Genomic DNA, 60,948 nt, shown 5'->3' on the forward strand with positions numbered 1-60,948 from the left:
CCACGTGTGATCGATTTTGCCGATCAAGAGCAAATTACCCTGTTACAAGTTCTTAAGTACTAATTTGACTTTGTTTCAGAAAACTGCATTGAATTATTTATAGTTTCATTATTTCATTATTTATATATATTTATTGCCGTAAATCTTTGCCATAATGTACTTAATCATATTATAAGCTTATTTCAGCATTTAATATCAAGGTCCAACGATGGGTATCGGGACAGATGATAAGGGAAATGCAAAAGCATAATATTGATTCTTGGTAATGAATCAAAGCTCTTACTCGCATGGGTGGTACCCTGTAATATCGGTCGCGAGTAGGACTAGCAGATTTTGGTAAACGGCTGGAGAGGCCCTCGTGATCGGACACGAGGCCTCATAGTTTTTTGAAAATATAAAATTGGCAGATACGCGGGAGCCCGCACAGTGTGAGGAGTGTGGATCTAGCGCCTTGGTTTAAGTCCCTTTTCTTTTGGTGAGTACTCACAAGTTGAGCTAAATTATTATCCGCACCTCGCGTTGTCTCCTGGCTCAAATAATTTGTATTTAAAGTTATTATTAATGGTCGAGTCGATCCCGTCGTTAGTAAGGGGGTTTATAGTGAAATATCTGTCCCGAAAGCCACGCGTTTGGGTCCTAGAATCAGCCACTATTGATTTAAAATTTATAATTGTATTTTTGAGATAACCCGACTGAGGAGTTCGGGGTATCTTAGTTCAAAATTATTGCGTAGATAAAATTTCTATTCATCAATTAACATCATAGTGAAATAATCGAACGGTGTATCGAGAATCGAGACAAATTATCAACAATTATACGCGACATTATCATTATTATTTTGATTATACAGACCATCCGGCTAATGAATTCGGCTCTGGACTTAATTCTAAGTAATTTGTTTGAATAAATATCTGTTTATATTATTGTTAATTTTTCGTAATATACAAAATTATTGTTTCTCCTTTTCCTGACACCTTTATATTATTTATTTCCCTGGAATACCTGCAGACCGGCCCTGGAAATACAGGGTTTGTTAATTTTCCCTGTTTGAAAAAAATAACTGGCGTCTAAACGTGCACTAACCCAACCTGGGTGGCTGCTGCGGTGTTGCTTAGGAGATTAAGAGCATCTCCTAAGCTTCCTATTTGTTTGTTTATATTATTTTGGGCGACCTGGACAAAATTTCTACTTTACTCGACGTATCCACCGTCGAGTCGTGTATAGAAATAGTAAAATTTTGTTACAATTTTATATTGTTTGATTAATATTAATTAAAATGACGTGTTATTTAGTACGTAAGTATTTTTATATTTTATAAAATTCAAATTCATATAAAAAAATTATCCAGTGTCGGTTAATGATATATATATATATATATATATATATATATATATATATATATCTTCTATTTTATATATATATATATATATATATATATATATATATATATATATATATATATATATATATATATATATATATATAAGCGAAATACCACTTACTCACTCATCACGAGATCTCCGAAACTATTCGCCCGATTGACTTGAAATTTAGCATACTTACTCCATTCGTGATGTAGACGCTCACTAAGAACGGATTTTACGCAATTCCTAGCTATAATGAATTTTTCGTCTACCATCACGTATGCTACTCCCTCCCCTCCCGTGACTTCTTCCCTCTTCCCTATATATCTCTCTCTTTTTTTTTTTTAGAAAATGTCATTTTGATTCGCCAATCTAAGAAACCCATAAAGTGGTACCCATCAATTATAGAACTCACCCCCCCCTCCCCCAGCGCAACCACCCACGCTAATCAACTGTTGCTGTGGTTACCGTTGCCATGGTTACCATTGCCATGGTTACCGTTGTCATGGATAACGTTGCCATAGTTACCGTTGTCATGGTTACCATTGCCATGGTTACAGTTGCCATGGTTACAGTTGCAATGGTTACCGTTGCTATAACAACAGTTAAAATGAATAAATTGTAATAACAAATTCGGTTGTAAACTAAATTCAGAGGAATGTTTAGAATAAAAGTAGAAAGTTACTAAATACAAATATTCTATACAATTATTATTCAACAGTATTATTCTATAAAATGTTAGGCAAATACATCGATTTTTATGGATTGATTGTTGGGACAGTGGGAATTCATAATCATACTTTTTTTAAGAAAGAATAGCTAAATCATTAATAACTGATATAGTTAATATATATTGAAATTATCATGAAGGATGAACTCCATTATATCATAAAACAGATAAATATAACATAAATATTAATGTTGATATTGTTAAATGATTATACTGATTTTAATGATTAAAATTAAAATGGTAAATTGTGTTTAATGTATCTTCTCTATCTAAAATTTCACAACAATATCATTAAATTATTATAAAAAAAAAAGATTTAAGATAATTATTAATAAAATGAATAATAATAAATATATTTCTTAATACCACTTAATTTGTGATGAATTTCTTAATAATAAAGATTAAAAATTTTCATTTTTATATTTATAAGCACAAATAAATTTATTCATTAACTTATCGATGTTAATTCTCAGTAAAATTAATATAATAACATTGTTGTTTATATTTCCAATTAATATGTGATTAATTTCATAGGGGAAGGGGAAGGGAGAAAATGTATTCATTCCAAGAATACCTTTGATTCCATCAGATTATCATTTTAAATTTAAGCGTTTGCAGTTTCCAGTTAGAGTTTGCTTCGCGATGACTATTAATAAAGCTCAAGGGCAGAGTTTAAAATTAGCTGTTGTAGATTTACAAAGTGACTGTTTTTCCCATGGTCAATTTTATGTAGCATGTTCAAGAGTAAGTTCCTCTGAAAATCTCATCATTCTTCAACCAGAGAAGCGAACGAAGAATGTTATATATAAAGAAGTTTTAAACATGTAAGTACATTATTTTAGATTTTATATATTTTTAACGATTATTATAAGTAATCATATGATAATAATATGTTCTTAAATGTAATAATTGAAAGAAATAAATTAATGTGATAAAAAATAAAAATTTCGTTGATATTTATAAAAATTGCCATACATAAAAAATAAAGAACATCAAAGTGAAATTTACTAAAAAATATAACTCAATGGGTTTAAAAAAATTAAAAAAAAATATAATATATATTTATTTTCATGTTGGTAATTTTTACAAGGTTTGGGCCTACTGGGGACCCGCCATGTAAAATAATGGGAACGCATCTTACTACACAGTACCTCATAGGTGATGCGGAAATCTATGTAATGACAGATTTGATGACCAACTGACCCATTGATTGATTGATTGATTATTAATAATAAAATACTTTTCTCATATATTTAATACTTGCTAACACCGGTCATCACAAACAATCACTTTTCTCTAATTCAAAATTTATATTCATTATCTTTTTGAAATTAATCATTTTGTTTATATTTTTCGTCTAGGTTACACCATAAAATTTTATTGTATGCCCAGCGAAGCGGGCGGGTATCAGCTAGTCAATTCATATAAGAGAGAGTATTCATTTCAAAATACTTCTATAACATTTAAATTGGTATTTATAAATTTATTTATTAAAACATTTACAAATTGGTGTTACAGGTGGTCCTAAAAGTGCAAAAATTTCAAATGCACTAATATATATGGGGTATTCCATGCCAAATCGACCACTTTTGACCCCGACCCTTTTCGATTTGGCCGAAAGTTTTCTATCCTTTTCTACCCTATAAAAAACGGTTCTCAGAATTTTTTTGAATTTTTTTACCTAACTCCAAAAAAGTTATGAATTTTTCAAAAAAATGGCTTTTTTATTTTCAAATAGCCATAACTTTTTCAAAACTAAACATTTAGGTACCTTTTTTTTTTTGAAATTTTTCTTTTTAGATGTACTTTCCGATAAAAAATATTAAAAAATTTTTGTAAGTCAATACATATGGAATTTTTCAGTTTTTGACAAAAATCAATGATTTTTCGAAGTTCGACATTTTTTTTTTTATTTTTTTTTCTAAAATAAACTTTAATCAATTCCACAGTTATCCCTGTAGAACCCAGATTGGGCCGATTTCTCTTTCTATTTTTTTATTCAATTGAAAAAAATATTGTTAAATTTTCAAAAATGGAAAAAAATTTTTTTCATAAATTTTATTTATATAATGAGATAAATACAATTCAACGATTTTACGGCATTACATTCACAATTTAGAGGCTTCATCGATGACTGTAATTAGTAAGATCAATAATTGATGCAGCTAAAATTAATTACTTTTCTCTCTGTCGTTTAAATATTTTACAAATTCTGTGTTCATTCGAATTCGAAAAGTTTTTAACTAATAAACAACCATTTTTGTCCGGAATTATACAATGTAGTTGTTGAGTTCCTGTAATCGGTTTCGTTTTCAAAAATCGATCATTTAAATCATTTACTGCTGTGTCATAATCTTCTTCTGGGGAAAACTTCACTATAATATTCGGCAAGTTATCCGGTGCAGAAGCCCATTCAAAAAGTTCTTCTGGTGTCGTTATTTGTTTGTCTACCGCGGGTTGGAGACTTGCTCTCGCTGCAAGTCGTTTGAGAATACCATCGATTCCATCACACGGACCTTTCCCATGGGCAGTCGCAAAAAAATGCCATTCAGCAGGAATATCAAAATCATCTTCGTGGTAATATAAATTTACAAAGTTTTTAAAGTTTTTAAATTGTTGAGGAGCTCCATCAGAAAAATAATAAATCTTGTTACAACGTTCAGGAAGACTTTTCACGTAATCAGTTATTATTTCGATGAAAACATGAACAGCAACGGCATCATGTTTGTTAGAATCTGAGATAATTACTAAACTTTTGTGTTCAAGTTTGTTATTTACTGTATAATAAATAACGACTGGAAAAACTGTTGCCTGATTATTATTCCAGTGAAAACCAGCTGCCGCATTTTGTACTACGAAGGCATAATTTTCTGCAAAATCACAAATAATAACGTATTCGTTTGGTTTCAATGTTTCTTTCAATGTCTTCAAGAATTGGGCTTGCTCCTTAGCAATGAACGAATGAGGTAGAAGAATTTCTAACTCACTACAAAATTTTTCCACAAATTCTTCTGTAGGCTTAATAATAGTTTCTAAACTACTTCTCGGTTTTGATATCCAATATTTATATGTAATATTCTCGATTTCCCGGTCCTCAAAACATTTTAGTAAAATTTTACTCAACTCATCGACCCCAGGACAGTTTTTACATCCACCTAAATAACACTGAAAAGATGGATTTTCACATATAATCATGCTCAAGTAATCGCTGTAGTGTTTAATGGGCTTTTCTGTGTTCCTTGTCAAAGAATAAATATTTGCACCTAAAATATCAGTAATTTAGTAAACTTAAAATTCACGCATTTATAATTATTAATTAATTTGATAATTACCAAGCAACATTAACTTCACGTTTTGATGAATCGTACACACGCAGATGGTGTGTGTTCCACTTGCCCCTGCTAACACACAATGTTTTGGTCGCAAAGAAGCGAATTTTGAAAATCCAATTCTCTCAGTAGGATTTATTTCACAGAAACATTGGTATAATTCTTTTAAGTTAGACAGGATAAGTCTTTTTGGACGTGTATCCGATTACCATCATCACTTCGAATTGATACAAAGTCTTTCATACCGGGCATTTGAGCACTATACTCATCATCGTTGTAAAAATTTTCAACTTTTAATTTTACCTGATCAGTAATCGTCCTCCCTATACAAAAATGTTGAGTAATTTAGTTTTCAAGTGTATTTAAAACATCGATTTTACGCTACCCATACCTAATTTCGATTCAGGTGTAGAAAGTAAACCCGTTTCTTCAACCAAATTTTTGCTACTCTTGACAAATGTCTTGATGTATTCATAGTTTCACAAATACGTCTCTCACTCCATTTTACAGGTAATAATGTTAAAATTTGTATTTTCAAAGACTTATCAGTTTCTTTATCGTTGAATTTATCATACAACATTTTAATTAGAGAGCGAAAATTTTCACCATCGTCATCAATCGATTCTTCATCTGAAGAAGAAAGCAAAACTTTTTCAAGCTGTCGGATACCCGATTTATTTTATTGTTCAAAAATTGATTATCATTCAATTTCTTCGATGGAATCGGTGATTGATTTAACAATTCTAATGCATGGTTTATTACGGGTAATTGAGTTGCAGCGCTAACTTGGGATCCTGAGCTTGATTGTGATGCTTTGGGTTCGCTATCAAATGACATGGAACCTTAAAAATAATAGTGAAACATATAGCTACTAGAAATGTATTCAAGTAACGTATAAATAATTAAAAAAACTTACGGAATGATAAGGATAATGGGAGATCCATGGCAGTTGTATTACTATCATTATCAGCCTGATCATTGTTGTCATTATTGTCACTATAGTTGTCTTCACGGTCACTTACATCAGCACCAGGATCATTACGAGCATTTGTTTGTTGCTTCACTAACTCTGAAGCTTTTTTCGACATGAACTGCATAATAAATAATTATCATCTAATCCTAACGTTACTTTCATAATATCAGTCGCCGGACGTAAACCAATTTTTTAAAATGAGATTCCAACTCAAAAGGATTACAACACCGATCAAATACCTTTTTGACGCCATAAAGACAAATAAAAAAGCGCTTATAAACTAGTGAAATTATTTATTTATACAACAAATGTAATGACAATCTTTTATAAAACACTAGATTGCACAAAAGATTTATAAGTTATGTTTTAGATCTCAAAATGAAAAAGCCACACTTTTAATCAAAACATACTAGCTTATAGCATCTAGTTTACTGGCTATAGGTAAGTCGATAATTGTTATCCCTAGTTTATCGATCTAATTGATATATTAAAATTTGAATCTTACTAAATACAGTCATCGATGAAGCCTCTAAATTGTGAATATAATGCCGTGAAATCGTTGAATTGTATTTATCTCATTATATAAATAAAATTTATGAAAAAAATTTTTTTCCATTTTTGAAAATTTAACAATATTTTTTCAATTGAATAAAAAAATAGAAAGAGAAATCGGCCCAATCTGGGTTCTACAGGGATAACTGTGGAATTGATTAAAGTTTATTTTAGAAAAAAAAATTAAAAAAATGTCGAACTTCGAAAAATCATTGATTTTTGTCAAAAAACTGAAAAATTCCATATGTATTGACTTACAAAAATTTTTTAATATTTTTTATCGGAAAGTACATCTAAAAACAAAAATTTAAAAAAAAAAAATGTACCTAAATGTTTAGTTTTGAAAAAGTTATGGCTATTTGAAAATAAAAAAGCCATTTTTTTGAAAAATTCATAACTTTTTTGGAGTTAGGTAAAAAAATTCAAAAAAATTCTGAGAACCGTTTTTTATAGGGTAGAAAAGGATAGAAAACTTTTTAAACGGCCAAATCGAAAAGGGTCGGGGTCAAAAGTGGTCGATTTGGCATGGAATACCCCATATGATCGCTAAAGATGATTTACCACTGTCTGCTACTGATAAGCCAGGACTACAGAAGCTGTTACAGGTTGTGTGCCCTTATTACGAGATTCCTGGAAGAAACAAAATAACAACTTTAATCGAACACAAAGCTGAAGCTTTGAAAATACTTTTTCAAGGAAAGTTGAGCAAAATAGAATGCTTTTCTTTAACCGCTGATGTTTGGACTGATACCCATAACTCGCGAAGTTTCTTAGGATGCATAGCACACTATCACTTTGAGGGTAAATTATCAGCAGCAGTACTGGGTGTTAAAGAACTGCAAGAAAGACATACAGCAGAAAATATAGTGAAAGCATTAAAATCTATGCTTGAAGTATGGAAAATTTATTTAAAAAAAGTAATAGCAGTAGTTACTGATAATGAAAGTAACATGGTAAAAGCGGTGAACGACTTATTTGGCCCTGCTAGAGGTGTGAGATGTTTTGCTTAGTCACTAAACCTTGTTATGCAGGAATTAATAGATAAGTCTCAAGAAATTACTGAAATAGTAAATAAAATTTAAAAAATAGTAACTTTCATTAAAAGCCCCACAGCAGCTGCTGAACTGAAAAAAATTCAAATCGATGCGGAGCAAACTTTGCGACTTATTCAGGATGTGCCAACTAGATGGAATTCTACTTTTTACATGCTAGATCGTTTCCTTCCTAATGTTGATTACCTGGTTCCATTATTAATTAAATTAGATCATGCACCACCTTGTCTAACTGGTCAAGAAATTCTCTCTTTAATCGAATTAGTAAACATCTTGCGTCCAGCAGAAATTGTGACTAAAGACTTGAGTGGGGAAAAGTATGTCACAATTAGTGATGATATATTTTGTTATTATTATATAATAAATGAAATAAAAAAAGTCGATTGTAAATCAGAATCGATAAAAACTGCAAGAAGTTATTTAATTGAATGAATGAGACTTCGATTTAAAGGTTTGGAGTCTCACTCGCTAATCTCTGTTGCTGAGATGCTCGATCCTCGTTACAAAAATTCAATATTTCCTAATGATAATGCAGCATATCAAACCAGAAAAAAAATCATTGATTTGATACAAAAAAGAACTCCGATTCATCAAGAAAATACACCAGCTAATGCACTAAAACCTCCTGAAAAAAAAATCCGTCATCTTACAGTTCTCAAGAATTAAAAAGTTATTATCAGCGACACATCGCGGAAAAATAAAAAAATCGGACTACTTCTACTACTAATCTGGATGAATTAGAATTTAAAAAATTTATCGACAGTTCTCCTCGAGAAGATGAAAACGCAATTGAGTTTTAGACCGAGAAAAAAACGTCTGCACGACTTTTATCATCGATAGCCTTAGAACACTTCACAATTCCTGCAATTTCTGTCCCGTGTGAAAGACTTTTTTCTGTTGCTAGTCGTATTGGAAATGCTATCAGAAATCGATTAAGTGCTGACCATCTAGAGAAAATATTGTTCCTTAAAACCCTACCAACAATCGAATGGGATTTCTAATAAGAAAAACTGTTTTTTACTTTCTTTTAATAATTTTATTATTCTTTTTTAAACTATAAAAAAATATTTATTTTTTTACTAAAATAAATATGCATTTAATTAATAATACTTTTTGTTCAATTAATACTTAATATTGGTATTAATATTTGATTAAATCAATTTAATTAATAAATAATCAATTACTGTTATTAAGTGCAATAAAATATTATATTTAATCTAGAAGAACGTTTATTAAAATACACTACTGGAAAAAATTAAGGGATCAAAAAAAAATTCCAAATTTTTCGGTAGTTTTCAACAGGCCGTAACTTTGAGAGAAATGGTCGTACAGGAAATAAAAAAAAAGGAAATTGTAGCTCCAAGTGTCTAGTTTTTGGATTAGAACTTTAAAATTTTGTAGCCTCCGCGGTTTCTGAGTAATCGTAGAAAAACCAGCAACAAAAAAATTCTCAAAATTTTTTTAGTTTTTTTTTTTGGTCTACGGGCGTGGAAAAAATTTTTTTAGCTTAACCACCATAAGGATCGGATACTTTGTTCATTTATCTTTAATTTCTTGTTTTAAACACCCTGATACGTCCACTCCTCGCTGAGATATCGGTCTTCAAATGGAAAAGGATCTTTTTGTATTTGATTATCGATACCTCGGCAACCAATGATCGCACAGAAAGTTAAAGGTGGGTTTCAAGAACTTGAATGAATTCCCCTTAACGACTGTCCATTGTTTTTTCCAAAAAAAATTTTTTCTTTCCGTCACATGAATTTGAAAATGCAACAAAAAAAGGGCTTTTAGTGGTTTTTTGGAAAATCAAGCGCTGGATCGAAAATATTGAGGAAACCATTAATGTTAAGTGTGCCTTTTACAGTTCAATATGTCCACAAAAACCCTACAAAGAATCAAATTAATCCAGCCAGCCGTTTTTTTGTTTCACTTGATCGAATTTTTGAAAAAATTAAAGGATCACGTTTTTTGCTCTGAAAAGCTCATAATTTTTAAAAATGAGAAAAATAATTGGTTTTTTCGAGCTTTTTCCACATTTTCATCCCAAAAAGTGCTTAAATTTTCAAAAAAAAAAATTAAAAAAAAAAATTTTCAAAATAAAAAAATTTTTTCGAAAAAAAAATTTAAAAAAAAAATTTTTTTTGGAAAAATTTTTTTTTTAACAAGTTAAGGAAACTCAAAAAACTATTGCCCAATAATTTTTATCACCTTTCCACCGCTGCATTCCTTGATTCTACTGATCTCCTTTTAATTAAATTAATAAAAAAAGTTAATACCCCCAATCGAATTTCGATTTTTTTCATACGCTTTTCGGAGTTTTTTTTTCTTTTCTTTTTGTGAATCCTTAGCAAATCGCTTCATTCAACAGTTTTTTCAAAACTAATCCCTCTGCGCTAAAAAAATTTTTTTATTTTTTGGTCAAAATTGAAAATTTCTGACTTTTGATTCTTAATCATGGTTAGACGACATTTATCGGAGGTGGAAGTCGCTCGGTTAGTGACTCTTATCGACGAAGGTTACACTCAACATGCAGTTGCTATCCGGATGGGTGTAAGTCAATCTGTCGTATCTCGAGCTTATACCAGATACCAAGAGACGAATCAATATCATCGTCGCCCCGGACAAGGTCGCCATCGAGTCACTAATGCCCGCGATGATCGAACAATTGTAAGAGAAGTTCGACGACAACCTTTCGTCAATGCGAATATTGTCGCTCGAAACTTCCCCAATCGCAGACAACAGCAACAACAACAGCAACAGCGACGACGGCATCAAGTGCGAAACATTTGCTCTCGAACAATCATCAACCGTCTTCGTGAAACTGGGTTACACGCACGACATCCTAATCGTGTACCCCTGTTGACAGCAAGACATCGTCGAGCTCGTTTAGCGTATGCTTACGATCATCGAAATTGGAAATTGAGGGAATGGACAAATGTTTTATTCACTGATGAGTCTCGTTTTAATCTGTATGGCAACGATCGACGTTCTCTCGTTTGGCGCCGTCGTGGAGAACGTTTTCGCCAGAACTTTGTCCGTCCAGTCGTTGCCTACGGCGGTGGATCAGTTATGGTGTGGGGCGGCGTTTCACGAAATTGGAGAACACCTTTGGTAATTGTACGCGAAAATTTGACAGCTAGACGTCACATCGACCAAATTTTAAGGCCCATTGTTCTGCGCAGACGACAACATCGTCGTTCATATTGATGCAAGATAATGCACGTCCACACACAGCCAACATTACCCGGCGCTTCTTTGAGCGGCATGACATCACATTGTTGCGACACCCAGCAATGAGTCCAGATCTCAACCCCATAGAGCACGTTTGGGACATAATGGGCCGTCGGTTGCGCAGAGAGTATCCAAATTTGCAGAACTTAGCTGCTTTGGAGCGCGCGCTTCAGCACATTTGGAATACCATTCCGCAGCCTCAAATTACCGTCTGCATAAACATGGCTGAACGTTTGAGAGCCGTTATTGAAAACAGGGGTGGTAATACCCGGTATTGAACCAACAAAAACCTTCAGAGAATGAGTTTGGAGTCATTAAATACGGTGGAACTGACGAGCCACCGGGTCTCAATTCTCCTGAAATACCTTACACACACACACACACACACACACACACACACACACACACACACACACACACACACACACACACACACACACACACACACACACACACACACACACACACACACACACACACACACACACACACACACACACACACACACACACACACACACACACACACACACACACACACACACACACACACACACACACACACACACACACACACACAGAAGCGTAAATCCGACCGCGCGACCTCCACGTGGTACGCTTTGGATAACGCTAATGCCGGCGGTAATTGTTTTCTTGAACTTTTCAAGAGAAAAAATTTCAAAAAAAATTTTTTTTTTTAATTTTTTTTTTTTTTCAATTTAAGCACTTTTTGGAACGAAAATGTGGAAAAAGCTCAAAAAAACCATTTTTTTTCTCATTTTTAAAAGTTATGAGCTTTTCAGAGCAAAAAACGTGATCCTTTAATTTTTCAAAAATTCGATCAAGTGAAACAAAAAAACGGCTGGCTGGATTAATTTGATTCTTTGTAGGGTTTTTGTGGACATATTGAACTGTAAAAGGCACACTTAACATTAGTGGTTTCCTCAATATTTTCGATCCAGCGCTTGATTTTCCAAAAAACCACTAAAAGCCCTTTTTTGTTGCATTTTCAAATTCATGTGACGGAAAGAAAAAATTATTTTTCGAAAAAACAATGGACAGTCGTTAAGGGGAATTCATTCAAGTTCTTGAAACCCACCTTTAACTTTCTGTGCGATCATTGGTTGCTGAGATATCGATAATCAAAGACAAAAAGATCCTTTTCCATTTGAAGACCGATATCTCAGCGAGGAGTGGACGTATCAGGGTGTTTAAAAAAAGAAATTAAAGCTAAATAAACAAAGTATCCGATCCTTATGGTGGTTAAGCTAAAAAAATTTTTTCCACGCCCGTAGACCAAAAAAAAAAACTAAAAAAATTTTGAGAATTTTCATGTTGCTGGTTTTTCTACAATTACTCAGAAACCGGGAAGGCTACAAAATTTTAAAGTTCTAATCCAAAAACTAGACACTTGGAGCTACAATTTCCTTTTTTTTTATTTCCTGTACGACCATTTCTCTCAAAGTTACGGCCTGTTGAAAACTACCGAAAAATTTGGAATTTTTTTTTGATCCCTTAATTTTTTCCAGTAGTGTATATTTGATCCATATGTTAGGTATATATATGGGCCATATTTGTGTCATATTTCGGCTATATTTTGGCCGTATGTCGGCCATAGCTCTGCCGTATTTATCCCATATTTCGGCCGTCCTTTCGCCATATATGGGCCTTATGTGTGCCATATTTCCGCTATATTTGTGCCATATTTTGTCATTATATGGGTCGTATTTGTGCACTATTTGTACCATATTTCGGTTATATTTGGGCCGTATTTTTGCTATATCTGGTCTATATTTGTGCCATATTTTAGCCACATATGGGCCATATTTGTGGCATACTGCGGCCATATTTCTGCCATATTTTAGCCATATATGGGCCGTATTTGTGCCATATGTTAGCAATATATGGGCCGTATTCGTGCCATATTTTAGCCATGTACTTGCCTTATTTATTCCATATTTTAGCTATATATGGGCTATATTTGTGCCATATTCCGGCCATATGTGTGCGATATTTTAACCATATATGGGCAGTATTTGTACCACTTTCGGTTATATTTGGTCATATTTTGGCCATTTTTGGCGCATATAACAGCCGTATTTTGGCCATATACTTGCCTTATTTGTTCCATATTTTAGGTATATATGGGCCATATTTGTGGCATATTTCGGCCAAATTTGTGCCATATTACGGCCATATTTGTGACATATTTCGGCGATATTTTAGCCATATTTGGCCGTATTTTAGCCATACCTGGGCCATATTTGTGCCATATTTCGCCCATATTGATGCCATATTTGTGCCATATATTAAATATATATGGGTCGTATTTTTGTCATATTTGTGCCATATTTCGCCCATATGTAGGCCATATTTGTGATATCTTTTAGCCATATATGGGCCTTATTTGTGCCATGTTTTTTCGAAATTTTAACCATATCTGGGCCATATTTGTGCCAAATTTAGTCCGTGTTTTGGCCATATTTGTGCCATATTTCGGCCATATATGGGCCATATCTGGCCATATTTATCCCATATTTCGGCCGTACTTTAGCTATATATGGACCTTATTACTGCCATATTTCAGCCATATTTGTGCCATATATGGGCCATAATTGTGCCATATTTCGGCCATATTTATCCCATATTTCGGCCGTACTTTCGCCATATATGGACCTTATTTGTGCCATATTTCCGCCGTATTTGTGCCATATTTTGTCCATATATGGGTCATATTTGTTCCATATTCCGGCCATATGTGTGTGATATTTTAACCATATATGGGCCATATTTGTGCCGTATTTTAGCCATATCTGGCCCATATTTGTGCTGTTACGTGGAAAACGCAACTAAAATTTAATTATTTTTATCCTAGCCGTTAGGCTAATAGATAAGGATCTGAAGCTTTATGGGAAGGGGTTGAAGTTATAATATACGAAAATGAATTCAATTTAATAAATATATTATAAAATTATCATACAAAGATTTGAATTATTAAAACAAACATAAGAATCTCAATTAAGAACTTACTTAAATGTCATTGTTACCGTTTCTTTACATAATTGAAATTTACTTTACTAACAATTGTTTTTTTTTTTAATCTGACGCGTGGTTTCATTAAAACTTATAAAAACTTTTTCGATGTTAACACTAGGACGTCAGGATAACGAGAGATATTTTCGTTGAAAAATCGTAAAGGTGTCGAATTTTAGGGCGTTACTTATTTTTACTAGATGGGAGAAATAATGTGCAATTAATTTTCTATTTCCTTGAGCCCTTGCCCTCTCTCTTAGTTTTTTCTATAATGTTGCATGATTCCCCTCTACTTGGGTCAGAGTACAATATCGCTTCTCCTTTACTCTTATGCTCTATTATACATCTATGTGTTTGTGTATACGTAAGCGCATTTATGCATAGACAAAGACATAGATGTGTACTATTTTACATTAAATTATTTACTGTGACCAAATTTTTATATTAAATTAGTTAGATAAAAATTAATTTGTGCATAGATTACAAATTGTCATTTGTTTTTTAGATCTAAATTTTTCTTTTTATTTAAGTCGTTATTTTATTCGAAAATAAAAGAAAACATTTATTTATTATTTTTTTTTGTTTAAACTTAAATTATAGTTATTAAATTTTGTTCCTTAAATTATCAACATATATATATTTTTTTTTCTTCTGTTGATACTAGAATTATCATAACATTCCTTTTTATTTTTTTCTTTTATCATTATTTACTTTTATTTTATTTAAACTATTGTTTATATATACATTTATTTTGTTATCGAAAACTTCTATTTCGGATCTCGACAAAGTTTAAAATTCTATTAGGGTATTTGTTCAGGCTCAAATCCCTTAGTATGGTCAGGCCCAACTAAAACTAAATTTTTCAAATAAGTTTCTTTCGAAAATGCTATTGATAAATTTGAAGATAACAAAATTTTAAGAACCTGTAGGATAGACGCCATTTTTGAAAAATTTGAACATTTGAAAACTGCTTGCCGCCACTTCGTTTGCACCATTTTTTGAAAAAATTACTTATCAAAACTTGATACAATTTGTCAGGGATACTCAAACAACTATCCTTGTTATCTGGATTATTCCATTTTTTTGACTTCACTTGAAAAAAAATAATATAATTTCCTTTAATTCGCGCGTAAAAGTACTGTTTACTAGGACCCACTGGTTAGTCTAATAAATAAATGTTTATATACAGTAATTACCTATAAATGAATAATCAAAATAATCCTCGATGTTCAATTGTTAATTACAACGTTTTTTATTTTAATTTAGATACTTAGTAACACAGAAAAATGAGACAAACTGTAAAATGCAATTAGGTTATGATTGAGAACAGAATAATAACAACAATTTCAATAACTCAATTTTTTCTTCGAACGTAAGATGGCACTAAATGTAAAATATTTAGTTGAAATTGTATTCGATAGATGGCAGAGTGAGGACAAATTGGAAGTGAATATTCTCTTATTTAGAGTAAATGAATTGTTAAAGAAAAAATGTTTTTTCAGTAAAGTAGCAATTACTTTTCAATAAAATAACAATTTCATTACTACTCAGAACTATAGAATACATTCTTAAAAAATCAGATTACTTATAATTATGTAAAAAAAAAAAAAAATAATTAAGCTTACGCTACTCTAAAAAATTTTCGGAGTAATGTAGAAATGGATGCGGAGTAGATAATTTTCAACAAATTTTTCCATTTGAAATGTGTAAAAGTAAAATTAATAAAACTTTTTCTGATTTTTATGGAATTTCAAATTCAAATTAAATTTTTATACAGATCGAAAAAAATTTTTCCCAACATTCCAATTAATTTGAAAACCTTTTTTAGAAAATAAAATTTTTTTAATCGGAATAGTAAAAATCAATTTTTTTATTGATTTCAAAAATTTTAATTCGGAAATTAAATTGAAATATTTTTTCTAAATTTGGATTTTTTCAGTTTTGATTTTGTAAATTTTAATTTTTTAATTTCAGTGCTGATAAAAAAATATTTTTAATTACTGAAAATTTTGAATTTTTTTCTAAATTAGGAGTTTATTCTATGATTAAAAATTTTTACATTTGAATTTTTCGTCAATTTTTTTATACTAACAAAAAAATTCTAAAATTTTATTTCATTTTTTCTTTACTGACAGGAATTATTTTTTTAAGTTAAATTGGTTTCATACCGACAAATAAAAATTATTTAACATGTAAAACTTGTTTCAGTAAAATAAAAATTCATTTTGCACTGTAAAAAATTTTGCGTCATTGCGTCAAAAAATTTTTCTGATAAATATTAAACACTTTGATGTGTACATTCCCAGGTGGAAAAATTTTATAATATATTATAATGATTTGGCCATATAATGACATTATAATGTATTATAATGTAATTAAAATTTTTTTGGCCGTAAATTTTGGTGGAAAAAATAAAATTGTTTGCAGGTTTATTTTGTAAAAACATTGACGGAGCTTAGTGATGGACTCCTGCAATCCAGACATCTTCTGCAGGAGTTTGGAGTGAAAGATAAAAATTTTTCACAGAATAATGAGGGATGATCATTGACGGATTTCAAAGATACTCCTAGAACCAAGACCTCTTCTCCAGGAATTGTAGCAGGAAAATAAACAATCATGCGGATTTTTTTGACAGGATGGAGGTGAAGTAACGACACTTGAACCTTTTTAAACCAAACATCTTCTCCAGGAGTTTGGAGTGAAAAATCCTCTTTTCGCTTTCGCGAAAAATTTTAATTCTCACTCCAAACTCCTCGAGAAGATGACTGGATTACACAGTTTCTAAAGTCCACACTTCTCTTTCACTCTATCAAAAAATATCCACTTGATCTTTAACTTTATCCACCACAATCCCCGAATGTGTCTTAGTTGCAGGAGTCCATTCGAGAACTCCGTTAAGAATCATATAGCGATTTAATCCGTAAGAAATTTTTATTTTTAACTCCAAATTTTAGGAAAAGATGCCTTGATTGCAGAGTAATCCATTTCTAAACTCCGTCAATGTTTTTACAAAATAAACCCGCAAACAAATTTATTTTTTCCGCCAAAATTTACGGCCCAAAAAATTTCAATTACATTATAATACATTATAATGTCATTATATGGCCAAATCATTATAATATATTATATAGTTTTTCCATCTGGGTTTAACATTTATTGTGTTAAATTGACACAAAAAAGTGTGGAATTAAAACATGAAATGTGTTAAATTTTAACCCCAAAAGTTCTTAACACAAAATTTTTTACGCATTGACGTAAAATTTTTTACTGTGTCATCTAAGCACTTCGTATTCTGATGTTTTTCGGATTAAAATCCGTATGAATTTCGGAATTACTCCACTGAAAAAAACTGTGAATTTTATTCTGTATATGAAGAATTTTATTATTCCACTTCGGTACTGTGAGTGATGAGAATAAATGCGAGTTATAATGCACTCCCAATTTTCGACTTGTATCGTACTTGAAATAATATCAACTATTGAGGATGACATATCTTTTCTTTTCATTTATCGAATATATTATTAATTTTTGCAATAAATAATTAATATTTTGAAGTTATTTTCAGCAAAATTTTTATCGGCAATTAAGAAAATTATTTTCTACACTTCTTAATTTCGATATCTTGATTATTTTTTTTTGATTGTTATTTACCCAAGACTAATAAGCAACGCGAGCGCCACTCTACTTTTTTTACGGAAAAACGTTGAGTTACGAAGAATACCGCGAATCACGTGAGTAACAAAAGCAAACAAGGAGTATGGTTCTTTGTTTTCCCGATCGCAAGTATATCGCTGATCAAAAGTCGTTCAATTTAGTGGCTATCACATGTTATCAGACATTTATAAGGTACTTTTTACCAAAATTTATACATAGCATTATTGTCTGAATAAATAATTATAACCCTGACTCAATAAATTTTTATTTATTGAACATTTTGATTAATCTAATAAAAAGTGTTGGTGATTTTGATTGGTTATGATAATTGACAATTATCATCATGACTAAAATAACGAGTTGTGATACTGAAAATAATCGTGATAATAACAATGGACAAAAAAATATATCAACGAAAAAGCCAAAGCCAAAATCACGGAATTTTGCTTGTCGACAATCGTAAGTACTTTTTAGCTTTTTTTAACTCATGCAAACTGTCTATTTATGAGGCATTTCACGCGAAATCAACTTTTTACCCTGACCTCTTACGATTTTGTTGAAACTTTGTTTTCCTTTTCAACTCTACAAATTTTTTGGCACAATCAAAAAAAAGTTATACATTTTTGAAAGAAAAATTTTTTTTATCTAAATAGCTATTACTTTTTTTGAAATTTAATTTAGTAAGATGATTTTTTTAATTTTCGTTTTTGAATGTACTTTTCGAAAAAAATACAAAAAACTTATTTCAAACAAAAAAAAAAAAAAGAACAAAACAAAAAATATAAAAAATGAGAACAGCTACAATTAACGTTTTTTTTTATTTGCTGCACGACCATTTTTCTACAAGTTAAAGCCTGTTGAAAATCCCCTAAAAATTAGAATTTTTTTCTTGCTTTCTTAATGTTTGTGAGAAGTGTATATTAAAATAAATTTTTAAATAATAATCGACAAGAAAATTTTTGGTTTTTTTCAGAAGCTTAGAAAATAATAGCTAGGTAAAATATTAAAAACGGAATACCTATTTGAAAAAAAAAAAAAAATTTTATATATTTTTTTCGAAAATTCATAATTTTTTTTTGATTGGACAAAAAAATTTGAAAAAGTTTTTAGTGTAGAAAATGATAGAAAAATTCCAGTCAAGTTGAAAGGGGCTGGGATAAAAAGTGCTTGATTTGGCGTAGAATGCCCCTTGTATTGTATAGTCAGAACTTAAACCATTGTTGTTTCGAATTCTTTTTAATTGATTAAAATTGTTTTTTTTTCTTTTTTTTTTCTCCGAAAGTGTTATAAAATTAATTTAAAAGCTTAAGAAATTATCGTCAGGGAATTATAGGTTTATGAAAAAAATAAAATATCAAAATCGACATTTTTTCACTATTGTAACGAAAAGGTATTGATATTTTTTCATTGCACTTGTTTTAAAAATATTCATGTCTTAAAGATTGATAAAAAACATTGAATCGTACTATTTAGGCTCATATTTTCCATTTTCTAAAAATCAGGTTAGCCAGACCCATCAGCTTGTTTGCTGATAATTATTTTGAATCAGCATAACGTTTCGTTGGTTATCACCAAATTTTATCAGGCACATCTATAAGATACATAATAGATTTTATTCAATAATAAAAATTGTAGTCTTACGATTACATAATCAATTTATTCACATTTGTCGATTTTATACAGTGGAAAAATATTTAGTATAATTTAGCTCTGATAGAAAAGTTAATTTGATAAAAAAAAAAATTAGAAAAACGGTAGACCCTGAAGGCCATCCGTGCAACTTCCCGCTCATTTCGTACCTAGGTGCTTAAAATTGCACGATTGACGATTTTGAGCTCTTCGAACACAAAAAACCATTGGTATATTATATTGAGCTCTCCGTAAAAAGATAACTTTTTAATGCTTTTAAGCTCTTCAAGCTCAAAAGTCTGATAGAAATTTGATAAAACACAATTTTTCAAATTCTTAAATCACAATAACTTTTGAATGAATGAACCGATTTCTACGCAGTTAACGGCAATCGACGTGGTTTTTTGATGTTTAAAGTTGATTAGTTTTTGTAATTAATCAGTAAAGCCGTTTAAGAGTTATTCTAAAAAAATGTCGAAGTTATGTAGAAAAAACACTTTTTTGGGTTTTCTTTTCCGTACGATATCTCTCGAACAAACCAACCAATTTTTACCGGATTGGCGGCAAAAGACGTGGTTTTTTTGAGATTAAGAGCTGATGAAATTTTGAAAATGATCCATCGAACCGTTTAAAAGTTATTCCAAAAAAACCCCATTTGAAAAAAATTTTTAACTTCCCGCTGAGAAAATCGAAGATTTTCAAAAATTGGGAAGTTATTGGTTTTACTCCGTTTTGAAAAAATCGAGTTTTCATCAGATCTCGACGTATTGAGATCCTAGGAAGCTTCCCTGACTATTTTCGCGAGGGTGTCACTGTGTGTGTGTGTGTGTGTGTGTGTGTGTGTGTGTGTGTGTGTGTGTGTGTGTGTGTGTGTGTGTGTGTGTGTGTGTGTGTGTGTGTGTGTGTGTGTGTGTGTGTGTGTGTGTGTGTGTGTGTGTGTGTGTGTGTGTGTAAGTATATTATAAGAATAACTTTTGAACGGTTGAACCGATTTTATCGCGGCTGGTGCCATTCGAAAGGGCTTCACTAAACTTAGATTTCCTGAAAATTTGAACCGATTCGACCGATAGATTGTGAAAAATTTAGAGAAATCTCAAAAAAAATAGGAAAAAAAATTGTTTCACAAGTTGTTTTTTTGGAATAACTTTCAAATGGCTCTACCGGTCGTTTTCAAAAACTAATCAGCTCTCAATCTTGAAAAACCACGTCGATCGTCGTCAATCTGGTAAAAATCGGTTGATTCGTTCGAGAGATATCTTCGACGAAATATTTGGAAACAAGTGTTTCTTCAACGAAATTCCGAAATGCTTTGAAGTAACTTTCAGACGGCTTGATCAATTTCAAAAACTATATCGCTTTCAATATAAAAAAACCACGTCGATCGCCGTCAACCGCGTAAAAATCGGTTTATTCATTCAAAATTAGTTTTTGCGGTTTAAAAATTTGAAAAATGTGTTTTAACAAACCTCTATTAGACTTTTGAGCTCCAAAATTAGTGCAATTGGAATGAGCGGGACGTTGCACGGATTTTTTTTTTTTTAACTGACACTCAAAAACCTTCGGAAATGTGTAAAAAAATACCTGTAAAAATCTGAGCTCTTAATATTTATATGTAAAGGTCGCGTATTGCGATTTCCTATTTTCTATTTAAATAGCACAGGCAAAATTTTTCACAAATTTTGGAATTTTCTAACTTTTTAGCGGCTGGTTCGACGGCCAAAATTCTAGCATATTTTTACGGGTAATTTGATGCTCTACAAAGAAGGTCTCAAGTGAATTTTCGATATTTCTACTCTTTAAAAAGATATTGAAAGTCAAAGATAAATCGAGAAAAATTCAACGGTTTTTTTTTTCCCACTTTCTGGCTAATCTACTAGATTGTTTAGAAAATTTTCCTTTTAACGATATTCTCTGAAGCATTTTTGTAATTTTGAGAGTGTCTTAAGTCCATTTTGTTAGTAGTTTGGTTTTAAAATCTTCGATTAACACAGTTTTTTCCTGTATAAAAATTTTTTACGTACATTCCCGGGAAAAAAAGTTTAGATCTGCTCTGATCAAATCAGATCTACATTTTGGTCAGATCTGAACAGATCAAATCTGATCTATTCAGATCTGTTTCGATTGAGACAGAATCAATTTATAAAATAAAAATAATAGTAAAATTTTTTTGTTTCTATTTGCAAATTAGAAACTATGTATTTTATTTCAATTTTTCGCAATTTAAAGTCGTTTTGCTATTTTTATTTTATAAATTGATTCTGTCTCAATCAAACCAGATCTGAACAGATCAGATTTGATCTGTACAGATCTGGCCAAAATGCAGATCTGTTCAGATCTGATTTGATCAGAGCTGACCTAATTTGATCAGAGCAGATCTGATTTGATCAGAGCTGATCTAAACTTTTTTTCCCGGGTTAAGATACTAATTTAAAAACCTCGATTGAAAAAAAATGCTTCGAATTGTGATTCTCTGTCAAAGAAAGTTTTTAAACATATTTTCAAATGATTCACCTTATCAGTTGTAAGGTCTTCATGGTAACATTGATACTATGAATGTACAGAATCGAACTACAAATTATAATAAATATTCAAGGTCAGATTAAGAAAGATAATTCAGAACAAAGCGGCACAGTGACAAGTGAAGTAATATCAAATATTTTTTTGGTTATATCGATAAAAAAGAGCACTACGACTCTAATACACTTTAAGGGAAAAAATTTTTGGGAAAATTTACGATACAACTATTGTAAAGCTGGACTATACTTTTATTACTATAAATTTTCAAATATTTTAGAAGATAATTTACTATATATTCATGAAATTTTACTATTTGAGATTACAAAAAGTACGATATTATTTTTGTAAAAAGTACGATTTAAAATTTCCAGTGCTGCCTATGTATTTTTCCGATAGAACTATTACAAATTTTACAATAGTTGAATTGGAATGTTTCTCAATTAGTATGAGTGATGGCCGTGCAGAGCGCTAGACTCTGAGTTAATGTAAATGTTAAAGGACGATGATATTAGTTTATTTCGGATAGCGTAAAGGGAGAGTCTCTGGCTGCTAACAAAGAGGTCTGAGTTTAATTCCTGGCTTGGTTCAAAAATTTCCTATTTATTTTTTCGGTTACCGGACAAGTACTAATTAGTCCAATCTTCTCTGTCTCCCTCTCTAAAATTTCTTTTAAAAAAGAATTGTAAAGTTCACAAGCTCATATTGTATAATTTGCGCTATAGTATTCGACTTTTTAAGTCTCTTGCTAGTCTTGTTTGTTGGATAAAATTTACAATAGTGGATTGTAAAAACTAAAAAATAAGAATAATAGTCCACCACTACTATTTTATTCAATAAAAATTACAATAGTGAAATAGTAAAAACTTCTCCAATTTTCTTTCATCGTACTGTTGGTAATTTTATATTTAATAATGCGACTTGACTTAAATCATGTCAAGAAAAGCGTCTATACAAAACCATAACTGAAATGGAGTAAGGATAATCTCAGAATTACGAAAATGCTTTAAAAATTTCGTTAAAAGCAAAATTTTCTGCACAATCTGGTAGATTAGCCAGAAAGTGGAAAAAAATATTTAATTTTTTCTCGATTCATCTTTGACTTTGAATATCTTTTGAAGAGTAGAAATATCGAAAATTCACAAGAGACCTTCTTTGTAGAGCAACAAATTACCCACAAGAATATGCTATTATCTTAGCCGTCGAAACAGCCGCTAAAAATTGAGAGAATTCCAAAGTTTGTGAAAAATTTTGCCTGTGCTATTTAAATAGGAAATAGAAAATCGCAATGTGCGACCTTCCGATATAAATATTAAGAGCTCAGATTTTTACAGACATTTTTTTCCACCTTTCCGAAGGTTTTTGAATTTCAATTAAAAAAAAAAAAAAATAGTCGATTTTTTTGAATCAGCCTAGTTTAGATATTTATAATTGTTCAATGATTTTTTGTACACAAAAAATATATCAATATATAGACAACTAGTCATTTTTCGATAAGTTTATTGAATGGCTATAATTCGTTTACTTTACTAAAATGTATCATGTGTATTATAGATGTGGCTGAAGAAGTTTTGCGATAACCAACGGTTACTTCATACTTTTTATGTATATTTGCTGAAGGAAATAATGATCTTTATTTTTTATGCTTTTTTGAAATATTTTTTACTGGAATTGTAAGTTGTATTAATTTAACTATCTAATTAAAGCTTTCGATTCTTATTAGCCGGAAAAGGAAACGTGAAGAAATGGTGATGATGAAGAATTCAACAGCAGGAGATCAAGAAATGGAAATAGAAATTGTGGAAGACTATTTCATTTTGGAACCGGACGGCATGGATGATCAACATGAGAGAATGGACCAAATGGACGTCCAGGAAAGTAAAATTTTATTTTGTAATAATAATGTAAGTAAATTAAGTAAAAATTTTTCTTTAGACCGCACAGCAACTCGTGAATCGACAAATGATCTGTGCAACTCTTCTCACGAATATTCTGAGAAATCAGAAGAATTGAGTAGTCAAGGTCTCAGTAGTCTTGATGAATCGAGTGTTAGTTTATTGCATGATCATAAAGAACTTCCCGATAATTCTAGTATACGCGGTAACAATTCAACTTTCCACACTGTACTTCATACTAACCGAGTATATTCTGAGAAATCAGAAGAAAGAAGTAGTCGAAATCCTGCAGGTTTCGATGAATCCAAACTTGGATTATTGCATGCAAAAAAAGTTCTTATTCTCGATATAAGTAATAGTAGTTTGATTAATTATAGTTCAATTGATAACAATCAAGTATACTCTGAGAAATCAGAAGAACGGAGTAGTCAAGATTGTATTGACCTTGATAAATCCAAACTTGATTTATTGCATGAATGTAGTGAACTTTCAGATAATTGTAATATAAGTGATAACAGTTTAATTCATCCCACTAGACTTCATACTAACCAAGTATATTCTGAGAAATCAGAAGAAGGGAGTATTCGAAATCCTGCGGATCTCGATGATACTGAGCTTGATTTAGTTCACGAAAACGACGAAGAATTATCTTGTCATACCGAAAGTATTAGTGGTTTAACTCATTCCAAAGTAGTTAATACAAACCAAGTACATTTTGAGCCATTAAAAGAAAAAAATTGTCACGATTGTTCAGATTCTGAAGATGATACATCCGAGATTTGCAATGAAACTTTACCAAACAGTGGAGCTAGAAGTCTCTCTGATATTAGCGTTACTAGTACTATTAATAATGAATCATCTGAGGAAATGGCGGACTTGAGTGATCATGAGTCTGCAGCTTTCGATGAATTACCACTTGTAGATTCCGATGATGAAATGTATTCTGATTTATCTGTTTCATCAAAAGCTCAACAGTCACAAAATGTGCATGATTATGACTCCAGTTCCACGCCATCGAATTCAGTTGTTGATTCACCGCATAATAGTGATTTGCAACCAGAAGTAGAAAATCCTGGAGACAATGACAATGTCTCATATGGAAATCAAATTGATGCCAATAACGACGGCCAAATTCTTACTGACTCATCTCCTATTGAAAAACCTACTGATATTTCATCTATTATAACAGGTTGTCGAATAGTTGATATCGGCTATTTCATAAAGGAATTCACTAAGTTCGGTCATCCAAAGAATCATATGGCCCATTGCGTTCGTCGTGGAGAAAACTTTCATTGTTTTGCAAAGTTAGATATTGGTTTAAATACTTTACTGTTCTGGAAATGTCTCGAGTGCAAAATGATAACAAAATTTTATACAAATCCATTAAAGCCAGAGACTAAATTTAATATCAATGAGACTGCTTCGATAAGTGTGATTGGTTCTGCAAGTTCTTTCGCAGCATTTCAAACTGTTCTAGCAGTGTTTGACATCCCATACATCACAAATAAAACATATGAAAAGCATCGAAAGAAATTAGTGGAATCTCTTAAAAACGTTGTTGGTGAAGAAATGCATTTAAATGCAATGGAAGAAGCAAAAATTGCTATAAAAATGGCGATGTTACCTCGGACGGAACTCCTTTTATCAAAGTTATAACCGATGGTTTCTATGATAAGAGAAGTTATCGTGGAGGCCGACACGACGCCCTAGGAGCTTCAGTTGCAATAATAGGCTGTGCTACTGGAAAAATAATTGATATTGAAGTATTAAATAAATACTGTTACACGTGTCGTTATCATGAAAATCGAAAAATAGAGCCACCACCTCATAAGTGCTTTATGAATTACGATCGGAAGAAAAGCTCTTCAAGCATGGAACCGCATGCAACTGCTGTACTATTCAATCGTAGTTTAAAACTTCATGGATTGATTTACAAAACTATGGTTTCTGATGATGATAGTGCTACATTGAAAGCAGTTCGAGATTCTGACCCTTATAAGGCTTTCGGTATTGAAGTGGATAGAATTAAATGTTCTTTCCATATTTTCCGTAGCATCGGTAATAAATTAAGAGAAGCTTCAAAAATTCGTGTTCCAAATCGACGAGTTCCTGCTGCTGTGCGAAAAAGAATTAAGTTCAGCGGTTTAAGAATTCGTCAAGTTGTAACTGCTGAAATTGAACGTTTAAGAATAGATCTTGAACCTGAAAGCCTCTCAAAAGACGAGAAAATAAAAATTTTCGAACAAAACACAGAAGTACTGAGGGAAAATATTTTGCTTGCTCCGCATCATGTTTTTGGCAACCATGAAAAGTGTCCTCGTGAATGGTCTTGTGATACATCCAAACCGAATCATTTGATAAAAATAAAACAATATGGTTTGTTTGCCCGTGTTGAGAAAATAGTCACTGATTTGAGCCAAAATTCTGTACATTTATTACATTTCCTCAATACAAATATAATTGAGCAATATCATGGCATTTTAGCGAAGTATCTGTCTGGTAAAAGAATTCAGTATGGTGGTGCCGATGAATTTCAGGACAGAGTTTACATGGGTACCCTAGACCAGATGACTTCAGGATGTCATTTATCGAGATTTTATAAGTTTTGCAAGAAAATCGTTCCTGAAAGAATTGAAAAACTAGAGAAAGAGCGTAAATTGCAAAAAACTATAAATACTAAGTGTCGGGAAGTCTCAAAACAAATGAAAAAGAGTCGAAGCAAACATTGTGGACCTGATAAAGATTATGGTCCCAATGCAACTCAACCTGATCTAGGTGAAACGGATCCTAGTAACTATAAGCAATACAAAGAAGCTCATCATGAAAAGCTTCGTAACCGTCAAAAAAATCGAACGATAATTGAAGCTGAGACAAGAAATCATCCATTCAATGAACCACACGGTTATGAAAAAGATATGATTCCTTCTCACCTATTTGGAAAAATATGTGGAATGCGGGAAACGACTTCATGTACATCTGTCATCAATGATATATGTAATCCTTTCTTGTTTCATGAAGATGTATTGCGGACAATGGAAAATCAGAGACTGAAAGCTCTCCAGCTTTTAGAAATGCAAATCAGTAAAAAAATTGTACCTTGCGGTATAGTTGTTTCTCAAAATGCTGAAACCTTTTACTTATGTGCAAGGCCTGACGGTCTTGTTGATAACGATTCTATTGTTATTATTGTTAGTGTCTCGGATGATGAGCAAACTAACATCAATGCCGCTTTACACAGTCATAAAGATATGAAAAATTTGTTTGCTAAGACAGCATCCAATAAAATCAACACTAAACATCCAATGTTCTCTATAATTCAAGGTCATCTTTATGTTACTAATAAGCAATTTTGTTACTTTGCGGCTTATACGCCTAATGATTTAAAAATGGCTGAAATAATTCATAGAGATAACAATTTTTGGTTAGAGAAAATGAAGATGAAGCTTCACAGGTTTTACTACTCTGCTCTTATAGATGAAATCATTGACAGTAGATTATCACGTAGCTTGCCTATTCGCGAGGCTCCATTTACTATTGCAGCAAGAGCTAAAAAGAATCTGGCAGAAGCTAATAAAGATACTCCAATAGCTCAGCAGTCCAGTAGTGCTTCAACTGTTCCAGTTGATGCGCCAATGAACGATCATGATGGGGAGTTTATAAAAAATTATCGAGCCGCAGTATTAAATCGACCGCTTAAAGAGTATAAAGATAATATTTTAGGTAAACGCAGTTTATTGGATGATCTAACGATTTCTCGCTTCTTGCTAATGTTGGAAAACAGAAATTTTACAATAGATTTACCTATAACTGCTGTAAACCCCCTTCAGCAATCAACTTCAGACAATGAAGTAGTGATCATTGGTGGACAGGCAGATAATGAGCATTGGTGTTGTTTCCACTATAATGGTCGTCACGTTGCTATTTATGATAGCATGAACCGAAATAATTCAGATCTGTTGTCTGACATGGAAAGAAGATACCTACAGGTTCGATATCCACAACAATATAAACGAAAGGAAATATTTTTCAAAGTTGTAACTCGACAACCTGACAATACTACGTGTGGAGTGTATGCTGCTGCATACGCTACTACTATTGCATTAGATGGAAATCCATGTACGATAAATTATTCTAGAGATGCTGCAGCGATGCGAAAGCATCTTTTTCAAATAATTTATCAGAATCAATTAGTACAATTTCCTCGTATATCCTAATGTTGAACCTATCGTTAAGCAATCAAAATTATACAACTTCTCTACAGATATTTTATTCATAAATTTTGTTTAAAAGTTCATCATGGAATTATTTTCATGTATATCAGATGTATTAATATACATTTATACAAAAAATTTAAGACAATTTTTATAATAATTGGACTTCTAAACGTAGATTGCTGTAGCGTTTATGATGAAAAACGATTATTATTGTTCTGTACCGTCTATAGATTTGAAACTAGATAGCTATATTTCAGTTTTCATGTAGAAATCACCTATAGACCAATTTAACTGCTACATGGAGTAGTGAGAGTTATATACACTAGTCACAAAAATTAACGGATATAAAAAAAATTCCAAATTTTTTGGTGATTTTCAGCGAGCTGTAACTCCGAGGAAAATGATCGCACAGAAAAAAAAAAAAAAGCAAATTGTAGCTCCAAGTGTCTAGTTTTTAGATATGACCATGAAAATTTTTTGTCATCGTCAGGTCTGGAGAAGTCCTAAGAAAACTACTGAAAAAAAATTTTTCGAAATTTTTTTTCGTCTTAAAAAAGGTCTACGGGCTTCAAAAAAATTTTTTCGATTGTTTCGTTTAAAAGCTCTTTTAGTAAATTTAATACCCTTTAATTTGACGTAATCAAAAAGCCTGTACGATAATTTGCCGCGGAGTTATCGTCAATCAAAGCAAAAAAGTTTTTTTTGACTTTGGAAATCAATAACTCTGGAAATAATGACCGTATAGGAAATCGAAGGAGGGTTTTGAAAACTACACAATATTCTCTATAAGAAAACGTAAACCGCTTTTGAAGAAAAAATTTTTTTTGAATTGAAAACTCGGACTGAAAAAAAGACAAAAATTCGCATAATTAAGGATATTTGGATAACTTGGTATAACTTTGGATAAAATGGATGAACGAAGGATATCGTTGGTAATTTTTTAACTTCAAAGTGTCCCCTAAAATCCATAAGAAATTCAAAGCGCTGCGATTTTTTGTTCATAGTGCCCAGAAGCTTCAAATTCTGTGTTTTCGCAAAAATCACCATTATGAGCAATTTTGTGATTTTTATTCATTTTTCCATTGAAAAAAAATTTTTTTTTCAAAATTCTTTATTTTTTCGATCAAAGAGATTGATTTTTCAAGAAATTTGAAAAAAAAAATTTCAATTTTTTTCGAAAATTTTTTTCGAAATTTTCTCAATTTTTTTCGACTGTTGTTTTACCGCCGGCATTAGCGTTACCCAAAGCGTACCACGTGGAGGTTGCTCGGTCGGATTTACGCTTCTCACACACACACACACACACGCGCGCGCGTGTGTGTGTGTGTGTGTGTGTGTGTGTGTCTTTGTCTGCGTGTTTGTCTGTTTGCAGCTGCCGAATGACCTCTGTACGTACGGCAGTAACTGCTCAGTACCGTGTATTGCCACCTCTGTTCCGAATCACAGCTCGTAAACGCTCTTGCATGTTGATGCATCGTCGAATATCACGTTGCGAAATTCCTTGCCAACAACGTAACAACGCTTGAGTCAACTGATGAAGATTGTGCAGTTGCGGATAGTCTCGCCGCAATCGACGCCCAAGCATGTCCCAAACATGCTCAATTGGGTTCAAATCAGGACTCATCGCTGGATGATTAAGCGTTGTTACGTTGTTGGCGCGGAGAAAAGTTCGCGTACGAACTGCAGTGTGAGGACGAGCATTATCCTGCATCAAAATGAACCGTCTTGCCCCCATGCGTGTGCGCATAGGCAGGACGTGTGGCTCCAGAATTTCGTCGACGTACCTATCGGCAGTCAACGTCCCACGAACGATGACCAACGGGGTTCTGGTAGTGAAGGACACGCCTGCCCACACCATGACTGATCCACCATTGAAAGCTGTAACTGGTCTCGTAAAACCATCCCGATCTCGTTCTCCACGACGGCGCCAAACGAGAGATCGTCTATCGCTGCCATGAAGACAAAATCGAGATTCGTCAGTCCATAATACACTGGTCCACTGTCTACGACCCCAATGGTGATGATCATGAGCATAGGCCAATCGGGCTCTGCGATGTCGTGGAGTGAGCATAGGCACGCTATTTGCGCGTCTAGCGCGTAGTCCTTGCTCTCGAAAGCGATTTCGAACCGTCGATGCCGATATGTGTGGTTGGGGAGGACGTTGTCGACGATTGCGAAATTGATGAGCGATCGTGTGGGCATGCGCAGTAGGGTTTCGACGAGCTTCTCGAATGATAGCTCGATCATCACGCTCGGTAGTGATTCGTAGTCTACCTTGACCCGGACGACGATCGTAACTTTGAGTCGCGTTAAATCGGGCATAGGCCCGACTGATAACGAACTGGCTCACTCCCATAGAAGCTGCTACTTCCACCTGACTGTAGCCCTCTTGAAGGAGGGTAACAATGCGAGCCACATCTGTGGCAGCTAAATGTCGACGAGGCATATCAAAAGGTGCTTATCAAAGAAAAGCTTACATAAAATTCACGTAAGGAATTTAGGCTAAAAAGAAAACGTAAAATTCAAATTTTGTGTGAGGAAAAGCCGAACTCCGCGGGGGTATATCAATTTGTTTTTATTGAATTTTTAAAATGAGATTTAAAACTAAGGCAGTTGTAGCGGACAGAAAAAATTGAGTTAATTTTTTTGATAATAGTGAAGCATTCTGAAGACGATAAAAAAAAAAATTAAAAAAAAATTTTTGATAAAAAAATTTCGAAAAAATTTTCGAAAAAATTGAAAATTTTTTTTTTTTTTTTTCAAATTTCTTGAAAAATCAATCTCTTTGATCGAAAAATAAAGAATTTTGAAAAAAATTTTTTCAATGGAAAAATGAATAAAAATCACAAAATTGCTCATAATGGTGATTTTTGCGAAAACACAGAATTTGAAGCTTCTGGGCACTATGAACAAAAAATCGCAGCGCTTTGAATTTCTTAGGGATTTTAGGGGACACTTTGAAGTTAAAAAATTACCAACGATATCCTTCGTTCATCCATTTTATCCAAAGTTATACCAAGTTATCCAAATATCCTTAATTATGCGAATTTTTGTCTTTTTTCAGTCCGAGTTTTCAATTCAAAAAAATTTTTTCTTCAAAAGCGGTTTACGTTCTCTTATAGAGAATATTGTGCAGTTTTCAAAACTCTCCTTCGATTTCCTATACGGTCATTATTTCCAGAGTTATTGATTTCCAAAGTCAAAAAAAACCTTTTTGCTTTGATTGACGATAACTCCGCGGCAAATTATCGTACAGGCTTTTTGATTACGTCAAATTAAAGGGTATTAAATTTACTAAAAGAGCTTTTAAACGAAACAATCGAAAAAATTTTTTTGAAGCCCGTAGACCTTTTTTAAGACGAAAAAAAATTTCGAAAAATTTTTTTTCAGTAGTTTTCTTAGGATTTCTCCAGACCTGACGATGACAAAAAAATTTCATGGTCATATCTGAAAACTAGACACTTGGAGCTACAATTTGCTTTTTTTTTTTTCTGTGCGATCATTTTCCTCGGAGTTACAGCTCGCTGAAAATCACCAAAAAATTTGGAATTTTTTTTATATCCCTTAATTTTTGTGACTAGTGTATATATATATATATATATATATATATATATATATATATATATATATATATATATATATATATATATATATATATATATATATATATATATATGTCGGAGGAAGAGTGGTTCGGGCATCGTTAGGGTCCTTTGGATCATTATCAGTCATCTTTATTTATTTTTACAATAATCAAATATAATAAAGACTTTGATTTAAAATATAACGTACACTAACTCGTACAAATAATAAATTTAATTACAAATATTCTACTGCGATTGATATAACAGTTAAAGACGTTTTGGGAATAAGACCGAGAACGAATCCGAGGTCAGCAGGATGTATGCGATCCTTACTTGATCAATGCTCAACGAGAACTACTCTCCCAAGTACCCTAAGTACTTATTCACTCAAAAATTATTTCGACAGCCCTCATTGTCTGTCGATATTTCTAACTATATACTTTTTACTTCTATCCTGTGACCTCGGCTACGTTTGGTGACCATTGTCACTCCGGACTTAAGCCCATCGTTATAACCATAAAAAATATAACTAGCTTAAATCATAAATAATATCTAAATATTCTATGCTTTACGATTTTGCTTAAAATTAACAGACAAACTAAAATATTGGGAATTTCCAATCTCTGGGAAAACCCAGCTCGATATTATCTCCGACACGGCCAACCTGACGATCACACGTCCTCGGGTGCATCAGTAAACATGTTATTACAAACCGTGTCAATTTTTTTTCTTTTTTTTTTTAACAAATAATTTTCCTTTATTCAGAGGCTCATTTAAGCTACAAAAACTCTAGACTATCAAATCTAACAGACTTAGCTTCTTGAAGGTGCCTTTTCAAAATTTCTACGATTGTCTATCCCAGCGATCATGCAGGCTATGTTCATCACCACCCCAGGTATAGACCCTTAGCACACAATGGTCTGCAACTGTATATTACATACAGCAAAACTGTGTACCACCATAGTTACTCAACTATGTACACCAGTATTCAAAATCTTTTCTACATTGTCAACCAATGACACATGTAGTACAACACAATTTTCTTCTCAGGCCCCCGCTACCTCACCAACTGCCCATCGCCCCCTGACAATCTTGGCAACCAAGATTGATTCAAATCACCCTGGATTTGCAGTTACGACTACAGCTTGGTCCAAGTAGTTTGACCCCCAGAAGTAAAATTTTCTTATCGCCACCACATCATCTACTGCCCATCACACTCTGGCCAAACCACCATTGATTTGCCATTATGACCTACAGCCTGATGCGAGTGATGCGACTTTCATCAACTACCATTAGTGCTCGGTCTTTCCCCCGGTGGTTTCTGACTCTGTCTCAGAGTTATTCTGAGAAACTTCCTGTTCATCACCCTCATGATCATCTGGTATATCCAATTCAATAGGGATATGACTTTCCGGCATTTTCCTCAAATTCTCATGACTATATTTATAAGTCCTATTATTGTCTAACGACTTCAAAGTATACCGATCGCCATCGAGAATTTCCGCCACTACAAATGGACCTCTAAACTTAGGATCAAGCTTCGTTTGATTTCTCTCTTCGTTCTTAATTAACACGAAATCTCCTATCTTAAATGGTATAATTTTTGCTTTATTTTTATCAAATCTATACTTATCATACTTAGCATTTATTTCTATGTTCTCAATAGCTTTTTGCCTTACGTCAGAGATATCTATTTCTTTATCTACCTGGCCAACTACCATTCCAAAAGGTCTGGCTACTTTACCAATTAACAATTCTAATGGACTCGCATTAGTGACTCGATTGGTAGTGCAATTCATTGCTAACTGAATTTCATTTACAACTGCTTGCCAAGAGTTTTTACTCGTTTCGGCTGCAGTAAACATACTTTTTAGGGTACTCATTACGCGTTCTACCTGACCATTAGCTCGACTAGAACCCGCAGCTATAAGATGTAATTTTGAGTTTTGTGAGGTACAATACTCTTGAAATTCTTTACTTGTGAAACATCTACCTTGATCCGCAATTATGCGGGTCGGTGGGCCAAACAATGATATAGCGTTTTTAAGAGCCTTAATAGTATTGACACTATCTATTTTTCGAGTATGATATAATAAAACAAATTTAGTGAAAGCATCTATCAACACGACAACGTATTCTTTTGAATCATTTTTACCCGTTAATTTACCTGTAATATCCATGTGTACTGTATGCCAAGGGATGCTGGTCTTAGGAATAGGATGAAGCTCTGCTTGTACTTTGCCTGAGCTTGACTTGGAAACTCTGCAAGTATAACAGTTATCAATGAATTTACGAACATATTTCGTAATTCCTTCAAACCAGTAATACTCGCAAACCTTGTCAAGTGTTTTCTCCCATCCTAAGTGCATAATTGACTCATGTACATGATTTATTACCGACCAACTAAAAGCACGTGGAACAATAGGTAAACATAATGTTTTACCTCGCCTTTGGATGTTTCGGTGGAGTAACCCTGACCGTACTTCATAAGTTTTAGCAAGATCGGACGCAATCTCAACATTTTCTAAATCAATTACTATCTTACTAATTTCTGGGTCACGCCGTTGCTCAACAAGAAGCCAATCATCGGAAATTTCCGTCAAATTTATCCGTTTCTGTAAAATTTTATTTGAATTACTACTCAATTGTTCTGTAACAGGATTACGCGAAAAGAAATCAGCGTGAGCCATTCTTTTACCTTCTCTATACACAATATCAAATTTAAAAGTCTGTAAGAAAGCCCACCAACGGTGAACCCTTGGTGTTAGGTCAGCCTTTTTCTGAGAGGCTTTTAACGAATTACAATCCGTTATTACTACGAACGGTCGACCATGCAAATAATGACGGAAAAATTTTACTGCGTTAAATAAAGCTAGAATCTCTAATTCGTATGAATGATATCGTGACTCAGCTGAACTTGTAGCTTTGCTATAATACTCGACAACTCTATTTGAACCATTAAATTTTTGCATTAATATTGCCCCATAGCCTTCAGAGCTAGCGTCTGTGTGCAACTCTATAGGAAAATTCGGATTGAAAATCATTAGTACAGGCTCATTAGTCAATACAGAGATTATTTTCTGACGGATATTTTCATGTACCTCAGTCCATTCAATATTTTTTTTGTTACCTGAGGTCAAACGGTATAAGGGTTTCATTACCTGTGAGAACTTTGGAATAAATTTACGAAAATAAGAAGAGAGACCGATGAATTGTCTCAACTGAGTTACGGTTCTCGGTGCAGGTAAGACAGTTAAGGCTTCGATTTTACGTGAGCTGGGACGGACTTCCCCAGCAGAAATTTCATAGCCCAGGTATTGTACTTGGGTTTTGAGAAACGAGCATTTCGATAAATTAAAAGAGAATCCGGATTTAATGAGAATAGTGACTACTTTTTGAAGTCTGTCTAAAGCTTCTTCAATAGTTGAAGCTATAATCATAATATCATCCATATACACAATAACGAATGTATATGCAAGTTCTCCTAAAGCTTTTATAACAGCACGTTAAAAGACAGAGGGTGCGTTCTTTAGCCCGAATGGCATGGTCAAATATTCATATTGCCCATCAGGCGTTACAAACGCTGTCCGTTCAATTGATTCTGTCTCAACAGGGATTTGATGAAATCCACTGGCCATATCTAAACATGTGAAAAACTTTGCACCAGCGAGTCGCGCTATTTGGTCGGCTATGAGGGTAAGGGAAATTTATCATCTATCGTATTAGAATTCAGTTCCCGATAATCAACGCACAAACGATCAGAACCATCTTTCTTTTTAACTAATAATATAGGACTTGCAAACGGAGAGCAACTCGGACGAATAACATTAGCCTTCAATAGTTCATCTACTCTATCCCGTACTACCTGTCTTTCCTCGGCACTAAGACGATACGGTCGCCTTTGTACAGTTACATTAGGGTCAACTAAACGTATTATAAGCTCCCCTGTATTAACACGAGTACTTGGAAACCCCTGAATAAATGAATCGGTATATTCTTTTAAAATAGAAATGAGTTTCTCTTTATCATCTCCAATTACGTCAGTATCAATATCATTAAAATGTATTTTACTAATAGATTCGAGTTTATTACATGCATTAATCAGTTTACTTTTAGATAAGCTAAAATTATTTGAAGTTATATTTACATCAAATCCTTGCCCAAGAATTTCACGACCAATTAATATGTCACATTTTAAATAATCATCCGCAATAACATGAAAAAGTATCTCTAACGTATGGCTATTAATAGTTATTTCAGACAAAATTTGTATCGTACAGTTCACGCTAACATTTCCAATACCCTTAAGAATTATTAATTTATTTTCCCTCTTTCCCGCGATCCTAGTCGCAATACTTTCTTTAACCAATGAGCATTCCGCTCCTGAATCGAACCAAAATGAAAACGACTCACCACGATGTATTAAGGAACCTGACGGAGCTGCCACTGTGCAGAAATCGACTCGTCGCTCTCTAAATTCCTTGCTTCCTTGATCCTTCATGCTGCTGGCCGTAGATTGACATTTGGAAGCGATATGTCCAGTTCTCCCACACTTGTAGCAGGTAACAGGCTTGTTGTGCATTGGAATATGTCTAACCGCTACCTGAGTGTTTGATGATGACTCCGGTTTCCTCTGATTTGCCGTTGAGAGACAATTTGTACTCTTGTGCCCCATTTTCCCACATGAATGACACTTAATAGGCACAGCCGACTTAAATTTCTTGAAATCAGAAGACGATCGCTCATCTTGCGACGATGTAGGTCTCTTGCGCGTGTAAGAAAAAGCCTTTAACTCTTTCTGTAGTTGAATACGGGTCTTGACGTCTGTGGTGAACGCCAAACGTTGAAGACGACTATCAAACTGAGAGTTATGCGCAAGAACAACTGATACTGCAATTTCTTCCGCAGTTAAATTTTTCCATTTTGACATGAGTGATGCCAGGAGACGACTCGAGTAAGATGCTAAGCACTCACCGTCTTTTGGACGACTATTTTGCAGATTAATTAAAGTTGCTGCTGATGTCTCCACTCCGGCAAACTTTGTAATGAAAAGATCTTTGAAATCAGTCCAGGTTATCCCAGGGTAACACACTTGAGATAACCAAGTAGACGCAGATCCTTGAAGAGCTTCACTTAGTGCAATAACTAACGAACTACCTTCTAGAGGACGTTCCACTAAACACATATCCACTGTCGCGCACCAAGCACACGAATCCGCGTTTGAATTTTCCGGGTTAAATTTCTGTAGTGAAATACTACGACTCGGTGACACTGGTTTTGTCATAGACTTTATTAACTCTACAAGACTTTGGTTTTGCATTTCCAAAAGCAGTTTAAATTGCTCAGAAGAAAATGCAGCAGATGATCCTGATCCCACTTCTGATGTCGGAGGAAGAGTGGTTCGGGCATCGTTAGGGTCCTTTGGATCATTATCAGTCATCTTTATTTATTTTTACAATAATCAAATATAATAAAGACTTTGATTTAAAATATAACGTACACTAACTCGTACAAATAATAAATTTAATTACAAATATTCTACTGCGATTGATATAACAGTTAAAGACGTTTTGGGAATAAGACCGAGAACGAATCCGAGGTCAGCAGGATGTATGCGATCCTTACTTGATCAATGCTCAACGAGAACTACTCTCCCAAGTACCCTAAGTACTTATTCACTCAAAAATTATTTCGACAGCCCTCATTGTCTGTCGATATTTCTAACTATATACTTTTTACTTCTATCCTGTGACCTCGGCTACGTTTGGTGACCATTGTCACTCCGGACTTAAGCCCATCGTTATAACCATAAAAAATATAACTAGCTTAAATCATAAATAATATCTAAATATTCTATGCTTTACGATTTTGCTTAAAATTAACAGACAAACTAAAATATTGGGAATTTCCAATCTCTGGGAAAACCCAGCTCGATATTATCTCCGACATATATATATATACATACATATATAAACTTTTGAACCATATGCATTTTCCGACTCAGCTCGACAAGTATAGTCGAAATATAGCAAAATTTTTCAAAAGTTCCGTCATGAGGGCCAATGCAATAGTTAGATTTCTATGAAATCTACTAAAAATTGGAGACAGTTCAATAAAAAAAAATAATTAATGCGCAGGGACTGTTACAAATAGGCTTATTAATTAACAATGAACTAGATCGAACAATTACGCAGATCCGGCAATTCTCAACAGCAACAAAATATGAATATAATCAATAAACAAAATGTTTCTATTTCTTCTCTTAACAACAAACTTTCGAATTTCTCAATACAAAAAAAAATAATTGCTCGCTCTCCTCTTTTTTTTTTAACAAACAAGATTTTGAATTTATAAATACCAAAAAAAAATTGTTCTCTGGTCCTTTCTTAACAAACAAAATTTGAATTAAAAAAAAATAATTGTTTTCGCTTTTCTTGTCTCAACAAACAAATTATAAATTTATCAATACAAAAAAATTGATTCTCTTGTCCTTTCTTAACAACAAAATTTTGAATTTATCAAAAAAAATAGCAAAAAAAAATAATTAATTAATGGTTCAAAATCCGATTAAAATCGCCAAAATCAGACCAGTCGGAATCAGTAACGTATTCAACCACACGCGAAGTCGAACAATATCGCTAGTACGCAATAAAAATATAAATAAACGAATCGAATAAGAGCCTCGCAAGAAATTAACAACCAAAAAAAATTATCTTCCTTCTTAAACAATAACGAAGTTAATACAATAGGTCACAAGCAATCAGTCGAATAATTGCAACAAACAAAAAAAATTATTCACTTTAATTCGCATCAAGGATATGAACTTATCAAGTGGATCGATCTGTAGTACATAGATTATTGATGGCACAATCTGTCAATCAGTTACCATCCACGGCGGATAACAGGACCGTCGGTAACTGTTATTACCCGTCGGGCAATACGCGGGAACAAAGCTCGAGGTATAGTGTTTATTGGCGCTCTTAGATGGCCCTCGAGTCGAGCCAATTTTCTGCGTCAGGTAATCTCAAATTTTACCAAAACCAATCGACAACTGTTCACAATATCCCTTAACAACGTATTACAAAAATTTTGGCACCGGGCACCTGGCTGACGTCACTCCGAAGCCGGAATTCAACAACGCAATTGTTGAATTTCGGAACACAATTATTCTCGGACTTAATTCAAAATCGTCATTAGTTGTCCTTTGTTACTTTCAACGTAAAAAAAAATTAAATAAACATTTATAGCTTGTAATTCGGACAGGTAAGAGAAAAAAAAATAAAACCTATCCGATCTCGGCTTACTCGCGGATCGCGGTGAAGTCACCCAGGTAAATTAACAAACTACGACCGCAAGCAGTATGGTGCAACTTTGGCGCATCCCACTCTTTTGAGGTGGGGGTAACTTGTGTTGTTCGCAGTAGTAGTAGTAGTAGTAGTAGTAGTAGTAGTAGTAGTAGGGATAATAGTAGAGACTTATTAAATAATAATAATAATAATTATACGGTAATATAAACTATTGCAAGGTCGTTGAGCTTGCAAATTCTTTTTACTCAAGGTCACTGACGTGGTTGCTTTTATAAGCGTGATGATGTTACATACATACAGTTATAACCGTTATAGAAATAATGCTGAATTTACAAATTTTTTTTTGCCAAGGTTATCAACGGGCTTGATTACAACTCTTTGTACTTATCAAGTTTTTATATTTAAAGGTATACTTACCTTTTCATAATATGTATATTACTATTATATCATACTTATTTATTATATAAACTAATAATTAGATAAAAGATTTTAAAGGAGAGGCAATTATATCAAAATAAATAAAGATACAACTAAAATTTGCATTTTTGATATTTAATTTCACATAAAAAGAATAGGAGTACATAATTGATTATTAGCGATTATTGTAAATACAAAATTAAGAACATGATTGAATATTAGCTATTATGTCACTTACAAAATTATTGTTATATTTTTTTGGCTTTATTTTCATAAACGTATTGTAATATTCTTCGACGATCTCATCATTTCTGTCAAGTCTTCCGTCAAAGATAGATATAAATCTATCAAGTGAAGGATAAGTAGACATATAATGCAAAAACATGATACAGTATTGACCGCACACTTGAGAATTTTCTTTTTGCAACTGAATGTGGTTATATTTGAACCATTTACAGTTGTTTTTGAGGCGTTTAAGATACTGCGGGATATACGGTGGGAGTCCATAGCTATCGAAGTACCATCCACAGCCATCTCTATCGACGTATATGGCGACCCAGTGCTGTCCTGGCTTATGGCATCCATCTGTGTTTATTACGAAGGCTGTAGGCTTAGTCCAGACTCTCGGGATCCTGTCTGCAGGATACACTCCAATCGCGTGGTATGGTATATACTGAATAGCTTTTAAGACCTGCACCGTGTTCATTACAAGCCTCACACCCCCAAGGACAAACGAGTGAAGGTTCGTAGCTATTTTCACTAGCTTCAGAATTTGCTTTCTTACTTAACCACTGTTTCAGTAAGTCAGCAAAAGACAAAGCACACTGATTATAACCAAGACTCCGATTTCTTCGAGATTCCAAAACACTGTGTAAGGCACAGGTTAACCGTGGCTGATGCAGCGTAGATACTGAGGGACTGTCGTGCAAATCTTCAATATTTATAACTGGTCTGCAGAGTAGAGATTCCAAGTATGATTTTTGTGCCCTCCCTCTTGTATAAATTTTCATAGAATTTTGACAAAAAAAGCGTAACTGTGTATGCACGTATTTTACCATTGATTCCCCATCGTACCATTCAAGACCATGTTTTCGGGTTAAGGCGTTGTTTTCGAGCTGTCTTTCTTCGGATAGCAGGTTAAACGAGAATTCAGGAGCCAAAATCCAATGTGCAGTATCACCGTTAATTAGAGAGGTTACACCTATTTCTTTAGGTAAAAATTCACGGTCGTTATTTATAAAGCCTTGGATATATATAACAACAGAAGACATATCGGTCTCCACCGTACTACAGCAAAGCGTATACTAAATTTTAAATACTTGCTTACCCGGCGAAATCTATAGTTACTTGTCTCGAAGCATCTATTTCTAAAACACTTTCATATTCGGCATATACTATACAGTTTGTAGTTGTAGCCAGTGCTTTATCAAATCTGACCTCTATACGAACTGTACCATGTTTGATTAAATTCCAATGAGTGTTACTATTAGCTGATAAATCGGGCGTTAAATCAAAAGCATATAAACAATAGCCGTTAGGGTAATCAAATCTGTCTATAGAGTTCCCTTCGTTCAAAAATGAATACCTGTGCCTGAGAATAACGTGTAATAAGCGTCTATGTAATTCATACGGTTTCCAAAATCAGGCTGGAGTGGTTTTGACGGTATTTGCCGACCGTCAACATACAGCGATAAATAATTAATCCCAAAATTTTGGAAATTGAAAGGATTCATCGAAGCATCGCCGTTAAATGCTTTATTATCAACAAAACCGATGATTAAACGTCTAGGTATTTGGCCATGAAGGATATTGTCCATAGTCTCGCCATGTACACCAGCTGCCATTGAAACAGCTTTAACCTCAACTCTGGTCAGTGGATATTTAGCAGTAGTTTTAGCTAACATACGGGCGTGTGCTAAAAGTGTTCCTGGTGAAATTTTTGCACGACGCACTAATAAACTAGCGTCACTAATATTGTATACACAACCGTTTACTGTGTCATCCATTAGACAAAAAGTATCACGTGCACATGTTAATCGTAATCGCATTTCTACACCGTTAATTAAAAATCTTTCTTGATTGAAAACGTCACAATGTAGATGACCAATAAAATCTGCTGTTTTATCACACGTTAATAATTCTTTTCGTTTTTTCAAGCCTAAATTCTCGTCGGTTAAACTATCCATTTTTCCAGGGGTATCACAGCACCACCCTACAGTAGTTAAATGCGATTTTTTGGCATCTGCTCCGTAGTTCAATAAAGTTTCTATGTATGCCCGGTACGGATATAAATTATTAGGTGTTGATACAGGTTTTTGATTGAATAACACATCAACTTGACTGAATATTGAATGCATAAAATTGTTTATAGGTGCTACTTTAGGAGGGTGAGCGCTAGCTGTCACAGGGCTTCTTCGGGTAATACCCACGCATAACCTTAGCATCGTATGTGCTAAATCAATGTATTCATCCCCTTGACCTTGAACAACAAATTCTATCGGCGAGTTATCAGTCAATGATGAAATTGGTTTATAATGAACCCATTGGGAACTTTCAATTGTTGTTTGAGTCGGCGGTAGAGTAAATAATTCTAACTCAGTTTTAGCACACTCACACGAATGTACATGTAAAAACGACATTTTAGAAATTTTTATCAAAAATGTCAGCCACTGTACGTAGTTTTTTATTTTTATTGTTATTGTTTTTCTTTTTAATAACGATCTTTTTTTTATTAACTTTACTTTTATTTTTCACTTTAGATTTGACAATGCGCCTTTTTTTTTTTTTTTTTAACAATCCGTTTTCTTGAGTTTGGTTGTGTGTTGCTCATACCGTTGGTTAAGGCAAACTGGGTAGATATATAGCCAGACCCGTTCATAAGACTATCAATTTTTTCCTGGACTTTACGTTTTAAATTTTTACCTGACTCGAGCACGCGCGTTTTAAATGATTCTTCAACGGGGATGTGGTGATCCAAAACATCTGTAGCTATATTTACACCTGATCTTAAAGCTTCTTTACCAACGGTCTTAAGACCGCTTTTTAAAAAAGGTAATACTCTTCTGAATAAGCCGCCCAAAAAACTACCTATACCATGCCCTCTTTGATAAGGTGATCCTACATAAACATGGCTTATTCCAGAATAACTACGGGTACCGTCACCGTATTGTATCATCTCGAAGTCTATCATCGTAGAGAATCTTAAAAACTTCTTTTGAAATGTAACGTTACTGTCAACGTCCCGTATTCGAATGGCACGGGTTTACCATATTCGTCTCTTATATCAATTTCGATAGTAGCCATACTTTTACGTAATAGAGGTATATATTGGCCAGGCGAAAAACTTTTAATTTTAGTTGAACCATAAATGTATTGATCGTGATCAAGAGGCACAACACGTAGTAGAGGGGCCTGAATATCTCCTGTTATGTAGCCTTCACAAATATCTGTATAAACGAATAATTTTCCTGGTATAGCTTGAGATAGAGAGGCTGGATTAGATCCGCAACAGTCATCAGGGCCGTCTGTTATAACTTTAGAAAACGAACTTTCTTCAAAGCCTAATATATGCCAGAGCCGATCACTTAATGCCAGCGTATGTCTTGCATTTTCACACTTGCATGTTGTATAAAATTTTATGAAACTGCCAGCACTACAAGTAAAATTGATATGCTCTGAAACAGATTTAAGTTTGTTGAGAGAATCCACTAAAGAGCCTATATTTTGATATTGACCATGTGGTATGTTGTTAGAATAAAGGAATGAATCCATTATTTTATTATTATCTTCTGTATCTATATATTCAACGGTTAATGTAACTTTCGTGAAATCTTTAGGAATATGTAAGATTGTCATTGGCGTCTGGATTTCCACTAAAGCAACATCCCACCATCCGTTAAGTTCTAAAGGATAGGGCAAACGCGTTATAAAATGAGTAGTTGTGTTGTCCGGGAAGTATTTCATGCTGCTATTGCTAGGTAGCACTATGTAAAAATTATCTCTTTCTAAAGACATTTATTCAACCTTAGATAATTCCTCTCCATAAAATATACTGTTGATTGGTTCGTTTTGAAGATCGGTTAATATAAAAACCGGTGGTTGGCGATATTCAGAAATACTTGATACTTTAAAAACTTCGCTACTCCAGCCACTCTCATATCCTTTCGTAAACGCTGCCTTTGCTTTACTGATACGTACCAAGTCACCAACAGCATATTTAAGCTTACGGTTTTTCAAGAGCGCAGAGCGCTTCTCATTTTCATAACGTTTTTTAAGGTTATTAAAAGCTATTTGAGCTGTATTATTGTTAACATTTACCGGCGCCATTTTGATACCAGTATGCGTTGTGTGATTGTAAGCGTAAATAATTTTTTGTAATATGTCTAAATACTTTTTTGTGCGGGAATACGTAAAATAACGCCATATTCTCTCCTTTATCGTTCTATTTAGACGTTCTACAATAGCTGCTTTGACGTCAGGGTTGCGTGCTGTTCTAAAAAATATTCCTTTTTTTCTTAAAAACTCTTGAAAAGGCTCTCCAAGAAACTCCTTTCCGCTATCTGTCTGCACTAAGCGGGGTATTCTTTTGTTACTTCTACTTAAGATTTTTTGGAATGCTTGAGTCACACTTAGACTAGTTTTATTTATTAGAGGCTCAGCCCACGCATACTTACTCAATACATCGATCACCATCAATATATATTTATAACCCTTGTTATACGTAGAGATACTTCGTAAATCAGCTAAATCAGCTTCCCAGACATCATCTATTGATTCAACATTGTAAGTCCTTCTAATAAAACGTTTCCTGTTCATACGGTGCTTTGTAAAAGTTTCTTGTTTATTTAACCATTCCTTAACATCATCTTGAGATAGCTCTGATTTGTTTTCAGCAGAGTATTTTAGAATATTTTTAGCACCTGAAAAACTTTCTGGTCTTATAGGATCATAATAGATGTTTTTTAGTTTTTTATCTATCTCAACTTTATCCATGGTATTTTTTTACTTTGACTGTGTGACAGGGAAAACTGAACTTCCCATGGTCGTTATCGACCACTTTATTGACGCCACGATAAATGAGGGTTTTCCCTTACCGTTTGGTTTTTGACAAGTAGTTCAGACTTGTCACCGGGCGTGCAAATCGAAAGTCCCCACTGCTGTCCCTAAAAACGAAGCGGGGTTGACAATAGGAAAGTTCGAGAACTCGGAGTCAAGGGTTATAAAAGGTCCGACAAAAGAAACATCGAGGCTTTTTGAGCCAGGCCCTGGAACAAGTAACGCTTTTTGAGCCAGGCCCTGGATCAAGTAACACTTTTTTGAGCCAGCCCTTGGAACAAGTAACATCTTTTGAGCCAGGCTTTTGAGCCAGTGATGCTTTGAGACAGTGAGGCTTTTGGCAAAACAGTGAGTCAGTGTAGTGCTGTGTAGTAAATTCTGTAATCAAGATTTAGGACCATCAAGAAGGAAGTCAATGTACGATCCGGAATTGGGAACCCTTTACTTGGAGTCAGATAGTTCATTGAAGACGAGAGAGAGACCAACCAGCCGCTGATTTCGCCAGTTTCCACCAGGACATCACTCAACGTTTGGAGAGTTGTAAAAGTTAAGTCAGGTATTATTATTACAATTATTTCAGGCCAAGCTTGAATTTGAAAATTGAGAGGCCGAATTAACTGTAATAAAAATTTGTCAATTAATGATCGCTATTGTCTCAGATGTCACTTTTAATTTAGTAGATTCTTTTATAAGTAAATTATTCATAAATGTCAATTAATTAGTTGTTACAAGCCTTTTAGTTATGGGAAATTATTTAGTTAAAATTATTTGATTAAGTTTAAATAGTAGAAGCATTTGTGTAATTTAGATAGTCAAGGTCACTTTGGAATATATGCAGTTTGAATATTTAATGAGGCTTGTTAAACTTGTAGAATTTGAAATTTGAAATTTTGTAAAATTAATTCTAGGCCGTTGGGCTGAATTTAATTAATTTAGTAAATTTAGTGAATTAATTTTTTGAGAAAACTGTTAAAGAATTTAGTTGAGAAATTTTGGTAATGAATTAAATTAGTGAATTTGGTATTTTGTATTAAAGAAATGTTAAGCGTAAAACTCAAGGAATTTAGATAATTAGTAATTCGAAGAAATATGAGTAATTAGAGAAAGTGTGTATTAAGTTAGCGTCCGGTGGACGATTTTTGTATGGAATTTAGTGAGTATTTAGAAACGTTGTATAGACGCCCGAGTCGGGGGTACAACGGATTAAGTTAGGAAACCACTGCGTAGACGCCCGAGTCGGGGGCGCAGTCGGGAATAGGTTTTAACTGGTATTCCGTCAGGTTGACGAGGTAATTAGTTGGTATTTATGGTATTCCGTCAGGTTGACGAGGTAATTAGTTGGTATTTTATGGTATTCCGTCAGGTTGACGAGGAAATTAAGATATTGAGATATTCCGTCGGAGTGACGAGGTTGAATAAATTGGTTAATTTAGTTATAGGAAAAATTGGCAAGGGCCAACGTAGGTGAGAGGTTCTCACAATTAAGTTAGTTTTAAGGAAATTATTAAGTTTGTGGATTTGGTGGAATAAATCAATTTTATTTTTGTAAATGGTTTTTTCAGTTTATTTACAGCCTTTCTCGGACTTCTCACGACCCTGTCTTTTCCCTCTCATGCTTCCCCGGTTTCTGGGACACCGTGTCTAAAATCCCAGTGGCGCCCTTTCTAAAGAGGAAAGGGGTAGCTAACTGGACCTGGGCTAAACCCCACGGTTACATTGGCGCCCAACTACTCTAACAACCCCTGAGAAGTTTGGGAAGGGTTACAAATTTTCTGAGTAAAATTTTGGGAAAAAAAAAAGAAAATCTAGTTAGTTGAAAATTAAAGAAAATAAGTAGAAAGAAGAGATTAGAAAATTTTAGTTGTGAATAAAAATAGAAGAAAAAAAAAAAAACCGAATAAGTTAGGGATTAAAGAAAGTAATATTGGTAAAAGTAAAAGTGAAAAATAAAATATTAGAGATTAAAATTCTTGAAATAAATTTTGCCGACAGTTATGAGTCATTTGGTAAAATATATTAAATGGACACAAATCCTCTGAAAAATCTCTTTTAGAAATTAATTTTGTAAAATTTTTATTTTCAAGGTAGATAATTTATCTCTATTTAAAATATTTGGGGATTAATTTTGAATACAAAATATTTAACTAGAGTCATTATAACACTTACTTAAAATTAAAATTTGATAATAATTAGTCTCAAACAATTTTAAGAATTTTTATTATTATCTTTTGCTAGATTGAAAAGAGACATCAGATAATGATCAATTCAAACATGCCAAAGACACAGTGGGATGGATGTAGAATGGTTGCAGGCCATGGGCAAGGCCGGTATACTGCCATGGCTAACCCAGGCTCGACAGACATGTATCCACTAACTCCAACGTTGATAACAGCGACAACTACGACTTCAACAGTCAAACCTACGATGAGTAGTAAAGTTTCTGATAGTTCAATGGTTCAACACACCTCACAGGCCAATAATGAGTCACTTCCACAGAGTACTCTGGCTGGAGGCGCTGTCCATAACTACAATCAATACCATGAACCTCCAGTGGATCATCGCTCAGATGAAACGGTTGTACCTCCAGATATGCAGAGAATTTTCAACCGTATGGATCGAGCATCAGATGCACTTCTTAGTCTTTTTAATAACCGCGCTGCATTTCCTCTGAATCTTCTAGGTACACTGTCTATAACCGAATTATCTATAACTACATCATATGAAGAACGATGATCAATTTCACTTTCGGAAGAACCTGCACTACTCTCAAAGAATTTAGAGTTGTTGTTGTCTACAGCCAGGTCTGAAACATTTATGTTGGTATCTATATTAGCAGCGTTGACAGATTTTTTTTCATTTTCAAGAATCCTAAGATATCGCTCAAGTGTTTGTAAATAGGCTTGACATTTTTCACGGTCTGAGTTATATTTACCCGTAGAATTTAAAATTTCATACATTTCATTGTCGAGCCTAGTTAACACTGTTCCACTAGTAAGACAAGATTTATTTTTTGCGATATCTTCATTTTTTTCTGAGACTGCCAATTCCTCATGAATTTTATCCTCAGGTACTAACACCATCTTACGGGCGTGTTCCATGATTTTACTAAATGTTTTATTTAGAAATTATATTTGCAACCAAAGCACCCAGAACAGGTGCTAAAAATAAAGGTAAAAAGCCGCCTTTTTGAATAATTATTTTCTTTTTAGTATTTAGATTGCTTCCTCCTGATGATAATTTTCTTAAAATCGTAATGTGACGTTTTAATTTTTTCTTATGACCCGTTGTTAAAGGTACGTTACCGCGTAATATGTTTAATATACACTCGCAAATACAACGTATTAAAGCAGGATCAGCTTTACGTAAAACAGCTAAGCGTTGCGTATTATTTACATAGCACAATGCTTGTAATACACGTTGCTGTTTTTTTTTTATAGGTGTGAGCTCGCCCATTATCAAAGAACTACTGGTACATTATTCCTTTTAGTTTTATAATTTATACTTTTTTTCGACACATAGACCACCTGGTATGGGTCGTCCGGGAAAATAGAGCATCGGAAACGGCAGTTTTCTGGAGTTGATTGTTTTAAATCCAGTAGTAAGTAACCGTGTGGTAAAGATGTCGCTTCGTAATAAATCTCTTGTAGAAAACGTGTATTTTCCGGACTCACTTGACGCGCTAGATGTTGAATTTGTGATCTATCGCGTGGGTTTTTAAAAACTACAATGTAATTCGCATTTAATGATATATCTCTTTGACCTCTACCTTGATGGAAAATATTTTTGTCAAAAAAATAACACTCAAATTCCTATGATGACTACCTTTTGTAAAAAGATCTATTATAGCATTATTTGATGCTTCACGCATCAAATCGTCAATAATTACTAGTTTTGGATTATTATCACAACCGTATTCTTCACCTATTGGAAGACCTTCATGAAACTCAATGTTTTTATCATGAATATACTCATTGTAGCCCGGCTGCCATTCAGCGTAATGAAATATTATTTTTGAGAAATTTGTATCACTCATTAGAGATAAATGTTTGATGAATCTTTTTACGAATACTGTTTTACCGCAACCAGTAGGACCGCATATAATTGATGTCCATGGATGTTTCCAACGTGGATCCATAATATATACTGAGCTAATTTATAAAATGTTATGTTATATAAAGACAGACTCTGCTAAGATCTACGGGGTGTAAATCGTAAAAACACATACTGATGATAAATAATATAGATTAATTTTCATCGGCTATAATAGGAACTTTATTTATATTTTCCAATGATTGGTATCTCCAAATACAATTTCAATGATATTATTTTTATAATTTATGTCGTAGAAAGCGTTGCATATATAAATAGATAAATATAATTCATGTATAAATATAATTCATAAATATAATCTTAATCACGGCTGCTGCTGCCGGTAGTGCTGCCGCCACAGCCGCTACTGCTGCTATTGCTAACACTGCCACTGCTGCTCATCGACATGTTTCGATGTGGTATAAGAGCTTGTTGCACAAGCTCAGGTGCTGACCTCATGGCTGATTCGAATATGTCTTGACTAAGATTCTCAAAAAACTACAATGTTTTAAAAGTTTAAGAAAAGTTAGAAAGTACATGAAATCATAAGTTAGCAAATAAAATTTTTAATGTACCTGTAGAAACGTTGATGGACGCCTTACAAGACGTGTTCACAGAGACAGCCACACAACCGTTTCTTCATCTAAGCTCCTTGATAAAATCTGGAAAAGAGGATCATGAGGCCAAAAAGTCCGAAAGGCCATTAAATCCTCTTCACGCACTTCGATTATTGGTAATATTCCAGACTCATCTTTCAAAATCACTTCTTTCATTTTAGGATAGCACATATTGACTGTGATAATAATGTGTCTTTTAACACTAGCTTGAATATAATGAGCGTACGAGCTAACAATACAGTCTTTAAGAGATGTTACAGCTGAGAATTTGCTGACAAATCTAAACGTGCTTACATGAAAAAAGATTCTGTATTCAAACGTTCTTTTAGAAGCCACTTTTGTAAACACAAAACATTATTTAATGCACACGAAAAACGCTTATCCGGTAATGAAGTCTTTCCATGGAATACGCAGTTAATTACTTCAGGTTCTAAATTCTCAAACTTAGGACATTCTGAGGAAGGTTCTTCTAAATTAATAATTTCTCTTTGTAATAACTCTTCAAGATATTTCGCTTTTACAGACCCGCGTACATAAATACGATGAGCTTTTTAAGAATAAAATTTGATGTTATCAATTAAATTTGAGAGATAAACGGAACCATCCGCCCATTTCAAACCATGATGATTAAAAGTTAACCATGTGTTTTGATGACGGTCCTTTAGGGGTAATTTATTAAAAGGAAATGGTGATCTAATCAACCAGTGCCTTTGAATACCGTGCTCTACAGTATTTAAAGCAACTTCTATTGGTAAAAATTTGCCTCGGCCGTCTGTGAAGCCCTGGATATCAATAATTAGATCCATTTAAATTTTTAATGTGTGTAGAATACTTGAAAACACAGCGTGTATAACTATCACTCTCGGTAGTAAAAGAAAAACTGTGGTATATGAATAAATTTATAAAGCTGCGGTGTCGGTTAAGGAAGGCGTGGTTAAATTTTTTTTTTTTTTAACCAATAACAATTGAAAACACATTTAAATAGGTTGTCAATGCGAAAAAAGGAAAAAGCGGGAAAAAGCCAGCGGAAAGTGAGACGTTTTAAGCGTTTACTATATTTGCGTACTTAGAAAGATAGTTGAACACATTTATTTCATTGTATACATAATTACATTTACAATATTAATTTATCTGAATTTATTTCGTTAAATACATAATTCCATTTACAATATTAATTTATCTAAATTTATTTCCTGAAAAATATATAATTACATTTTATAACCAAACGGTAATGTCATGTATTTATTTTCAAACTTTCTTTTCTTAAATTGCGGGTACGTTTTTTTCTTTTCTTTCTTTGTAACAACAGCGTGAAAACATGTTCTTCGTATAGCGTCAAATTTTATTTTAATAGGTTTTTTTCTTTCACCTGTGACAAGAGACCTTACGGTTTTATAATTAATTTTAAGACTGGTTGAAACACTTAAAGTTATACCTTTAACCTTACACACTTCTTTTATAGACCCGTCAGGTGTAAGTATTGTAAAAGCATAAAATTTAGGGCCTCCTGTTACAAATGATGTGATATAACTACCTATACCATATTTCTCTAGCTCATCGGTCAGCTCACCTAAAAATTTACCGGTCGGAGGTTCGTACAGACCATTTGATGAAATATAAATACATGAATCAGTATCGCAATATAACGCTCTCTTACCTAATTTTTCTAAGTAACTATACAGTTTAAGTCGAGCTTGAGCCGTTGTATAAGCTGCTATCACAACATTCGTTGTACGTGACGGTTTGAGAGCGTCTTTACTATGAATAAAATTTATGTACAATGTTTTATCATTTACTGGTAAGAAGCCGCAAATTTCGATTTGACTGTCTGTTAACATTTCCATCAACCGTGCACGCGTCGTGACAATTTCTGTCTGCATCAAATTTTCGCGCTGACCGAACTTACCCCAAAGAGAGTTTAAGCTGAGCTACGCTACAGAACGTAACCCAGGGTTTACTTCAACTTTTTCACTATCTAATTTAATACCCTCAGCTTTTTTATAAGCAGCAATATATTGTGTTTTTGTTGATCTGTAATACAGTCTCTGGGGTATCCAGAAGCTTCAGTTTTAATTTTTAAAAATGTATTAATATCATCTGCAAATATTCCACCAATACCTGTTTCTGGATTGTACTGCGTTATTTTATAATGCCATATCTCATATACTTTAAGTAACTTATATCCTTTCTGAATGGCCTTTCTTATCTCATCAACAACCCATGTGCCTCTTAAAAGCCTATCTTTAATTTTATGGGTACAGTTTGTTTGCTTTAATTCTTGAGCACAAGAACGACATAAAGTGAAAAGAAGTCTATTATGGAGCTTACAAGGGAGTACTGGGTGGTATAAATTCTGCGGTGGTAAAATAGTGCATTTAACTAGCCCTTCTACTTTTGATAAATCCTTGTTAGGACCTATAATTTCAGAACATTCCTTACCTATATATATTTTAGGGTGGCCTATTGGGAATTTACCTGTTTTACAAATGTAAGGATACAGCGAGCAAACATCTACGTACTTAATTTTTTCATTTTCTTTTGCATCATATAACGATATAAAGCTTTCCGTACGACCTCCAAAAAAAGCATCTCGTGGGTTTAAGGGCTCTATATTGATTAAAGGGTGATTTTGCAACGCTATAAGTGTTTCAGGATTGTTGGTTAAGTATAAATCAAAATCACATTCCCACTCCTCTATTAATTTATAACCCAAGTTTCGAATTCTTTCGAATATAGCAATAGTACGTTCGTATCGAGTATCCATATTATCTATTTCTTGGTAGTTATTATTTAGTTTTCTATCACGGTTTACTTTATAACATTTAGGACACCCGTGCCAGTAACACCCGTGAAATTGTAATACGGTTTTTTTACCTGTTCTAGAATTTTCAAAGTAACCATCCACCACTATACCGGAAGGTAAACGCTGTTCTTTACCACGCGCTGCTTGTGTAATTCTATAACCGTACTCACGTTCTTTTAAAATTAACCATTTAATAGCTTTCAATGATTGATTCTGAGACCATCTGTATGTACCTGTAGCCGGTAAAATACCTATTGTATCGGGTTTAAGAAAATTACGGCGATAAATTTTTGAGCAAGCTGACGCTATTGTAGTGCACTCTGAAAACGGGCAAACATTTCCACACTTTATAAACATATCTCGAAACTGCATACAAGCTCTTCTTAACACAATAACATCGTTTCGACAATAAAATTTGATTTCGGAATCAAAATTGAAAACATAATTTTCTTCTGATTTTTCATTATACCATGCAATAAATTTTTCAAGCTCTTTTTGAAACATAGTATCAGGAGAAAAATATTTGACAGCAGGGATAGGACCTACATAACCCCTATTACAGGGTTTGTTGAATAAATGAGGAAAATATCCTTTCGATACTTCGTTATTGAAACCGAAAGCTTCTGGGAGATCTCTCAAAGGCATATGTAAATAATTTAGACTGTCTAAAAAAACCGTGTTACCTATACGCATAACAATTATTTTGGTACCATTTAATATTAAATCCGGTAGCCTTGTTTTATTCTTTTCTATCATACATTTCAAAATAAATTGAGCATCAAAACTTCTAGCATTGTGAGCTATACATATAGTTTTCGAAAATTTTTAGTATTTTTTAAAGCTAGATCGATTAATTTTTCTACAGGTTTGTCGTTAAAAATAAATTCACGCACACCGCATTCAGCACAGTTTTCAGAAACATATTTGTCATCCCAACAATAAGTACAAGTTTTTGAACTACACACAGATTAGGTATATGAATTCTTGTACTACGGTTACCTATTACACGTTCATTTTGCTGTGTTTCGAAATCATAAAATAAAAATAAGACTTTTGGTAATTCTTTTTTTTTTTTCAAGGGGGCCATAAAACAATAATGATTCAGAGGCCTTTCGCAGCAGCACACTTTGCAATAATTTATGTTGCATTTATGTTCTACATTATGAAAGATATAACGATAACAAACACCGCATAATTTTAATGCTTCGCAAACTGTGAAATTTTTATTTTTACCTCTCAAATTAGCCGAACCAGTTTTTAAGTGATTTGAGTAACAATCATCGTTTGAAAACCATCGCTTACAGTTAAGGCATGTTTTTTACATATTTGTCTACACACAGGTGCCACGTTGCAGCGCGGGCACTTTTAGAACACCTATGACCACGTGCTGATTCATATCCTTTATTACAAGTTTCGCAAAATGCACGACTGCCTAAAGCACCCGCTAAATTTATTATTGGTTGAAAATGATTAGTGTCTTGGTAATATAATAAATTAATTGTATTGCAAACGTTTCCGAACGCTTCTTGAACAGCATTACGACCGTCAAAAAGCGGTTGACCTTTACCAAAAGTTAAAAATTCATAAACAACGATAGCTGTACCCTCGCGGGCAAAGTAGTGTTGAAAATTTTGTATTTGATTTAAACCGCAACCCCTTCGCGGTATAACGACCGGGTAAGTTTGTAATAATTTAAACGCTTCTTTCTCTTGAAAACTCCTTCGTCCATCAATTATGCTTTTCCATCGTTTCTGCAAATACCCTGAACGGATCTCACCACGTTCTATATATGCTTTTGCAACAACTAACGTACGAGGTAAACATAAGTTATCATTGTTATTGATTGTTATAATGGATCGTTTAAATATATTTTCATGAGATAAAATTACTTTCCCACACCCCGCGACACCGGCGACAACAGCTGATGTAACAATTATTTTATCGTTGGTTGTTAAGCCTCCGGCACTTTGAGAAACGCTAGTAAGCAAATTCCATAAATCAGTGCCTGTAACAGCGTTTGCACATTGAAAACGCGACCATATTACACCCTGTGTGAGTTTTTCATAATTAATTGTAAAACCTATACAGGGTGTCTCTGAAGTGGCGGGAGTAATTGTTGGGGTCGATAGAGAAAAAAATACTGAATCGAAAGTTCCTGAGCCAAAAATTTTTTTGGGCCATAGAATTTGAGTTATGAATTAAAAACGATAGCCAATCAGAAGCGCGCTATTCGAGAAATGAAAATGAGCGGGGAAGTAGAGGAGACGCGAGAGTGAGATGCTGCAATAGCAGCTTACTCGCTCACACAAAGCCGAGCATGAGAGGGGATTGTGACGCTATGAGCCGAGTACGTAAGTGTGAATGAGTGGATGTATGAGGTCGCAAGCGGACGGCTTAATGTATGAGTGTGTGTCCGTGTATCGCAGCATTATTGGAGGCGTTGTAACGCTGAATTAAAGCTAACCGGGTACTCTAAGACAGAGGAAAAATTTTAATTTTTATTTTTATTCGAAAAAATTTAATAAAAAAAAATAAAAAGGCCCAAGATTTAACCAGACCCACAGAAACGGAGAGTAAATTTTTAATTCTCATTTATTTTGCTGGGGATTATTTTCAAATACAAAAAAAAAAAAGGCTAAGATTCAACTGGAATCTTAATTGCTTAATAAAAGGAGTAAAGTGTAATGATGTGAATGCAAACTAATAACATTAAAGTAAAGTTATCCTTGAACTTCCGAAACACCTTTAGATTTTTTTTAAATTATTTCTTTTCTAAAAAAAAGTGAAAATAAAATATAAAAATTAATAAAAAGTGAATGCCATTTCTTTTTCATATTTTCTTCGACATTTTACCTGTCAGTGAATAAAAAGAATATTTAAATTGAAATATCAAAATTATAAGGACTTGAATTCAATGTTTTGTTAATTTATCATTTGACATTTTACCTATCAATTAAGTGATAAATAATTTAAATTAAAATATCAAAATTATCAGGGCTTGGGTGCGATTACTACTTAATTTGATACTTGGGATTTTACCCGTCAATTCATTAGAAATTTATTTCAATTATAAGATCAAAATTATGAGAACATGAGTGCGATTTATTTTTAATTTATTATTCAGGATTTTAACAGTCAATTGATTGATAAACAACTTTAATTAAAATATCAAAATTATCAGGACCTGAGTTCAATTTTTTTTTTTAATTTATTATTTATTTACCTGTCAATTAATTAAAAAATAATTTTTATAAAAATATCAAAATTGTTCGGACTTGAGTTCAATTTTTTTCTTAATTTATAATTTGACATTCTACCTGTTAATTCACCGATAGATAATTCTAATAAAAATATCAAAATTATTCGGACTTGAGTTCAATTTTTTTCTTAATTTATAATTTGACACTCTACCTGTTAATTCACTGATAGATAATTCTAATAAAAATATCAAAATTATTCGGACTTGAGTTCAATTTTTTTCTTAATTTATAATTTGACATTCTACCTGTTAATTCACTGATAGATAATTCTATTAAAAATATCAAAATTATTCGGACTTGAGTTCAATTTTTTTTTTTAATTTATCATTTGACATTTCGCTTGTTGATTAAGTGATTAATAATTTTAATAATAATATCAAAATTATCAGGACTCGAGAGCGATTTTTTTTTTAGTATATTTTTTTACATTTTACCTGTCAATTAACTGATAAATAATTTCAATTAAAATATCAAAATTATTCGGACTTGAGTTCAATTTTTTTTTTTTTTAATTTATTAGTTGACATTTTACCTGTTAATTAACTGATAAATAATTTTAATAAAAATATCAAAATTATCAGGACTCGAGAGCGATTTTTTTTCAATTCCTTATTTGACATTTTACCTGTCAATTAATTAAAAAATAATTTTAATTAAAATATCAAAATTATTGGGACTTGAGTTCAATGTTTGTTTTAATTTATTTTTTGACATTTTACCTGACGATTAATTGAAAAATTATTTTACAGAATAATTCCCAGCAAAATAAATGAGAAATGAAAGTTTTCCATCCGTTTGGTTGGGTCCGGTTGAGTCTTGGGCAATTCCTTCTGTTTTCAAAAATTATTCCGAGCATAAGAAATAAGTAATAAAAATTTTCTATCTGTTCGTTTTGGTCCGGTTGAGTCTGGGGCCTATTTTCTTTTTTGAAATAATTTTGTCAATTAATAATTGATAATAAATTTTTTCAATCAGTTTTTTATCGTCTTGTCAAGATTAGGCTGATTTTTGTTCAATAAATTTTTGTTTGTTATTGAAAAGAGAAAATAAATTTTTTTGCATTCTTCTATTCTTGGCTCTGGTCGAGTCTTGGGCATTTTTTTCGTTTTTAAAAATAATTCCTAGCAAAATGAATGGGAAATAAAAGTTTTCGATCCGTTTGTTTGGGTCCGATTGAGTCTGGGGCCTATTTTTTTTTTTGAGAATAATGTTGTTAATTAATAATTGATAATAAAATTTTTCAATCAGTTATTCGAAGTCTGTTTGAGATTGGGCCTTTCTTTTCAAGGAAAATTAATCTTGGTGATCAAGTAATAAAAAATTTCTATCCGTTTATTTGGGTCCTGCTGCGTCTTGGGTCTATTTTTTTTTTTTTCTTAATAATTTAGTTAATTAATATTTAGAAATAAAATTTTTCGATTTATCTTTTTCGGGTCCGGTCGAGTCTTGGGCAATTTTTTTTGTTTCGAAAAATAATTCCCAACAAAAAAAACAGGAATAAAAGTTTTCTTTCCGTTTGTTTGGGTCCAGTTAAGTCTGGGGCCTATTTTTTTTTTAAAAATTTTGTTGATTAAAAATTCATTATAAAACTTTTCAATTATTTTTTCTTGCTCCAGTCGAGATCAGGCCCTTTTTCAAAGGAAAATAATTTTGCTGATTAAAAATAGAAAAACAAAGATTTTCAATTTATTTTATTTCGGGTTTGGTCGACTCTAGGGCATTTTTATCGTTTTCAAAAATAATTTCCTGCAAAATAAATAAGTAATAAAAATTATTTATCCGTTTGTTTGGGTCCAGTTGAGTCTAGGGCCTCATTTGTTTTTTTAATTAGTTTTGATGATCAACAATAAAAATAAAATTTTTGGATCATTTTTTCTGGGTCCGGTCGAAATTGAGCCTTTTATTATAAAAAAGTTAATTATGATGATTAAAAATGAATAGTAAAATTTTTTTATTCATCTCCCTTTCGGTCTGATGGAGTCTTGGGCATTTTTTCGTTTTTAAAGATAATTTCCAGCAAATTAAGTAAGTAATAAAAATTTTCTATCCGTTTGTTTAAGTCCGGTTAAGTCTGTGGCTTATTTTCTTTTTTAAATAATATTTGATTAATAATAAAAAATAAAATTTTTTAATTAGTTTCTCTTAGTCTGTTTGAGATTGGGCCTTGTTTCGAAAAGAAATTAATTTGGCTGATTGAAAATGAAAACAAAATTTTTCAATTTATTTTTTTTTTTTTTGGGTCCGGTCGAGTCTTGGGCGATTTTCTTCGTTTTTAAAATAATTCCCATCAAAATAAATAAGTAATTAAAACTATCTATCTGTTTGTTTGGGTCCGGTTGAGACTTGGGCCCATTTATTTTTTTATAATAATTTTGTTGATTGAAAATTAATAATAAAATTTTTCAATCATTTTTTCTTGCTCCAGTCGAGATTGGGCTCTTTTTTAAAGAAAAATAATTTTGCTGATTAAAAATAAAAAATAAAATTTTTTCATCCATCTCTTTTTGGATTCCAGTTGAATCTTAGCCTTTTTTTTTTTTGTATTTGAAAATAATCCCCAGCAAAATAAATGAGAATTAAAAATTTACTCTCCGTTTCTGTGGGTCTGGTTAAATCTTGGGCCTTTTTATTTATTTTTATTAAATTTTTTCGAATAAAAATAAAAATTAAAATTTTTCCTCTGTCTTAGAGTACCCGGTTAGCTTTAATTCAGCGTTACAACGCCTCCAATAATGCTGCGATACACGGACACACACTCATACATTAAGCCGTCCGCTTGCGACCTCATACATCCACTCATTCACACTTACGTACTCGGCTCATAGCGTCACAATCCCCTCTCATGCTCGGCTTTGTGTGAGCGAGTAAGCTGCTATTGCAGCATCTCACTCTCGCGTCTCCTCTACTTCCCCGCTCATTTTCATTTCTCGAATAGCGCGCTTCTGATTGGCTATCGTTTTTAATTCATAACTCAAATTCTATGGCCCAAAAAAATTTTTGGCTCAGGAACTTTCGATTCAGTATTTTTTTCTCTATCGACCCCAACAATTACTCCCGCCACTTCAGAGACACCCTGTATAGTCATGCGCATTACAACCCGCTGTAATATATGTTACAATATCGCTCAATGCGTCGTGAAACCATTGTAGGGGATCTGTATTAACCGGCGGTTCTTGTATTATTAAAGTTGTTTCTTTACCTTTAGCTTGAAACCGCTTATAATGTTTAATTATTTCACGTTCGATTTTGAATCTTTTACCAGGTGGTTCAACAATATGCTCTTCAATTGAAGTATGATCTTCAATTGAGGCTTCGTGATCGTCTGGTAAGCCTGCTGTCGATGTAGATGGTAAGGCGTTCTGTGTGGCTTTTGCTCTCGAGCGTGTTGTTACACCGCCATATTGGGCACCTATATATATATGTATATTTTCAATTAAACTATTTATAAGGTAGATGTTCATGTTGTTAGTATTTTAAACTTTTATTTAAATCGCATAAGGTGTCATACAAGCAGTAATAATATTTAATTAAATTTAAGCAGCGAAGGGTGTGTGAATATTTGTAATATCTTGTAAAATACCTAGAGCGTGTGATTGTACAAAGGAACGTATATTATCATCACTAGAGTCATCACTATTGTCGTCATAATAATCGTCAGGGTCATCAAAAAATAAAGGCGTGCTCTCTTCTTCTTTTTCTTCTTCTTCTTCTTCTTCTTCTTCTTCTTCTTCTTCGTCTTCTTCTACAATAATCTCTTCAGCATCGCTGTTGTGACGATTATTATATGCTACGTGTTGATAATACTCTTCTTCCGAATCGAGATCAGCCGATAAAGTCATCATATTTTCATCAGTATCCGTAGGATATGATACATGCGTATCATCGGAGCTAGTAGACGATGCACGGCTCCGTGAACGTTTCACTTCGGTAAAGCGGTCTAGCCTTATTATCTCACCTTTTAGAGCTGCAGATGTTGAGGTTTTTTGACAGTTCTATGAAACAATTGCGATTATTATTATTATTATTCGATTGGTTTACATCTTGATTAAATACACCGAACTTACTTTTTTCACGCTAATGTCAATATCATCCTCATCGTCATCAGAAGTATTATCAGAATTTAGGAGTTCATCGCGGCAATAGACTTCTATAAAACCATTAAATATGAGGTGTGAGATATTTAAATTAAACGCTGTACGGTCTAGAAATAAAAATACTTACCATAAGCTGTTAAGAAGGGTTTTAAACACTCAGCGTCTGCTTTTGATGTTTGAAGGATTGTATTAACGGCAATTGTCATTAATAAAGTGTTATTTGTTAATAATCCTTTCTTATAAGTTCTTGACAACACACGGCAAGAAGCTACAGCCACAATTCTACGCAATAGTTCTATTAATCTGTCACGCTGTAAAAAGACCCAACTTGAAACACGCGTTTCGGTGTAGATAGACCACAAACGAGGTGATTTATCCCGTATGTATCGCACTAGCTGACACACAGCCCTCGTAAAGGGTTGCTGATAAATATAATTATCTGCGTTCATTATGTCTTCAAAAAATACTTTAGTAAGTTACAAGAAGCTGATTGAAACTGTCTTATAATTATAAGAAAAATTGTGTGCAGTAGCTGGTCACGTTATGCTGAGACGGCTTTTTTTTTTAAAAACACACGTGTAGTCTAGACAGTGAACGCATAGCTCTACTCTACATTTGTTAATATTATATGAAAAAATGCTTAACCATCATATTGAGTTGTGGGTGTTAACCGTGTGTAACCAGCATCAGTTCGCTTAAGAACATTGTTGGTGCAACAACTATTAATTTGCAATGGCTAAACGCTCTTTCTACGAGAATTTTCAAGCTGACGAAGGTGTTGAAGAACACCGTTTTATACCATCATGGGAACGTTTTGATTTCTTATTGACTACATCTTACAAATTAAATGATTCACACTCAAAGTCAATCATTGTTGGTTTAAAATTGAATAGTGATGTTTACAAGTTTGAACCATGTATCGCTATTGTTGACGAAAAAGCCTGCGGTATTTTATGTGCATCAGCGAAGTGGTTAAAATTTACGACTGTTCTTAAAAAACTAGCCCGTAATCTGAATTTAATCGAATCACAGTATAAAAAGTTATCGCTCGATACAACATCGCTTGATGGATATACTTTTCAATATTCTCTGCTGGGGTCCATGTATGGGAAAGCTAAATTATTCTCCATCATTGAAAGAACCGATCAACAACACCATCATCATCAACATCTACTGCTGTTCAGCGTGGCCGAAAAGTGACAATGAAAGAGAACACACTCCAAACTATCTACGGTTTTGAAGAGCTCGTGAACGCCCGCTTGAATTATCTTCAAAAATTCGTCGAACCTTGTAATGTGTGTCTCAATCACCTTTTACACCTGTTCAAGAGTTCTTACCAAAACTTCTTGGCAACATCGAATTACCTGAAGAAGTCATTCGTAAATGTGTGATATCAAATTTGAAGAATAATACCGTCAAAGATAGTGTGATTAGTGAGTTATCGGCTAAAGAAGGTAAATCGTACGAATGGTTTATTGAAAACTATATCGATATTGTTACTTATGAATTAATGTTGCTATTCGATAAAGAAATTATAGCTAAAGTGAAGAATG

The 60,948-nt window shown here is 33.2% G+C and overlaps 2 protein-coding genes across 2 annotated transcripts; both read right to left on the reverse strand.

The window, feature by feature from the left end:
* Positions 1–40,088: 40,088 nt before the first annotated feature.
* LOC141525660 (uncharacterized protein F54H12.2-like) lies at positions 40,089–42,116 on the reverse strand. Its single transcript, XM_074240221.1, has 3 exons — positions 41,063–42,116; positions 40,805–40,967; positions 40,089–40,428 (listed from the first exon to the last, which is right to left on the reverse strand). Exons 1-3 carry the CDS (start codon positions 42,114–42,116, stop codon positions 40,089–40,091), a joined length of 1,557 nt encoding a protein of 518 aa, XP_074096322.1.
* A 16,683-nt stretch (positions 42,117–58,799) lies between these two features.
* On the reverse strand, positions 58,800–60,206 carry LOC141525853 (uncharacterized). The gene is made up of 3 exons (XM_074240524.1): positions 59,523–60,206; positions 59,366–59,448; positions 58,800–59,293 (listed from the first exon to the last, which is right to left on the reverse strand). Exons 1-3 carry the CDS (start codon positions 59,842–59,844, stop codon positions 58,835–58,837), a joined length of 864 nt encoding a protein of 287 aa, XP_074096625.1. The 5' UTR covers positions 59,845–60,206; the 3' UTR covers positions 58,800–58,834.
* Between the last annotated feature and the right edge of the window lie 742 nt (positions 60,207–60,948).

The sequence above is a fragment of the Cotesia typhae genome, unplaced genomic scaffold (genome assembly GCF_013202065.1).
Source record: "Cotesia typhae breed Kobodo isofemale line unplaced genomic scaffold, CoteBio_Ctyphae contig_27, whole genome shotgun sequence".
NCBI classification, from domain to species: Eukaryota; Metazoa; Arthropoda; class Insecta; order Hymenoptera; family Braconidae; genus Cotesia; species Cotesia typhae.

What these genes read in the sequence shown, in the direction of transcription:
- LOC141525660 (XM_074240221.1), bottom strand. Translation starts at nt 42,116, where the DNA reads ATGTCGTTTTTACATGTACATTCGTGTGAGTGTGCTAAAACTGAGTTA. An exon ending in CACGTTATTCTCAGGCACAG is followed by an intron (nt 40,968 to 41,062) that starts GTATTCATTTTT and finishes CCGATTTATCAG; the next exon opens with CTAATAGTAACACTCATTGG. An exon ending in GTAACTATAGATTTCGCCGG is followed by an intron (nt 40,429 to 40,804) that starts GTAAGCAAGTAT and finishes TCTACTCTGCAG; the next exon opens with ACCAGTTATAAATATTGAAG.
- LOC141525853 (XM_074240524.1), bottom strand. Translation starts at nt 59,844, where the DNA reads ATGAACGCAGATAATTATATTTATCAGCAACCCTTTACGAGGGCTGTG. An exon ending in ACCCTTCTTAACAGCTTATG is followed by an intron (nt 59,449 to 59,522) that starts GTAAGTATTTTT and finishes ATGGTTTTATAG; the next exon opens with AAGTCTATTGCCGCGATGAA. An exon ending in TTGACATTAGCGTGAAAAAA is followed by an intron (nt 59,294 to 59,365) that starts GTAAGTTCGGTG and finishes ATTGTTTCATAG; the next exon opens with AACTGTCAAAAAACCTCAAC.